At 37.3% G+C, this 72,089-nt stretch overlaps 4 protein-coding genes across 6 annotated transcripts; 2 read left to right on the top strand and 2 right to left on the bottom strand.

Annotated features, from left to right (window-relative positions):
* The first annotated feature begins 22,834 nt into the window (after positions 1–22,834).
* LOC127086101 (endoglucanase 9) lies at positions 22,835–26,624 on the top strand. Its single transcript, XM_051026796.1, has 6 exons — positions 22,835–23,152; positions 24,501–25,004; positions 25,386–25,535; positions 25,629–25,740; positions 25,826–25,989; positions 26,079–26,624. The coding sequence occupies exons 1-6, from the start codon at positions 22,949–22,951 to the stop codon at positions 26,403–26,405; spliced, it is 1,461 nt and encodes a 486-aa protein (XP_050882753.1). The 5' UTR covers positions 22,835–22,948; the 3' UTR covers positions 26,406–26,624.
* Positions 26,625–26,731: 107 nt separating this feature from the next.
* On the bottom strand, positions 26,732–30,051 carry LOC127086103 (uncharacterized). The gene is made up of 6 exons (XM_051026800.1): positions 29,417–30,051; positions 29,157–29,241; positions 29,066–29,087; positions 28,862–28,967; positions 27,128–27,235; positions 26,732–27,027 (listed from the first exon to the last, which is right to left on the bottom strand). The coding sequence occupies exons 2-6, from the start codon at positions 29,215–29,217 to the stop codon at positions 26,926–26,928; spliced, it is 399 nt and encodes a 132-aa protein (XP_050882757.1). The 5' UTR covers positions 29,218–29,241; positions 29,417–30,051; the 3' UTR covers positions 26,732–26,925.
* Positions 28,987–31,306, top strand: LOC127086102 (uncharacterized). 3 transcript variants are annotated; one of them, XM_051026799.1, is made up of 2 exons: positions 28,987–29,522; positions 30,099–31,306. In XM_051026799.1, the coding sequence occupies exon 2, from the start codon at positions 30,100–30,102 to the stop codon at positions 31,117–31,119; it is 1,020 nt and encodes a 339-aa protein (XP_050882756.1). In that variant the 5' UTR covers positions 28,987–29,522; position 30,099; the 3' UTR covers positions 31,120–31,306. The 3 variants fall into 3 exon arrangements, with proteins under 3 accessions (XP_050882756.1, XP_050882755.1, XP_050882754.1); XM_051026798.1 differs by having other exon boundaries at positions 29,017–29,522; positions 30,072–31,306; XM_051026797.1 differs by having other exon boundaries at positions 29,106–29,522; positions 30,068–31,306.
* A 7,529-nt stretch (positions 31,307–38,835) lies between these two features.
* LOC127081832 (prohibitin-2, mitochondrial) lies at positions 38,836–41,242 on the bottom strand. The gene is made up of 7 exons (XM_051022061.1): positions 41,234–41,242; positions 41,116–41,151; positions 40,581–40,751; positions 40,213–40,425; positions 39,507–39,929; positions 39,299–39,369; positions 38,836–39,199 (listed from the first exon to the last, which is right to left on the bottom strand). The coding sequence occupies exons 1-5, from the start codon at positions 41,240–41,242 to the stop codon at positions 39,738–39,740; spliced, it is 621 nt and encodes a 206-aa protein (XP_050878018.1). The 3' UTR covers positions 38,836–39,199; positions 39,299–39,369; positions 39,507–39,737.
* Between the last annotated feature and the right edge of the window lie 30,847 nt (positions 41,243–72,089).

The following is a 72,089-nucleotide window of genomic DNA, read 5'->3' as shown; positions in this document are numbered from 1 at the left end:
CCAATTGATATGGGGACATACCAATTGGTGTTTTAAAAGCAGTACGATATGCCCAAAGCGCATCATCAAGCTTACTCGCCCAATCCTTGCGAGAAGCATTAACTGTCTTCTCTAGGATTTGTTTCAGCTGCCTATTTGACACTTCAACTTGACCACTGGTTTGCTGGTGGTTTAGAGTGGCTATCCGATGTTTCACATTGTATTTCAAGAGTAGCTTCTCCATTAGGTGATTTAAGAAGTGAGTTCCTTCATCACTAATAAGAGCTCTTGGCACTCCAAACCTAACAAATATGTTTTCCTTCAAAAATTTGACCACCACTTTTGCATCATTTGTTGATAGAGCGACTGCTTTTACCCACTTGGATACATAATCCACTGCCACCAAGATGTAATTCTTTCCAAATTACGGTGGAAAATGCCTCATAAAGTCAATACCTCACACATCAAAGAGTCCAACTTCTAGCATGGGACTTTCCGGCATCTGATTTCTTTTCGAAATATTTCCCATCCTTTGGCATTTATCGCACTCTTTGATCATTTGCTGAGCATCTTTGAATAGTGTCGGCCAGTATAAGCCTGATTGGATGACTTTGGCAGCGGTTCTATCACCAGTAAAATGTCCACCATAGTCCGAATCGTGACAAGCTTTCAGCACATCCCTCTGTTCTTCTTCTGGAACATATCTTCTGACCAACCCGTCTACTCCCTTCTTGTACAAGAAAGGGTCGTCCCACAAATAGAACCTGCAATCATGAACAAACTTTTTCTTACGGTTAGAGTTAAATTCACTCGGGATCACCCCGCCTACCAGATAGTTCACATAGTCTGTAAATCAAGGCATTCCAATAACAGCAAGGATGTGTTCATCAACAAACTCATCCTTTATTGGGCGCTTTTCCTCATTCTCTTCTATTGGGGACATCCGGGAGAGGTGATCTGCCACAGTATTTTTGCACCCTCTTTTGTCCCGGATTTCCATGTCAAACTCTTGGAGGAGCAGGATCCATCACAACAGTCTTGGCTTCGAGTCCAGCTTAGCAAACAAATACTTCAAAGCAGCATGGTCAGTATAAACAATGACTCTAGAACCCAACAAATATTGCCTGAATTTATCAAAGTCATAGACCACAGCTAGCAACTCCTTTTCAGTAGTCGCATAATTCATCTGTGCAAGGTTCAACACATGACTGTCATAATATATAACATGCAGAAGCTTATCTCTCCGTTGCCCAAGAACTACTCCCACTGCGATGTCACTCGCATCACACGTGATCTCAAATGGTAGAGACCAATCAGGAGCAATGACAATAGGTGTCGTCACCAATTTATTTTTTATCGTTTCAAAAGCAACGACACACTCTTTATAAAAAATGAAAGCCTTGTCCTTAACCAACAGGGTAGTTAAGGGTTTAGCTATCTTGGAAAAGTCTCTTATGAACCTGCGGTAGAAACCCGCATGTCCTAAGAAGCTTCTTATACCTTTTTCGTTCATAGGAGGTGGTAGCTTTTCTATTACCTCAATCTTGGCTTGGTCCACTTCTATTCCTTTGTGAGAGATTTTGTGACCCAAGACTATTCCTTCTCGAACCATGAAGTGACATTTCTCCCAATTGAGAATCAGATTTGTCTGTTGGCATCTTTCTAACACAAGGGAAAGGTTAGTTAAACAATTATCAAAAGAAAAACCAAATACCGAAAATTCATCCATGAAGACCTCCATATGCTTTTCGAGCATGTCCGCAAAAATGGAGGTGATGCATCTTTGTAATGTGGCTGGAGCATTACATAACCCGAATGGCATTCTTCTGTAGGCGAAGATACCATAGGGACATGTAAAAGTTGTCTTCTCTTGATCTTCCGGTGCAACAACTATCTGGTTGTATCCAGAGTATCCATCAAGTAAACAATAGTACTCATGACCTGCCAACCTTTCCAGCATCTGATCAATGAATGGTAGTGGAAAATGGTCCTTTCTGGTTTCCAAATTTAACCTCCTGTAGTCGATGCACACACGCCAACCCGTGACCGTCCTAGTAGGGAGTAACTCATTTTTCTCATTCCTTATAACTGTAGTTCCTCCTTTCTTCGGGACCACATGAACCGGACTCACCCAAGAGCTATCGGATATGTGATAAATTAACCCGGCATCTAACAGTTTAACAACCTCTTTCCTAACCACTTCCTTCATCACGGGGTTTAATCTTCTTTGGGGTTGTACCACTGGTTTGTGACCATCCTCCATGAGAATTTTATGCATACACACCATAGGGCTAATTCCCCTCAAGTCTTCTATTGCCCATCCCATGGCACTTTTGTGTTTCTTCAAAACCTTAACAAGCTTGTTTTCTTGAGAAACCTCTAGATGAGAGCTTATAATAGTCGGGCATTTCCTTTCGGGGTCTAGAAAAACATACTTGAGATTGTCAGGTAACTGTTTCAGCTCAGCCACTTTCTTGGTCTCATCTTTCTTTTCTTCAACTTGAGGTTCCCTTAAGTTTTCTTATCTGAGTGATCGTGATCCCTTAAAGGGCTGCTGTGTTGCCATCATAGTTAACACTTCCATCTCCTTGTCATCAACTTCTCGAGTGTCTTCAAAGATTGAGAGACTTAGAAATCTCTCCAAGGGTAATTTTTGTTCACCTAGGGGATTTTCTTTCAGAACCATTTGATCAATAACCTCTATGTGTTGACTGGTGGCCACATCATCTTTGTATTTCATGGTGTTGCGCACATCAATCTTTAACTCTTCATCATAAACTTTTAGAGTCATGGTGCCTTCTTCTATATCTATCAAACACCTCCCGGTCTTCAAAAATGGTCTACCAAGAATGAGTGGTATCTCTTCATCTTCCAGCATTTCTAAGATCACAAAGTCAACCGAAAACACAAACTTATCAATCTTCACAAGAACATCTTCCACCACTCCATAAGGTCTCTTCACAGAGTGGTCAGCAAATTGAAGTGTCATTCGAGTATCCTGCACTTTTCCAATCCCCAACCGCTTGTAGATGGATAAAGGCATGAGGCTCACACTTGCCCCCAAGTCTATAAGGGCCTTCTTGAAAGATCTATCCCTGATAGTGCAAGGGATAGTTACCGAGCCTCAATCTTTTTTCTTTACCGGAAGCTTCATACCCTGCAAAATAGCACTGCAAGTTTCGGTTAGTACAATAGAGTCAGTGTCAGTGCTCCTCCTTCTTGAAATAATGTCTTTCATGAATTTAGCATAAGAGGGCATTTGCTCAAGTGCCTCCAAGGACGGAATGTTGATTTCAAGCTTTTTGAACATCTCCAAGAATTTATCGAAGTTCTTCTCATGTTTCTCTTTCTTCTTATTTCTTGTTGGGAAAGGGAGTTTGACAACCGACTTTGATTCACTAACTTTTTCTTTAACCACATGTTTAGGTACCGTCACCTCTTCACTAACAACCTCATTTTCTTTTATCTCCAAATCAACTTCAAGCAATTGGTCTTCTTGTTCATCATCTTTTTCAGGGACTTCTTTTGCCTTACCACTCCTTGTGGTTACCGCACTCACATTATTATGCTCTCTTGGATTTGTAACTGTAGCACTCGGTAATGCACTTGGTGTTTGCGAACCTACAAGTTGTTGAGCAATCTGACTCATTTGCACTTCCAGATTTTTTATTGAAGCACCAGTGTTTCTCAGATTACTTCTAGTCTCCTCTTGAAATTATGAACTTTGAGCTGCCATTTTTTCAATGGAAATTTCCCAATCTGCTTTTCTTGGAACCTGTTGTTCAAATTGTTGCTAGGATGGTTGAAACTGCTGCTGCTGGTAAGGTTGTTGTTGTTGTGGACGATACTGTTGTTGTGGTTGACTTTGATACTGGGTGCGCGCGTGCTTCTGAGCATTTCCTTGCTGGTCCTTCCAGGAAAAATTTGGATGATTTTTCCATCCAGGATTATATGTATTGGAGTAAGGATTGTTCTGCTTCAGAAAATTAATCTCTTCTACCTATTGAGCAGTTGCCACACAATGCATGGCGAAGTGAGGACCTCCACAAATTTCACAACTAACAGCTTGAATAGGTTGGACCGATTGCACTTGTGCCACCGTTTGAGTGTCAAGAGTCATTTTCTTGAGTCTTCTCTCTACTTCAGCTGATATTTGATCTTCCATCTTCACAACTTAATTTTCTAGTTTGAGATCAATGATACCTTCAGGTTGACTTACACTGCGGTCATAGAGTTCCAGATGCTCATTTGCTGCAATGGCTTCAATGATTTTCTTTATTCCAGTGGCTGTTGTAAAGTTTTTTGAGCCACCGACAGCTGTGTCTATGAGTTGCTTAGTCTTCATTCTAAGTCCATTCACAAAATTTTGCATCTGTTCAGTTGCATCCATGTTATGAGTAGGACATGCAACCAACAATCGCTTGAACCTCTTGTAAGCGTCTCCGAGTGTCTCTCCTTCCTTCTGTTTAAAATTAACAATATCATATCTCTTACGAATATACACAGAAGCAGGGAAGTACTCATTCAGAAATGTTGTCTCCATTTGTTGCCAAGCTGTTATGCTTCCCATGGGTAAAGAGTAAAACCACTCTTCGGCATCTTCCGACAGTGTAAACGGGAACATCACCAACTTTTTAGCTTCCTATGAGTGTCCCTCAATTCAACGATGTCGTCATGGTCAGAAATCTTTGTAAATGCTTGTTGGCATCTTCATTGATTTTTCCGGAGAACGGTCTCCTCTCGAGTTGACGAATCATTGAAGGGTGCAGCTGAAAGTGATCAACATTTACCAGTTGGTTCACAATTGTTAACCTTCCAGTAGGAGCATTTGCACCCCCATAATCACCCAAAATTCTTTCTGCAGAAGGTAGTGGGGCTTCACCCTGTGGTTCAGCCATTGGTTCAGAAACAGCTTTGGAGTCTTTCGAATGAGCTGAAACAACTTCTTCTTTTTCAGACTCGGAAACAATAGGGGCTGATTCGGAAAGTTCCAGCCTAGCTTTTCGTCGTCTTGCACACAATAATCTTTCAGGTTCTGCGTCAAAAAGAAATTCAGCCGATGCCTTACCTAGCATACACAGATTAGACAATTATTAGAATAAACAATTATACAAAAAAAATTTAGCTGCAGAGCAACAAAATTTCAATTGAATTATTTTTCAACTTATACTTTTGGCAGTCCCCGGCAACGGCGCCAAAAACTTGATCGGTAAAATAGCAAGTGTACTATTTGCACCAATATAGTAATAAAAAGGGAGTTATCCCGAGTATCGATCTCGAGGACTGCGTAGCAAGTATCAATTTTGATAATAATTCGATTGAACAAAAGTTAATATGGGGTTTGATGATTGTTTTCACAAATGATAAGAAATAAAAATATAAAGTGTATAAAAACAGTTTAACCGATATGAGAAAAAATGCTAGGGCCAGATGTATGAATTGCTTTGTATTCCACTTTTTCCATATCATATAACATCTATGTTATTATAATTCAAAATCGTTTCTCAAGAGTAGTTTTCTCTAATTCCTTAGCCAAAAACCATTAACAGGAAATTTCAATCATAATTCCTTAGTTATTCAAATTGTTGTTATGAAATACTTAGTTTATCAAGAATTAACAGTAACCACAGTTTGATCCTCATTCCTAAGTGATTAAACGCGGGTTTTATTATACAACAAGTGATAAGGCGGTTTGTCCGACCTAAACCTTAACCAGAGATCAAAATTTCATTTGTCCGATAAAATTAAGCATTAAGTGCGTTGTATAATAATTTGAGTTAAGAAAACATCAATGATTATAAGAACATGGATAAAATATTCATACAGTAGCAATTCAGGGACACCCCCTAGCATTGGGGGGGGGGGGGGTTTAGCCTCTCATAATATTCAAAGACAGAAGATTATAAATTAAAGACATTACAAGTTGTTGTTGATGAAAGTTGATCTTCAATTTCTTCTGATCTTGAAGATCTCTTCTCTTCTCCACACATTGCAAGGTCGCTTCTTCTTTTTGTCTCCTTTCTTTCACGATCAAAAAGTCCCTTTTCTCAGTGCCCAAATTCAAACTAAATAGCTTCCAAACAACTAAAAACATTGCAAAATGCCCAAAATGCCCTCCGGACGTCTAAAGGGGTTAAAATAAAGAAAAATCAACAATTGGGGCGAAATGGCCAACACGGGCCGTGTCAGCTGACACTGCTGGCCGTGTTGGCTCCACTGTAAGTCCAATCATGCAATCCATGCTGACACGACCCGTGTCAGCTGACACGGGCACCCGTGTCAGCCCACTGTTTACTGGGTTTTGGATGGCTGGCTCTGCACATGCTGACACGGGCACCCGTGTCAGCCCCCTGTTTTGTCTATTTTTCGCTTTTCATTAAGTCTCTGACCTCCATTCTCCCGGTACGCAACTTTCGGACTTGTTATCTGACCTGGAAACCAAACAGTCTACACAGAAACGCATAAAATGCGACAAAAGGCGAAAAACTACTAATGCAACATAAAACAAACAGAAATTCATAAAATGTAATAAACTAAAGAAATCACTAAAATAAAAAGCAAAATGTTACCGATTCATGAAGATTCAATGCTGGATAGATGATGAAAACTGAGTGTAAATGGTGACCGATCAACCGTCATGATCATGTCTTACGTGACGTTGTGATGTCAACCCTATCTAGACCAACTAATACTTATATGGCTTGGTACAAATCGATTGCAACTGGGTTTGTCTCTGAAGATAGGTATCTATGCGACTCACGAAAAACTACTTACATATAAGAAGCTTCAACATCTAACCCCCCACAAAATTACCAGACATGTTACTCCCAACCCCTACCCAACAAAATTACTGACCCACAAACACACAAACTCACAATCAAAACATATGTCAGACATCCAACCACAATACCAATAACGTCCCTCAATACCATTGTCAATAAAATAACTACTATCAAGACACCTAAAATGCATATTCCCCAAACACATCATCCTACCATAGCCAAAACACCCAAGAAACATATAACACTAACTTTTCCTCATACCACAACCAAAACGCACAAACATCACACCATAGCCAAAACACCCAAGAAACATATAACACTAACCTTTCCTCATACCACAGCCAAATCGCACAAACATCACACCTAGCCAAAACACTCAAACATCACAACAACCATATGGTTATCAAACACCACAACAATCATTTCAACATTTCTCCAACGAATCATTCACACTAATGTCCCTCTTCAATCGTCCAGGTCGCACACCCATAATCCCATCAACACACCACAACTACTCTGGCATAGATCGCGAACTCAGTTACGGCAGCGTGTCGCTCCATACACCGGACTTCTTAGAAATGCAAGAACTTCTTAGAGATTCTAAAGATGTTCCTGAGACCTAAAATCCTCAAACACCGGGAGTGCATCAACAACGAGTGAAACGAGTTAGGGTAGCCAGGGGTAGGAACCGATGGCCAGTATGACCAACTCGATCGTCATTTTAGTGTCTGTAAAAGTATTTTAAACTATATATTAATGTTTACTATTTATATCCAAAAAATTCACAACAAACACTAATGTCAAGTCAATTGACGTCTCCTTTGCCATTTTGTACACTGACGTCAATTAATTGGGTTGACAACACCATATACAGTCGCCAATCCAATTGGCGTCTCCATTAGATAATTAAGTATTGTCACCAATTGGTATGACAACACTACTTCGTTCAAAAATTTTTTAAGCGGGGTACTTTGAGATTATTTTTGAAATCAAAATTATTTTGAAAATAAATTTTAAAAAATGAATTATTTGAATAAAAAATTCACAAATTCTAAAGATATAAAATAAATTCAACATATAATTAATTTTAATAAAATATTAAAATTTAATTTATAACTCTATTACATTCTATCTTTAAATAAAAATAAGATTTTTTTTAAAGGGGGTTTAATATGACATAAATGATAGAGTCCCACAACTTATATGATTTTTCTAATTAAAATAATTTGCTGAGGAAGAACTAACTTTAACAGAAAATATAAGATTCCATCAATGTTACGAACTAATATTTAAATTCTAAGGTAACATTAAAATTGAACAACAAGTTATAATGCTAAAGATCAACAAAGAGAAGATTACACTTAACGTAGAACACCAAAGAAAGCAATCCAGAAAGCCTTTCTTTATGCTTCTTTTGTTCATAACCTTTTTACCTAGATGCAAGATTCATGATTCTTGACTATAGATAAGATAAGATTTTGCATATATTCAACTCTAGATTTTTGTTAGTTCCAAAGGCATCATTAATTCTCTTCATTATTCATGCATGCATCCACATTCCACACAAGCAACCATATGTATTTGGCAAGCAACAAGTTACTACACATTATAGCCTTGTCAAATAAGAAATAAATAAAATTTTAGATAAGTAAAATATTAAAGAGAAAAATAATACTAGATAATCTCCATGAAATTGTTAAACAATAAAAAAAAAGAATTAATTACAATAATAAAAGAGTTTAATTGTTATGTATTATATATATATAATATATATATATATATATATATATATATATATATATATATATATTTGCAATATAGGCGAGTTTTACTTTACTTTTATAATTTTTTTTTAATTTTTGTCTATAATATTTTTTTTATGTTTTCTCATTTAAGTGTACAATTTAAAATCTGAATCTGAAATAAATAAATAAAAATATTACAGGAATAACTTTTAAGCATGGAGACAAAAGACATGGAAAATTTATTTAATCTATCAATAAATTTAAATTTAATTGTATGTTATTCATCGTTATTTAACTGGCCAACACGTTCATGGTTATTAAAGTTTGCTCTATTTTTAAATAACTTTAGATTTTACTTTATTTAAGAGTGTTGAAAATTTATTTACTGATAAATAATAGATAAATATTAATGTGATTGAAAAATATTTTGTTTAATTTACCTTTTGCTCGAATTCTCTTTGTAAAATGAGAAGCAATCAAGTTTTAAAAAATACTTAAAATTTATAGTCTTGATGAACTTAAATAATAATTAAAAAAATACTCTTAACTACTCTTAGCGACTAGTAACTGTCTGCTTTTCGAAGTTAGTTGTTGATAATGCTAAGTCCCTCCAGTATTTGGTTTCCTCAATTTTCTAAGTCTTTGGAGCTTGTCGAAAATTCTCCTACGACATGGTGTCGAATGATTACTCAGATATGTTCCTGGGACTCCTACAAACCATATCTCAAGATCTGCTCTCGAGATTCTTTCAAACCACTTCCCAAGATGCCAATATGAACGCTCTCATCGACGTACCCTTGATGTCGACTCCTATGCCAATCAATACTAACACTTATCATTTTCCCTATGCAACCTTTAATTGACTTTTCTACTGAGTGAAAATTCCAGGCTAACAGATGGAAGAAAGGTGACGTTTTTGTAACCCTTCGACACTGTTTGCCCAGTCTGCACACGTCAGTTCAACGAAACATCTTAGTATTTAATTATTATTCTTTGGTCATTATGACCACTTTACACCAAAACGTCACGTCACAGACGTGTGTGCAATCAATCATGATCACTCCATATTTCCTAGGAGCTTTAATTAAAAATGAAATCAAGGAAAACTCTTTTAATTCCATTTTCATCTTTCCCAATGACCTTTCAACGCCATCTATCAACTTGAGTGAGCCACGTGGCCAAGATCATTTAAAGGGAAAAACTTAACTATTTCTCTCTTTTGGGTATTTAACACGTTACCCCTCAATGTCCTCTTCTCTCTCACATTTCCATCTTTCTAAAACACGAAAGTGAAACCTTAAGAGTTTTTCCTACCGTTCTTTGTTCTTCTCCATTAAGCTACCTTTCAAGAAACCTTCAGAATCAACAATAATGCCCAAAGTTCAGTCTCATCCTCGTTTCACTGATGTCATTGATGCACCACTCTACTTAAATGACCGTAGTTATATTCCTGAACCTCCCATGGAGGATGGAAGAAGAAACCTCTGGTATTGTGCTTCTTTAATCCCCTACTCCATTGTTGGTATTGTTCATTCATTTATGGATTCTCTTCCCAAGAATACCAAGAAACCCCAAATGTTGAAGACTTTCTTTCATACTTTCCCTAGTTACGCACCTTTGGTGTTTGTGAATGCCCCATTTAATTTCAACTTATTTAAAAATAGGGTGTTCTATTCCTCTCCTTCGAAAGAGGACATTGATTACATTAAATGTTTTGATAAATCCCAATAAAAGAAGAAGAACTTTTTGAGGGATTTGGGCATTTTTGACCTAATCCAACTGTCACGAGTTGGTCCCACATGCAACGCTGATATATTGACTGCAACCATGGGATTATGGGATACTTCAACCAACATGTTTCACTTGCCTTGTGGGATGATAACTCATGCACTCTTCAAAATTGCTGCTATAGTTGGTCTTCGACCAACTGGAGAGGCCTTTGAGCCTTCAAGCAAAACAAAAACAAAACCTGGTTTTACCTTCGTTAGAACTTCTTACAGCTCTTTCATAGAGGATCACCAGGGTTTGACATATCGATTAGATGATCATGAGCATATTGCTTTCCTGACTTATTGGCTTTCCAGGTACGTCTTCTGCACTCTATCTTTTGAGGTGGCAAATGAATATGTCCCTTTAGCCACCGAACTTCATGAAGGGAGAAAAATGTGCCTAGTAGGTTAATTCATTTTAGCCTATGTGAATTTTTAGGGTTGACTTGCGAAGACTTCAAGAACATGGAAAATCCCGATAGCCTTAAAATAGGTGGCCCTATCTGGCTTCTACTATTGTAGCTTAATGCCACATTCGAGCCTTCCCTCATGACCAGAGTTCCTCCTAGCCCAAAGGTGGGAGTTGAAGGTCTTAGGCTTGCAAAATTTACTCCTGACAATGGGAAAGTTGTGTCTTTTGAGGTCTTTGATAGTTACTTCCAAGTGTTTAGGTGCAAGACTTTCACTTCAATTATGTCACATTTTCCGGTCGAGAGTGTGGTCCTGGATGGTTCAAGAAACCATTTCACAATAATTCTCAATAAGAAAATAAGGATATATGTGTTACTCTACACACATGCTTCAATCCCAGAACTATGTGCTCAAGCCTTACCTCTTCTAAGACACGGCTAAAGGTTGCTTCTTACCAGCCAAACTTGGCAGCTAGGTAGTTTGGTTTGAGCCAAATGCTCCATAAGAGTTTTATTCATGAAAGGAATGCTTTCTTCTTTTCTACCAATAACGCCACCGAGAAATATATTAAAAGCTGCCACTTATTTTGCAAAAGGAAAGAGGTTTTCCTCGACTCCTTCGATTATTCTCTATCTTATCACTGTACTCAAGATTTTGAGGAGTGGTGAGCGCTACATTACGCCAATGTGTAAGACCATACACTCATGGCGCATCATTTGGTTAACGTTTTCTCCTTCCCAAGGGACCAAGGTAATCTTCGTCGACTAGCTCTTAAGTGATACTTGCCTTCTTTTTATAGGGGTTCCCACCAATCCAAGGGTGTCGATTGTTGGTTCTCAAGGCACCATCACTTATAGAACTTTAAAGGTAAAAAGATAACCATTTTTTCTTTAGTCTTTTCTCGTCAACACTTTAATCCATTATCCCTTAAGGTTCAAAAGATATCAAAGGCCTCTACTACTGCAGGGCTATCAAGGACAAAAAACATGGATGATGATGTCGACGATTCTTCTGACGAGTAAATTTTGGTTTATACCTTTTACTCTACCTTTATTTCCTTTAAATTTTTAACCTCTTTGATATCACTGAACCATGCTAGTCTCTACAGAAAGAGAGTAAGTTCGACAGGAGTGATGATAGTCCATAATATCCTCTTCCCATCCCTCCAAAACACCAAACAAACACATGCATCCATATTGCTGAGGTCGGTGATGTGCACCAATGGGAAAATAAAGCCAACACTGAAGCTTCTAGTCTTGGAAAGAACAAGAGGGTCAAGTGTGAGACTATCACGACCTTTGAGGATGAGGGGGATGATGAGAGTGAAGTGCCACCTTTGAACAAGAGGAAAAAAGAGTGGTACAACTTCCCAACAACCCACTCAGAGTGTTGAGAATGGGCCTTCAAGCCCTCTTCCAACCGCTGACAAGGTAACTTATTTCTTTTGTATTTTTCATTTTTTAATTATGCATTAATTCAAAATTCTTCATCTAGGCAGTCTGTCGATGCCAACCCTGAAGGACCTCAACCATAACCAAATGCATTGTGTCATCATGCAAAATACTCAAGCATTAAGTACACAACACTTTCGACGACCACTTCACCATCTGATAACTTACATAGTGATGCTGAAAATGGTGGAGTCATCGATCAATCAATATAAATTCATGGTGGGACTATGTAGTCAATTCTAGAGACTGTTGAAAGTCTAGCTAATGAGTTTCCCAATAAAGTACAAGGTCGACGTGCAACTGAAACCACTCATTAGGGGCTGACAGGGTCGAAGCTATAATGCCAAAGGCTCTCATGGGAATTGCTCCTACAAAAGAAACAGTTGAGGATATCATGTTGTGAGGACTCCAAATGTTGGTATGCCCACCCATGTCCAACACCAAGCATGGTCTCCTGGTCATGATGGCCTTCAGGAGCATACTCATTCTTCTCCTACTCCAGGATCATTGTCCCTATCTCAAGAGAGCTTCGATGATGTCTCTAGTTCAACTTTGCATCCTTCAGAGGCGGGAGGCAATCAAGAGAATCCAGTCGAGGCTTTCAAAACACTCGTAGATAGCCATAAGGGTTTATCCGACTTATCTCCCACTTTGCTTGGTGGTTAGAGCGACAACTTTGATGAGTTATTCCAACAATTAAAGTCCAAGTTTGTCACACTGGACCTTTTTCATACAACCAGAAATGACCTTATTTCCTTATTTGAGATCCAAGAATTATTTATGAAATTGAGAAAATAAGAAGTTCCAAGTCCCATTGCTTATTTTGTTCTAGACTTTAAGCCTCTTCTCGAGCAGGTCGTTCAAGTTGTTACAAAAAAGCATGAGTCTTTTGGTCGATTTGAGAGGAGGGATGGAATTCTGCGTGAATACCAAAACTTAGTTTCTGAGTATCAACTTCAAGTTACTAAAATAGAAGCAAAGGCAAAGGCCAAAATCAAGTTGGCAACTTTGGAAGCTGATATCTTATCATGGACTCAGCAAATAAATTAGTTGCAAATGAATATTGAGGCGATATAGAAAAAGAAAGCGAAGTTAGATGCTTCTGAGTTAGCTTATGTCGACGATAAGCTAGTCGAAGGGGCCAATATTGATTTGGAGCGTGCAAGAACTGATCACCTACTAGAAGCAACAGTGGACAAATTGAAGGTCGATGAACTCTTGGTCCATAGGAAACTTGAGCGCTCAAGTTTACACTTCAAGGAGTTGAGGAGTAAACTGAAGTCTTATGATTGATGTTGTTTGTTTGTTTTCGTATATTTTTTATGTACTTCCAATATTATAAGGACTGTCATTTTTGGCACAATTAATATACTAGTTTGGCAACCAGTTTGGCAACCCCTTTTGTACATTATGTTGATATTTTTACTTCCTACAATATAGGCTTATACTTTTTTAAGTATTTGCCCTTTACTTGTATTATTCAACTGTCATAACTTAACTCCTCAATTTCATTAGCGTTACTTGAAAACACTTGGTTATTTTAAATGGTCCTTCCCAATTTGAAGACCATTTCCCTAAGGCTTTATCTCTTCAATCCATAGGTAATATTACCTTCACTACTACGAAAAACCCCTTTCACCACGGTTGAAAAATGGTTACATCACACCTGACCAACCATGGTGAATTAGGGTTTAGTTGTAAGTTTGTTGTTTTCAACCACGGGCGTGCGACCATTATGATAAACTATGTTAAATAAATAAATTATGTGTTGGTACTGAGATTCAAATTCATGAAAGGTTAATTATATCACCACGGTTGGTCTCACTAACCATGGTAATATGTTAATAGTTTTTAATTAAAAAATAAAAGAAAATTTTGGCGCTTGAGTTTAGAGATGTCAAATGGTACTTTAAAGGATCGTGGTAAAATGGATGTTGTTGTATATACTTTTTTTAGTAGTGTTTCCACACGTAATCTCCGGCCGAAAAAACTTTAGACTTGAATTTCTTATAATATGCTTTGGGTACTCGCTCACTTTGTCTAATATGAATGTCTAAAGCGGTTAATCTTTCTTCATCTAAGTTTATTAACTCATCCATCATTATGCTCTAATAGTGGTTGACAGGAATTTCTCCTTGCCTTTGAATTCTTACTGATTGCAAGTGTATTTCTGCAGGCAACACTACACCATGCTCAAAAAGGCGTAAAGTTAATTTCCTCTTTAGGGGACGTTAGACGGACCCAAAGTGCTTGGTCCAACATCTTATGCCAATTCTTTGGCTTTTGGCCAACATATTTTTTGATCATGCTAATTATGACCTTGTTTGCAGCCTCGACTTGACCATTTGCTTGAACATAGTAAGGGGTAGAGGTCAACAATTTTATTCCTAATTTTGAGGAAAACTCAACCAACTTTCGACCAGTTAAAACCGATATTTGATATGTGGTTATGGTATAAGGAATCCTGAATCTAAAGATGACGTGATTTTGTATAAAATTAATCACATCATATTGGTCGACGTTCACCCAAAGGCAGTGCTTCGACCCATTTGGTAATGTAGTCAATGCCTACTAATATGTACTTGTGACTTTTGGATGATGTCAACCTAATTTAACCTATCAATTCTAAAGCCCAGTCTCTAAAAGGCCAAGGTTTTAATATTGCATGAAGCTCACTGGTTGGGACATGCTGGATCCCTGTGGGATTTGACATTCCCGGCACCCTTCGCAAATTATATGCATTCTTTCAACATTGTGGGTCAATCCCCTCGTTGAAACAACAACAACTTTATTTTGTGGCCCGCTTGATGGGCGCCACATGATTCATTGTGAGCATTGAATATTGCCAGATAAGCTTTACTTTCGCTAAGACATTTAAGTAAAACATCTTCATAAGTATTTTTAAACAACTCGTTTCCAATGATAACTTAATTTAACACCCTATATCTGGTCTTTTGGTATGTTGTTCCCGTCGGATTCTTCAGGAACTCTATGATTGGTCTTCTCCAATCATCATTTGACAAATTGTCAATGGCAAAAGTTTTGAAGAAAAAAATTATGATGCAAATACCTAGGGAATCTGTCCTTACATCTAGGTGGATCTTACCTAACGGGAAATACAACGAGTACTCCGGAAGCACACACAAAATTAAATGCGTGTTATGACTTCGAGGAGCGATTAAAAAACATTGATCTTTGAAGTTCTTGAAGCTATCAACAAAAACTTCAAACCTTTCTTTGTTTGACAAAACAAGACCGGGTCTTACCTGCGCTCCACCTTGGCAAAAGTGCATTGCACATTGAATAAATGGAAGAAAAACTTCAGAGTCGGGATGCCACCCATGTCCTTACACCAGTGTGGAAATACTTTAGCATAAGCCCAACTCACTAGAGATATCTAAAAAGGAGAGATCTTGAGATGATTGAAAACCATCGCTTCAAAGTAGTTGAAGAGAAGTTTGAATCCCATCTTGGAGAACAAGAAGTCGTGAAGAGGCATCAAACATACATCAAAGGAATAATATCCTCTTATTAGTGTCTATGTGAGAGACTGACTCGTCAAATGAAGGCCCCACATCCAAGTAAGCATTTTCAAACCTACTTTCCTCGCTAAAAATGAAGGTCGTACTCAATACCCCTCTTTAAGCCTAGTGATATCGATCAACATCAGTGGGAAGTTTGAGATTTTTACGCCCCTCCGTACCATTTCCTATTCAGTTTCAATAAATAAAAACTCATGACCATGATGCTAGAGTGTGGATGGGATTCAAGATATCTCATTATCTTGTCATCTTTAGGTTCTCGATCGTTTATAGCCCTAAAAGTCTTAATATAAATATGAACCCTATAGTTACCCTAGTAATCCTCAACTTTTTTGGAGTTCAACACATGTACTTTAGAGGAAATGAAACCACAACCAGCCTCCCTAATGTCAAGCTTAAATGGGTTAGCCTCATATCCTCCTCCACGAGATCCTCTACACCCTTGTGATCCTGAGGACCCCTAAATTCATTATCACTATCATCAGAACTCCTCCTAGAGTAAGAATTATCACTAAACTGTATAGCATTTCCAAGGGGGTATAACCGCTAGAGGAACCACATCCATCACCTTCTGGTTAATCATTCCAGTGCGCGAGGAAACATCGCTTATTTCATCCTTCCTTAACAAGTCCATAAAATTCATGTTTGGGTTTTTTAGTTTGGTCATAGCCAAAGAAAGAATAAGAAAAACAATAATGGGATAAAAAGATGGAGAAATATTACCTTAGACAATTGCAAAGTTGGAAGCATATAAAACGATGAGCAAACCACTTAACAACTTAGAACGGCGAAAGAATGCTAGATCGAGGAAGAACACATGCACAAACAAATCAATCAGTATCGCTTGAATCCAAGAAAGAACGAATGGAAACTTGTGAGAAGTAAAATGTTTGAGCACGAAGATGAAAGAATCGTTTGTAACGAGGGACCAACCTTATATAAGAAGACGAATGGGACATATCTATAACCCATAATGAAGTACGACTTAGAAGATGAAACAAACGGTGGAAAATCAATCTTGAGATCACAATGGCACTCGAATGCACATAACACTCTAAATAACAATGCCACTCAATACTGTAGGGACCTGGAGCCACGTGTAGAAATAACGCAAAAAAGTATTTTAGTGACGAGACTGACATTTAATGCATATGTTCTCAAGGGTACCCATTCCTAATCAACAAGCTTATCCACTTCCACCCCTGCCAAGCAAGGGATCTCCCAAGGAGCACAATACGACAATAGAGGGCAACCTGACAACCTCAATCCTTGCCTTATCAAGTAACAACAAAGACTTTGGAGTAACTGTTTCGGGTCGACCAAAGGCCCATAGCGGCATGACCAATTATGAAGACCTCATCCAAAACTTCACAAAGTAGAACAAATGGACACGTGGAGCTTCCTCGAGACACATGATACTTGATCCCAACTCCCCAAACATTTCATGTCGTTAGATACGATCAAACGACTTCATGCCTCATACACCGAAATAGATGAAAGTGGTTTCAAACAAATGTCGTATATAAACCTCATCACGCACCGATTACAATTATTATCTCTTTCTCACTCTTAAACTATATTTCTAAAACTTCACTTCTTGAACATTATAATATATATTCTGTAGGTCCTCCCGCTCTTCCATACCTAAATCTCTCTCCGCCGTATAGGAAGAATTCATTCCTTCATCCCACGTATTTCTCGTACCATCCCGAAACATGTTACTTATTCATATTTATTAAAAACATCGGAATTCACCTAAATAAATTAACTTTAAAAAAATGAAACTAGATAATGGCGCGAAAGAGGGAGTTTCAAAGTGTTACTTCTACAAATGATAGAAAAAAGAATATAGAATTTGGGATACACAAAGAAAAAGTCACAACATTTGAAAGCAAAACGTGATTATGCTAATTACAACATAACTTCCTTTTATCTTTCACGTACATTAATCGGCGCCGTTAGCTTAGCGTAATTCGAGGCCCACATTTTAAGGATAATAGCCCTCCAAATGGCGCCATTTACGCCTCTTCTTTTCATGCTAATGTTGACACAAAAAATGATTAAAAAACAATTAGGAATAATACTTGTATCTTAGGGGATTGTGTTAAATGTCTCCCCAAACAGGTTTTAGGGGTTTACATTTTGGAGCATAAAGTAAATCACATGAAAAACATAATGAGAGGATTAAGTCATGTGTGTTTTGAAACTTTGATGTTATATGGTCCCATTTTCATGTACTTTCATCATTTTAAACATGTCATGTCATCATAGGATTGTTTATTAAATATTTATAATTGGTTTGTGGTACAAATACTATAATATCAATAAAACCTTTTTTTTAATGCTTTTGCTCTTATTATCTAAGATGATGAAAATAATATAGAAAAAGGAAATAGTATAAATTTAAAATACAAGTGTTCAATTCTCAAGGTTTGGTCATGATAACTATAACTGTTTACCAAACTACAATAAACCAAGAACAAAATTGGTGACAATAAGATTTATTGGAAGACGGTTTCAAACTTTCTTTGATTTGTAGCAAATGTCTTGATAAGATTCACAATTTACTTGCCATTTTAAAATCCCCATGCAACGACATTACTTTAATATCTTAGAAAATGTCATATTGAATTGTTAATTAATATCTTAGAAAATGTCATATTGAATTGTTAATTAGGGTAGAAGAGACTTAGACTAAAACAGATACTAGTACTCAAGTAATCCCATGTCTTATAATTATAATAATATTTTTACTTTTTTTTTCTTGTTCCGTAATAATTTGACTACTTTAGAAAAATAATTAGCATATAATATTTTTTTTTATAAAAGTATATTTATTTAAAGATGTCAATAAAATCGGCTCTTAGACCAATTTTATAGACATGAATTTCGATTAGTTTAAGTACTCTAATCAGTTAACACAATATGTAATCCGTTACAGTAAGAGTATTTTTACTTATGGACGGAAGAATAAGGCAAAATTTCGAGGATGTAATCAGTTAGCATATGAGGTTAATCGATTATTACTAAAGGCGTTTTATTTTTAGTGTCAGCCGTAATCGGTTAACGATTTTGTGTAACCGGTTATAGGTCAGAGGTTTTGCATTTTTCAGTTATGTACTTATATTTTAGGTTCCAATTATTTTGTAAGACTTGTATAAATATTTTGGAGACATTCTCATCTCAATCTAATGTGAATATAATTTCTCACCCTTAATTATCTTTTTATCTCGATTTTCCTCTTTCACTCTCCACATTCCAATTTTCACCACCATTGTTCATCAATCTTATGGTTCAGAGTTCCAAGATTTAACATCAAGAGTCTGGTTCTAATTCACAAACACCTAGTCTGCAACATAAATTCTGTCTCCAATTAAAAAAATCCTTGCAAACCTACCTATCCTTGATGCGAAGATGCAACGACTGCACAACAAGCAACACATAAGGAAAAGAATAAGAAAGATTTCAAGGCGTTGTTTTTTATCCATCATTGTGTTGATGGTGACAACTTTGAGAAAGTTGGTGATTGCAAATCGTCAAAGCAAGCATGAGAAATCTTAGAGAAGGCATATGCAGGGACTGATAAGGCGAAGGTGGTGAAGTTACAACTTACAAGCGTCAACTTGAATTGATTCAAATGAAAGAAAAGGAGACAATCAACGATTTCACAACGAGAATCACTCAGTTGGTGAATCAAGTGAAGACATATGGAGAAACAGTCACATAGCAGTATGTTGTCGCGAAAATCTTGCGTTCTTTAAAATCAAGATTTGACAATATGGTTGTAGCAATTAAGGAATCGAAGGCAAATCCCAAGGGTGAGATAATAAAGCATAAGAATTTATTTATGCTATGAAGGAGGATCTGGAATCAATTGAGAAGAACAATACTTGAGAGTTAGTTGATTTATCGAATGGAAAAAAGTCAATTGGTGTGAAATGGATATTTGAAGTGAAGGCAAATCCCAAGGGCGAGATAATCAAGCATAAGGCTCGATTAGTTGCAAATGCATTCTTGCAAAGAGAAGGCATAGACTTTGAAGAGGTATTTGCACCAGTTTCTAGGATTGAAACCATTAGGCTAGTTATTGGTATTACAAATAACAACAGTTGGTCCATCTACCAAATGGACGTCAAATATGCATATTTGAACAGACCGCTTGAAAAGGAGGTGTATGTAGAATGATCCCCTTGTTTTGTTGTGAGAAACCAAGAGATAAAGTTCCACAAGTTGAAGAAAGTGTTATATGGTTTGAAGCAATCTCTAAGAGCTTGGAACAAAATAATAGATGGTTTCCTAAATGAGGTTGACTTCAAGAAATGTGTATCCGAGCATGGCTTGTTTGTGATGACAGATACAAGTGAATGAGTGATTATCCTTTGTATATATGTAGACGACTTGTTGATAATGGGTAGCAACAGAAAGTGTATTTCTAAGGTCAAGGGTGAACTTATGACAAAATTTAAGATGACTGACCTTGTCCTCATGACATACTTCTTTAGCATTGAGTTCCACAAGTCCAAAAGGGGATTACTCATGCACCAAAGAAGATATGTGCTTGAGATATTGAAGAAGTTTGAAATGGAGCATTGTAATGCTGCCATTATCCCAGCTGAACCGAGACTACAGTTTTTGAAGAATGAGAATGAGAAAGATGTTGATCCAACTCAGTATAGGAGGTTGATTGAATCCTTATGTTATTTGTTCAATAAGCGGCCAACCTTGGCGTTTAGTGTCAGTATTGTGAGTAGATTCATGGGGAGACCGAAGGTATCTCACTTGGCAGCAGTCAAGAGGATCCTAAGATATGTCAAAGGTCTTGTTGGTTGTAGAATTCTCTTTCCCACAACGGATACGGGCAAAAAATGCAATTTTCTCGATTTTACCTATTCCAATTAGTGCGAAGATAAAGATTATCGAAAGTCTACAACTTGATACATCTTTATGTTTGGTGGAGCACCAATCTCATGGTGTTCGAAGAAGAAACCAGTAGTTGCACTCTCGTCTTGTGAGGCAGAGTACATTGTTATTTCGTTATATGCATACCAAGTTGTATGACTTATAAATCTATTAGAGAAGCTAGGTTACAATAAAGGTGAGGCTGTTACACTCCTGGTTGATAATGTTTTCGCGATTAATCTTACTAAGAACCCAATTGTATATGGGAGGAACAAGAATATTGAGAAGATGTTTCAGTACTTGAGGAAGCTTGTTAGTGAATCAACGTTAAGATTGGAATATTGCAGAAGTGAAGACCAAGTGGCTGATTTGTTGACTAAGGGAGTCACAAATGATGTGCTCAAGAGGTTGAAGATGAACACGAGCATGTAAGACTTGGAACACTTGAATTAAGATGGTGTGTTAAAAGCATTTTGAGTATTTCAAGTGTTGTAACTAGTTAACACGGGGGGTATAACCGGTTATAACAAAAGTATTTTCACTTCTAGATTGAAGAACAAGGAAAATCTTCGAGGGTGTAATTGGTTAACATCTGAGATTAACCGGTTACCACTGAAGGTGTTTTATTTTTAGTGTCAGCTGTAACCGATTAACGTTTTGGTATAATCGGTTACAAACCTGTGTTTTTGCATTTTTCAGTCATGTACTTTTATGTTTTAGGTCCCAATCATTTTGTAAAACTTATATAATTGCCTTTGAGGCATTCTCATATCAATGTAACGTGGATATCACTTCTCACCTTCAATTATCTCTTTATCTCTCAATTTTCTTCTTTCACTTTTCACATTTTAATTTTCTCAACCATTATTCACTAATCTTTTAGTTCAAAGTTCCAACAAATCTGATTATCAAATTTACTAAGATACAAATCAAATAAGATTGAGACAATATACATATAAAATGTCGAGTTAGTCTCAAAATAAGTCACTAATACAAAATATTTATTTCAAAAAAAGAATAAATTTAATAAATTTTTTAGTCATAAAACATAAGTTATAGAATTTAGAAATCAAATACATCTTATAAAGAAAATAGTCACATTTAAATGTCTACACGTGATTATAAAGAAAAATATTTGCATCTTATATTAATAGAAATAATATTAAAGAAAAATATTTAGGGCGAGACATGTACTTCAATAATTAACAAGATTGTTGAATTTGTCTTAGAATGGATTATAATATCATGTCGTTTATCACCTCTATTGATAAATTTAGAAACAAATATGTAAAAGTAACAAAAGTTTTGAACAAATTTACAATGCATATGTTTAAACAATTCTTGGATCCTCATTCATTGTCCATATTTATTTCCAACGTGAAAATTGTGAAATAACAATTAATAGCATCATCCTAAACACACGTTTGTAGCAACAAATACTCGTGTTACAACTACTTTTCTTAATATTTCTAAATTATATTAGAGTATTACACTAAAGTTATATATAAAGTAATAATTATCTAAAAATAGTCTCACTTGTAATATAATTTATTTATTTTTTCAAAAAAAATTGTACCTGAATTTCACATTTTAAAAATAAATATATGAGATGTCACGAGTTCGAACCAATGTATGTTTATGTCCGGTCAACTTAAGGAGTCTTAATTATTTTTAATTATATTATTTAATTAATATTTATTTATATCAATTTTTAATTAGGACAATGCTAACTTATATCCTAAGTGCACAAAATAAGAACTAAAGAAAGTAATTTTATGTTGGAAATTGTGCATTCATTTTAATAAAGGTATAAAATTAAATTTATAATTGATTTTTTCAATACAAACTTTTTACATGTGGGTGTCTTATCTTGTGCCCCTAGGACACAAGTTAACATTACCCTTTTAATTATTATCATCATCATGAGAATATATCTTTCATTAATAAGAATAATTTAATATAATCATACGTCTTTTACTTTTATTTATCTATCATCTTTTATTTTAATTTAAAAAAATAAATTTATAAATATTAATAATATATTTACATTAATACATAAATATAAACAAATTCGATTGTCACATATTAAATTTATTTAATCCAACTAACTATTATATTTTATTAATATGCGTGGAATCATCTAAAGTTATTTTGAAATGGAACAAGTACATAAGTTTTTTATAATAAAAAAATTCTTTGAGAAACCTTGATTTACGCCAATTGATTGATATTTTTTTTTCCATTATAAAAAGGGTAGCACATAACTCATTTTGCTTCAACCAAGAAGTCATCAAAAAGCAAATTCCAAAGCAAGAAAAGCACTTTAGTGTTGATTCTGCAAAAGGGTCACACACAACACAACCATTAAACATGATGAAAACTTCACTTCTTTTCTTGTTACTTATCATCACATGTTTGTTGGTTGTTGAAAATGTTGAATGCAAACCAAATTACAGAGAAGCTTTGGCAAAATCTTTGCTGTTTTTTCAAGGTCAGAGGTCAGGAAAACTCCCTCCTGATCAACAAATCAAATGGAGATCCAATTCTGGTCTCTCTGATGGTCTTCAAGACAATGTAATGTACTTCTTTTTCCTTTTCACTCTATTAAGGTTGTTTTTCTTGTTTTTCACTCTATTAAGGTTGTTTTTCATTCTATTAAGGTTGTTTTTCGCTTTGATAATTCGAGTTCAAATTTATTGAAAATGAGAATGATATTCATTTAAATTTTTTTTAGCCATTTTGAAACGGAAGGAATATTAAGTATTGATATTATTCCATTAAGAAAAACAAGTTATTTATATTATGGCAATGTTTTAAAAATCAAATCAAATTAATCGGTTTAATAGGTTAATCGAAAAACTGAAAATTTGTCAGTTTTTTTGTTATATTTTTTCTTTTTTAATTATTTTTTAAATATTTTTTTTGTTTATGCAAAGTTTTAAAATTTGGATAGGTTGAATAATTGTGGTTCAACTTGTTTTTTTTAATATTTTAAAATTATTATTATTTATTATTATTATTTTATTTTCTTAGTTATTTATTGTTCATTTGGTATTTATCTTATCTAATACTTGCTATATTTGATTTATTATTTAAATATTGCAAAAGTATGTTTCTTTTGGAGCCAACATAATAAGTTTGAAAATTTTGAATGTTGAACCAAACATAGCATGTATGTACCTTGCTGAACCTGTTACTTTTTGTTGACTTGTAGTTTTTGTTCTCTTCTGTATATGATACTACCTAGTTTCTTGAGTCATTTTCTCTTGGTTGTTGAGATGTTTTTTAATCACTTTTTTAATGCTTTAAAATCAATTATGTTCTGAAATGATTCTGTTCTGTACATTACTGAAAGATTCCAATTTTACAGTACAGAATAAAGACAAAAGTCAAATAATAAAGTTGGATTCAGTCTTTTTCTTTTGTCAATATTTAAAAAATTAGAAAATTCATATTAGTTTGTGTTTGGCTGTGACAAAAATTGATTTAAGTAAATTGATTATGGAGAATAGTTTCTGATTAGAAAGTGAGTTGAAAATAAAATTACTTATTTTGGATACATTTAAGAAAAAGTGAGTTGAAAATTAAATTTCAATATAAAAATTACGTTTAAACTCAAAAATTATAAATTGTAATTTAAAATATAATTAGTTATGAAGATATAATCAATTCTACTTTAAAAAGTGAATATATCAAAATCAATTCTACTTCTCTCAGAAGCTTCCAATCCTTGAAAAAAAACAAACTTTTCGTAGTTGTTTATAAGTTGTTTCCACAAGTTTGTCAAAAGTACTTACAGAAATAAGCTGAAAGAAGATTATAGACATAACTAAGTTATTTTTATAAGTAGATAAGTTCAAATAAGTCTTTCTAATTTTTGACTTATATTAAAGTGCTAAGACATTGTTTTTGTTTGGCACAGGTGGATTTAAGTGGAGGCTACTATGATGCAGGAGACAATGTGAAATTCAATTTTCCAATGGCATTCACAACAACAATGCTATCATGGAGCACAATTGAATATGGTAAAAGAATGGGACCTCAAATGAAAGAAGCACGAGCCGCGATTCGCTACGCCGCCGATTATTTCCTCAAGTGCGCAACATCAACACCCGGAAGACTTTATGTCGGTGTCGGAGATCCAAACGTCGATCACAAATGCTGGGAAAGACCGGAAGATATGGATACTGTTAGAACTGTTTATTATGTATCTTCGAAGAATCCCGGTTCTGATGTTGCTGCTGAAACTGCTGCAGCACTTGCTGCAGCTTCTATTGTTTTCAGAAAAGTTGATCCATCTTATTCTAAGCTTTTGTTGAGAACTTCACAGAAGGTTTATCAGTTTGCTTTGCAGTATCAAGGTTCATATAGTAATTCACTCGGTTCCGCTGCTTGTCCGTTTTATTGCTCATATTCCGGATTCAAGGTAAACTTATTTTCAAGTTAGTCTCAACTTTCGAAAGCTAAGTTCTTATGCCATATCAATGTTGTTAAATAGTCGCTATAACGGCGCTATACCATTATAGCATAGTGGAATTTCGACAAACCGTTATTGTTCCGCAAAACACTATTTAGTAATCGCGCTATAGCACTATCGCATAGCAGAACTTTAACTATCTGCAATTGACAACATTGCATGCAGCTCATAATATCGGTCGTTGACTTGAGACTGAACGTCTCAAATCACACATTCATAAAATCAATTTTAAATAATCTCAGCCATTGATTTCGATCGGTTAGTCGAAACCAATAACTGCGTGACCTGATTAGTGAATGTGTTATTCTAATAAGGTTTATTTATTTTCAGGATGAACTATTGTGGGGAGCTGCATGGCTTTTTAGAGCAACAAATGCAGTTTACTATTACAAATTGGTGAAATCTTTGGGAGCTGATGATCAACCTGATATCTTCAGTTGGGACAACAAATATGCTGGTGCACATGTTCTTCTTTCAAAGGTAAGTTTCTCATTGTAAAAAAAAAACAATTTGTTAGTCGAAACTTCGTCTAACTCACTAGGTTTCTACGATTCTTGTTAATCGTTACTGCAGAGAGCATTGTTGAATGGCGATAAGAACTTTGACCAATATAGACAAGAAGCCGATAACTTTATGTGCAAGATCTTGCCTAACTCACCCTCTTCAACTACACAATATACACAAGGTTCAAACAATCGTTCTTCTGAATCACGACTTGATATCGATTTTGATAACAACCGTCATGATTACTAATATTCATGAATGTGCAGGAGGACTCATGTTCAAGTTACCTGAGAGCAATCTCCAATATGTGACAGCTATAACATTCTTGCTTACAACCTATTCAAAGTATATGTCAGCAACAAAACACACATTTAACTGCGGCAGCGTCTTCGTCACTCCGAATACCTTAAGATCCATAGCGAAAAGACAAGTAAATCTTATTCATTCGATCATATACTGACTTCAATATTCTCTTCTCCATTTTGTTGATAAATTTTGTTGTGAATTTTGAAATTTCAGGTAGACTACATATTAGGTGAAAATCCTCTAAGAATGTCTTATATGGTAGGTTATGGTCCATACTTCCCTAAGAGGATTCACCATAGAGGTTCTTCTTTGCCTTCACTATCGGTTCATCCACAAACCATAGGCTGTGATGGCGGTTTCAATCCGTTTTTCCATTCAATGAGCCCGAACCCTAACATATTGGTTGGAGCCATAGTTGGAGGTCCGAACCAGAACGACGGATTTCCGGATGATCGCGGTGATTACAGTCATTCCGAACCGGCCACTTACATCAATGGTGCTATTGTTGGACCTTTAGCATACTTTTCCGGAAACAAGTAATGTTAGATTTGACTTCGATAGCAAGGTTAAAACGAAACCTTGCTATCGAAGTATAGATATTGTCACTCGTCTATACCCAACTAAGGGATGTCCAGCAACTCAAAAATCAGATGGTGGACTATGAAGTGATCACTGATCAGTGTTAATTTTCAGTCTTCGATACAAAAAATATAACTTCTAGTAATCTTAAGTTTCATCCAACATGTTTACAATGTTTTACATTACATGGTTTTTTATGCACACAAAAAAAGACGGTATCCATGCTTGCAAATTTTCCTCTACATGTATAAGCATAACAACAAATCATGGACTAACGAGAAGTCATTATACTAATTTCCACTTCAATAATTAACAAGAAAAGTCAATCTAATTAATAGCTTTTGCGCTTCTGCTATTCATTTTCAAGAGCCACTCTAATCGCACTTTTTTTACCAGTAATGAAGTGTTCTTTGTCTAATCTAGTTTCCACAAAGCAATGTATTTGTTTTCTTAACAAGAAATAAAAATAAAAATGTGAGGACTATATTTTGGAAAGCAACAAAGCTAGCTCTTCATCAGATACCTTAACTTCGACGTACGATCCCAATGACTCAGCAAGTCTCGCAGCTAACTGATGTTTACACTGAAAAACGCAGACACACACAACACAGTGCAATGATAAGAATGTTTACAGTGAGGTTTTGAATATGAAGAAATAAAAGACAAGAAAGTATAAGGCTTACACAAAGTTGTTCCCCTCTGTTGACAACATCATAGAAGAAAGAATAACATGCACAAAAGTTTTCGGCAAAACACAGATACTCGTCTTTTTTCCGTGATTCGCCTGTAACCTAAATTTATGAAGAACGAGAGTATATTAATTTAAATCAAAAGCATCAATGACTCCTTACATTGCTATGAAAACTTGTGTAGCGACAACATTAAAAAAACAACAGATTTTAAAAACCAGAAACATAGTAATCAAGGTAGTCAAACTCGAGATCCTATGCAAGATCGGGTTAGGGTAATTAGATCGTGAATCGGGGTGAATCGGGGGATCGTAACACGGATAGTAAGATCCAACCAAATTTAAAAATTCACATATATTTTGAATATAGATTAATAATATGCATATGACACTACATAATATAAAAATAAAATTCAAATAACACTAAAATTACTTTTAAAAACTGAAATTTCATAGGATAATATTCATTAAAACTAATTCAAGACAATTCCAAAACACCACAACATTCAAAACAGTATCAAATAATAATTGAAAACTTATAAGAAAATGGGAGAAAGGTTCCAACAGCAGGGGGAGCAGTGAAAGCACCAACAACTAAAGTTCCAACAGCAGAACTTGAATCCATGAGAGAAAGGTTGAAATTTTTTTTAATAGAGATTGAAAGGTTATTTTTATCGTGAAAGAGAAGATAGAGAATGAAATATTGAGTGAGACAACGACTTTATTTAACGGGAGAGAGAGGAGAAATAGTTTAACTGAATAAATTGGAATGAATAAATATATTTTGGGAAGTTACCCTAATCATAATATATTTTGGTATATTTTGGGAAGTTGAATAAATTCATAATTATTTGGTGACTGAGTATTAATTACTCTTAATTATTATCATTTATCCTACTTATTAGGCTGAAAAGAATGGCGATTTTGGCCGTGCCTACCAAAAAAACGATTCTGATCATCCTCTGGCACGGTGGATAGTTGCAAGATCGTAAAATCGTACGATCCTACGAGTAGGATCGCGATTTTGACTACCATGATAGTAATATAGTCATATCTCTTAGCCAACAATTAGGCACAATTAAAGAAGTACCGGCGACACTGACATGTAGACACTTATAAATTGATTTTGACATGTTTCGATGTTTTCGAGTAGAATTTCATTTTCCTTTTAGAAATGATTCTAACTTAAAGTTGCTATTTGGAGCTTTTGTCTCTATATTTGATTTGTAGCCTCAAATTTATGGTTCAACTCACTTTTACTATATATACATTATTAGCTCCAAACATAAATCAATTCACATTCAACTCACTTTTATTATAATCAATTTTGCACAATCATTTCATTCAAAATCAATTGTTGTTGTCGCAAAATCAAACTCACAAAAAATTCAACCATATGTCAATGTTCGACCCAATCATACGTCAGACATGATCGAACATGGTACTAACAGGAAGACACCGATAAAGTTTATTCTAGAGATGTAAAATTGATTTTGACATATTTTGATGTTCTCGAGTAGAATTTGATTTTCCCTTCAGAAATAATTCTAACTCAGAAGTTTCTATCAGGAACTTTTGCCTCTAGAGTTTCCATGATTCCATCCAAATATAAATCAATTTACATCAACTCATTTTAATCAAAATCAACAATTGAAATGAATCCAAAATATGTTGAGTGAAAAAGACAATAAACAGAACATAACAAAGCAAGATAGGTTCAGAGTGAAACCTGAAAGATAAACCTTCCACTTGGTTCACCAGAAATTCTCTTAACACCTCTTTGATCCACTATTCTACTAGCTCCCTCAAAGTTCTTACCAAACAAAAAATGTAAACTGGATTTTTTACGAAAACATACAAATTTCAAACTCAATAACAATAACAATCTATGCTAAAAACTGATAAATTAGTAAAATGGAAGCATTATACTTACATATAAAGTTGATCATCATTCACTGTGACATGAAAACGAAATTAGGGTTCGAAATTTTGGATTGAAAAATGAATACACATTAATGTTATACCTGTATGTGTAGATTCAATTTCCTTCCACACTTTTTCTGCTACTAAATTACTTGCACTCATTCTCGATTTTCCAGTGACTACCCCCTTCAACAAAATAAAACTAATCGCAATAAATTGAAACGGTCCATTTTCTAGAAAACCAGACCGGGTTCATGTATGATTTATAAACCGGTCCGGGTTTTGAAAACCGGGTTATAAATCATAACAACAAGTAAGAACCCTAACCCTGTATCCCCAAATCAAATAGTGCAATTTTCACCTGTGATTCTTCTTTCTCGTGGAAAATTAGGAACTCCAAATCGCTTCTGCTTATCCTCAAATCGTGATTCTCGCTTCAATTTTCACCTGTTCTTATCATTGTTGAGGTAAAAAGTTGTTTAAGTTTTGATGTTGCTACGTTGTTGATAATTGATTGTTTTCATTGATATTGCTTTTGAAATTGTTCATAATTTTCAACCATATGTTTAGGATTACTTGCTTGAATTTTGAATATAATGGAAATTACTAGGTTTTTTTTTGGTTAAATATAGTACATTGAAGTGTTTCTACTGTATTATTCAGTGGCTAATTCGTTATGGAATAAATTATAATGAGAAATCTGAGTAAATAATTGATTTTAGAATTAAGTTTCATGTCATACATCTGCAGTTATTGAACCAATTTCGAGCAACTTTTCTACTTTTGATTTCATCGAAACTTTGACGTTGGTACTTTGAGCTAATGATTGACTACATTTCAATAATTAATGACTAATCATTGTATCAATGGTTACATTTCATTGCAATTTTGAAATTGTTTATTGTTTGATATGTCTTTGTCTAGTTGAATACTATGATATATTGATTGCAAATAATCGATTATATTTCAACCCTTAATCACTAATCTTATACCAATGGCTATTGCATACCAGACAGTTTGTTCAACTAGGTTTGGTTTAACAGAATGCAGAATATGAAAGAGGAAGAGGTTAACCGTTGTCAGATTCAGGAATGGTACCCGATTTTCAAATCTGTGTCCATCAAGACCTTAATTCATCAACTTCCTGAAGCTTTCGTTCAATACCTTCTTGACGACTCTGGACCCTTCCTATTGCCTGCTTCTGTCTTGAATGAAGATGCACTGCCGAATAGAATTCATAATCCTATTGATGAAGAAGATTTTCAGGTGTCTGAGGGGTCTGATGATGAATCGGAAGAATCTTCTCCACCACCTTCTTTTCCAGAACTCGAGTTGAAAGTTAAGGAATCCATCGAGTCTCTCGGGGGTGCGGTTTTTCCCAAGTTGAATTGGAGTGCTCCGAAAGATTCGGCTTGGATAAGTACTTCTGGCACTCTTCGCTGTACCACTTTCAGTGAGATTGCACTTCTGTTTCGAGCATCCGACTCATTAGTCCATGATTTGTGCCATGCTTATGATTCTTGCTCCGATAAACTTTCGTCAAGACCACATAATTTCTTCCTTGCTCTACGTAAATGGTATCCGTCCCTTAAGCCAGACATGGAATTTCGATGTTTTGTCCGGAATCAGAAATTAGTCGGAATTTCTCAGCGAGAGGTTACTACTTTTTATCCGGTTCTTCTCGAAACGAAGAATGATCTCTTATTACAGATTCAAGGATTTTTCAACAATTACGTGAGAACTAAATTTGAGTCGGAAAACTACACATTTGATGTTTACGTTACAAACGATGAGAGAGTAAAGATTGTGGATTTCAACACTTGGGGTGGATTTACATTGTCATTGTTGTTTACATGGGATGAATTAGAGCATATTCATAGTGAAGAAGGAAATGATGTGGAGTTTAGGATTGTCGAAGATCGCTGCGGTGTTAGGCCTGGCCTTAAAACAGCAGTTCCATATGATTACTTGGATACAAGTTCAGGAAGTGGTTGGGATCAATTTCTAAGAAATGCTGATGAAGAGTTAAAACAACAATTTAGGTTTACTGAAGCTGGTGCGTGATCATAAATTCTTGTTCACAATTATCAACTTTGACATAAATTCTTGTTCGCAATTATCAACTTTGACATAGAAATATAATAGTAGTATGTTATGCAACACTGGCCTTTTGGATTGAAGGCTTGTCTGACACTTGACACTGACCGACACCAACGCATGTTACACTTAATCACTTTCATTTTTTAAACTATCACCAGGAGTATCAATTTTATGTTTGATGTTCATGTTTTTGTCGGTCTTCATAGATAGTATGTTTTCTATTGAAATAATTCTTAGTTTGAGTTTTTTAACTAAGAAGGGGAGAGTAAGACCTATGTTTGAAAGAACTCTAACCCTATTACGGATGTTTCTGTCCTTTCACCTAAACCACTACACACCAGAGTCTAAAATTTGACATTTGCTTTTTCATGTTCTTTCTTTCTTATGTTTTAATAAAAGTGTTCTTTTTTAATATTTAATTAATTGTATAATAATTGATTTATTTAAACTTATTTCCGAGATGATTTAAGTAGTTTGTGTAGTTTATAAAGCTTTTAATTTCATTTTAGCATCATCACATAGTGGTAGCTTGTAAATATCTTTTCATACGTGTGATATTTATCTTTTTCAATACACTTTTAATTCTTTTACCGACCACTATTGATTACTGATTGTATTTATCTTTTTCAATACACTTTTAATTCTTTTACCGACTCATTATTCAATGTTTCCAATGATAAATTACCAAATTAGTAGGAACTTTATTAATTTTTATATTCAAAGAGAGTGAACAGTGTTATCTCAGAAACTAATTTCAAGTATATATATATATATATATATATATATATATATATATATATATATATATATATATATATATATATATATATATATATATATATATAAACCGTAAGTGTTTCAATTGAATTGCAAATGCATCAGAATGATCACTTTATTCGTAGGTTCCAATGCCTTTTTATAAGGAATACATAAAAAACTGTAAACAACTGCAAATCCTAAAATAAAACAGAAATTGACCTGCTCTAGCCTAAAGAATAGGTCTTTATTGGACAAACTAAAAAACTTACACAACAATCCCTCCCTTGAACTGAACTCGATCAAGAGTTTCAGTTCACAACTCTCATCCCAAAAGCTTCTCTGATTCTTTGAAATGATGTCATCTTCAAAGGCTTTGTCATTATGTCGGCCAGCTGCTCCTCGGTGCTGCAATAGACCAATTTAACGACACCTTCCTTTGTCAAATCTTTGAGAAAATGGTATCGGACTCTTATGTGCTTTGACTTCCTATGCATGACTGCATTATTTGACAACTTGATAGTGGACGTGTTATCGCAGAACAGAACCATCTCTTCATCTTGTTCATGCCCGATTTCTTTCAATATCCTCCTCATCCAAATGGCTTGACAAGCACATGTAGCTGCTGCTACATACTCTGCTTCAGTAGTTGACAGAGTTACGATTGGTTGCTTCCTTGAGGACCATGCCACAACTCCTCCACTCATCAAGAAAACATAGCCTGAGGTGCTCTTACTGTCATCCACATCTCCCGCATAGTTACTGTCGGTGTAGCCTAAGAGTTCACTCTTTCCTTCACGTTGATACCATATCCCAAATTCTAGAGTTCCCTTCAAGTACCTCATGATTCTTTTTGCAGTAGCAAAGTGCAACTCAGTGGGATTTGCCATAAAACGACTAATAAGACTTACCACAAACATCAGGTCAGGTCGGGTGGCTGTGAGATACATTAGGCTGCCCACCATTTGCTTATATAGCGTTGAGTCGACCTTCACACCAGCTTCATCTCGGCCAACCTTCTGTCCAGGAACTATCGGATTACAAACGGAGTTGTAATTTTGCATCCCAAACCTCTCGATCAACTCAGCAGCATATTTTCTTTGACATATAAAGATGCCATCAGCCTTCTGCATCATTTCAATGCCAAGAAAATATCTCATCTTCCCCAAATCAGTCATGTCGAATTCATTCTTCATGGAGCGTTTGAACTCATTCAGCAACTCCTCATCATTACTAGTGAACAATAGATCATCAACATAAATGCTCACAATTAAGATTTTACCTCCCTTTTGTTTGATGAATAATGTTTGTTCACTAGAGCTGCTTACAAACCCTTCCTTGACGAAATAAGCCTCAATGCGACTGAACCAAGCTCTAGGTGCTTGTTTTAGTCCATAAAGAGCCTTATGTAACTTATAAACCATGTCCTTCTTCCCTGCTATTTCATAGCCTTGTGGTTGCTCTACAAATACATCTTCCTTTAACTCACCATGTAGAAAAACAGATTTGACATCGAGCTGATAGATTCCCTATCCTCTTTGTGCTGCTACAACAACGATCATCCTTATTGTGTCCATTCGAGCCACCGGTGCGAATACCTCTGTGTAATCTACTCCATACTCTTGAGCATACCCTTTTACAACCAGCCTAGCTTTGAACTTATCTACCTCTCCCAGTTCATTTAATTTGGTCTTGTAAATCCACTTAACCCCAATAGCCTTGGCTCCAATGGGAAGTGTAGTCAGCGACCACGTGTGGTTCCGTTCGATGGATTGTATCTCAGCATCCATCGCTTGTTTCCATTTCTGATGTCCTGATGCTTCTTGAAAACTGGTCGGATCTGATATGACCATGAAAGCTAGGTTTTCAGTCTCGACTCTAGCCATGTTTGCTTCTTCCTCTATATCTGATATCCCTTCTTCTGTGACATAACCTGCAGACCAGATTGGTGGTTTTCTCACCCTGCCCGTCGTTGCTATCGTTTCTACAGTTGGTGAATCGTTTGGTGAAGGAACGACATCAATGTCTTCTTCTGCTTCTTCCGCCTCCTTTGCATTCTCAACATCTTCATAATCATTCTCCCACTCAAGTTTAATACTTTCTTCACCAGAATAACCAACATCTTCCCAATTCCACTTCTTATCTTCCTCAAATATCACATCTCGGCTGATGTGAACCTTTTTCTCCACTGGATCAAACATCTTAAAGGCCTTGGATTTGCTGCTGAAACCTAATAGGACACACTTTACGCTTTTGTCATCGAGCTTGCTTCTTTTAACATCAGGGATATGAACATATCCGATACATCCAAAAACCCTAAAGTGTTCGACTGATGGCTTTCTTCCACTCCATGCCTCTTCCGGAGTCATATCTTTTACAATGAGTGTAGGCGATCTGTTAAGAACGTGATTCACCCATTGTACAACATCTGGCCAAAAAGATTTTGGTACCTCTTTCTCTAATAACGTTGCTCTTACCATGTTCATGATTGTGCGGTTTTTGCGTTCAGCAACGCCATTTTGTTGCAGCGTGAAGGCGGTGGTCAGCTGTCTTTTGATTCCATGCTCTCTACAGAATTCCTTGAACTCATTTGAGTTGTATTCTCCTCCTCTATCCGTTCTTAGACATTTGATGAACAATCCAGTTTGCTTCTCCACAAACGCTTTGAATGTCTTGAACTGATGAAATGCTTCTGATTTTTCTAGCACAAAATATATCCATGTCTTTCTCGACAAATCGTCAATAAAGCTTATCAAGTACCTTATTTGACTGTTTGATGGTGGATTGATCGGGCCACAGAGATCAGAGTGGATAGGCTGCAATCTTTCAGTGGCTCTCCACTTGCTCTGTTTTGGAAATGGAACACGGTGGTGTTTCCCTTTGACACACGCCTCACAGGTGGTTTTCATATCTCCAATTTTAGGTAAACCCACAACCATCTCTTTACTGCATAATGTGTGAAGTCCCTTGCAGCTGAGATGCCCATATCGATGATGCCACAACTCTGTCTTGTCTGAGATATCAACCTACAGACATCTCTCCTTCTCTGTTTTGTCATTTGATTCACCCAGTAGGATAAACATCCTATTAGCACTCATAACAGATTCTGCAATTTTTCCTCTCGAGGGATGAAAGATACTGCATGTTTTTCGATCTCCTCCTTTGAATAACACGTCTAAACCCTTTTCTTGAAGTTACCCAACACTCAGCAGGTTTTTCTTCAATTCCGGAATATAATACACATCGTTGACCACATAACTTATTCCCTTAAGCATTATCTTCACCACTCCTTTCCCACCAACCATCAGTTTGTGATTGTTCCCATGCTTGACATTATGTGTGAAGCTAGTATCCAAGCTTGAGAGCATGTCTCTTTCTCCACACATATGGTTTGAACATCCAGAGTCCACGAACCACACATCTCCTCTTCTAGTACCTTGAAGTTCCACATATGCCATGAGAAGAACTTCATCCTTTTCTTCGATCTCTGCAAAATATGCTCCATTGTTCCCATTTGGACATTCATATTGGAAATGTCCAAGTTTGTGGCAGTTGTAACACTCGATTGTTGCTTTGTTGAATGAGCGTCCTCTGCCCCTGCCTCGACCTCTGTATGATCCCCTGCCTCTGCCTCTGACATTGAGAGCTTGATCATCTTCTTCATGACTGATCTTCTTAAATTTCTTTTCATGTACGGACAGAGAGCTCTGAAGTTCGTCAATCGTCATCTTTTCTATGTCTTTTGACTCCTCAATGGACACCACCACATATGTGAACTTGTTAGTCAAAGTCCGAAGTATTTTCTCAACAATCTTCGAATCTGACATGTCTTCTCCGTTGCTTCTCATCTTGTTGGAGACAGACATTACTCTTCCAAAGTAATCATCGATGCTCTCTTCATTCTTCCTTGCAAGAAGCTCAAAATCTCTTCTTAGGGTTTGAAGAAGGGACCGCTTCACCCTTTCGTTGCCTCCAAACTTTCTCTTCATCGAATCCCAAATGATCTTGGATGTTTTGCGATCCAAGATCTGTTCAAACACAACCCGGTCAATTGCCTGGAATAGGTAGTGCTTCACTTGACAGTCCTTCATCTTGAGATCCTCTAGAGTCTTCTTCTGCGCTGCAGTCGATTCAGTTCCCTCCGCCGGTTCGGTGTAACCCTCTTGTACTAGACTCCACACACCCTTGGCACGCAAGAGGTTTTCCATCAGTTCACTCCAATGATCATAGTGACCATCAAACTGTGGAATCTTGGTGACTGTTTTGTCGTCGCTCATCTTCTCTCTCTTGGATCACTTTGCTTTGCTTTGGCTCTGATACCAATTGTAAACTGTAAGTGTTTCAATTGAATTGCAAATGCACCAGAATGATCACTTTATTCATAGGTTCCAATGCCTTTTTATAAGGAATACATAAAAAACGGTAAACAACTGCAAATCCTAAAATAAAGGACATGACTCAACTAGCTCCACTAACTCCACTAATAGCAAGAAAATAGCAAAACAGAAATTGACCTGCTCTAGCCTAAAGAATAGGTCTTTATTGAACAAACTAAAAAACTTACACAACAAAAAAAATAAAAAAAATAGAAAAAAAAAATTAACACAACTAATTTATGATCTTCTCCCTTTTAAATAAAAGCTTCTCCCTTTTAAATAAAAGCGATCTTCTGCCTTCTAAATAAAAACAAGACAACTAACTTATGATCTTCTCCCTTTTAAATAAAAGGGATCTTCTCTCTTCTAAATAAAAGCAAATAAACATATTCTTAAACTAATTCGACCATATTTTATAAGTGTTTAAGTGTTTGTTTATATAATTAACCATTTTTTTTTGGAAAAAATAAATCTTAAACTATCCACACAATTACTAACATGAGGATTTAATTAGATGATTATTTTTCAACTTATCTAATAAGAGAAACAAAATTAGTATAATGTCACCAAATGTAATGGAAACAATCAGGCTGTTTTTCTTATTATTTTACTTTCTTTTTTTATATATTGTAATTATTAAATATTTATTTAATTAAATAATAATTAAATTTTAAAAATTGAAAAATAAGAATTATTTGAAATAATTTAATTAAATACATTAATTTAGCAATGATTTTTATTTTAATATAAAACTAAATTGATAAAATATTAAATATAAAATGAAAAATCTTACAAAATAATTTTTTAATATATGAATAAAGTGACAATAATATAAATACTTTACTATAAAATTAAATTGATAAAATATTAAATAAAAATAAAAAATATTATAAAATAGTTCTTTTAAGGTTTAAATATGTTTGCGGTTCTCTTAAATATCTCATTTTTCATTTTTAATCCTCAAATTTCTTATAAAAAACGGCCCCTAAAATCTTTTATCCACACTTTTAGTCCCTCTTGCAACTTAGCGATATTCTTTATAACTTAGCGGCAAAATTAGCAATGGTTTAAGTAACAATTTATTATTTGACTGAATTAACGATAGTTTTAGCACGAGGAACCAAAAGTATGGATGAAATTTTTTAAGATGACCATTTAAAAAAATTATTGAGAGATTAAAAGTGAAATATAAGATATTTATGAGAATCACAAACACATTCAATATATAAATAAATTGACAATAATATAAATAAATAAAAAAATAAAAATGACAATACTATAAATAAATATATACACAATATAAATAAATATGTAAATAAAAATAAAGTATTGAAAATGATAGTATTATAAATGTATACATGATTATTAAAATTTATAAATTATTCTATATGATCTCTCATCCATAATAAAAGACGTAACAAAGTAAAAATAAGAAGATGACCGAAGAATATGAAAAATATGACTAAGAAGAATGAGAGATAAATGTAGTGTGCAAAAATAAAAATGGATGATGGTATTTATAGGGTTGTAAGAAGACATGATAATAGTAGTGAGGTAGTTGAATGATGAAGATGTGGTAATAATGAGATGGTTGAGTGAAGAAAATATGACAACAATATAATATAGTGGTTGAATGAATATTTGATATTAATGAGGTGGTTGAATGAAGATGATGTGATAACAATATATTAAGAGAATGCATAATATGAAGGAGGAAGAGGTTAATCATTGCAAGATTCAGGAATGGGACCCGATTTTCAATTTTGTATCCATTAAGACCATAATTTATCCACTTTTTGAATCTTTCATTCAATACCTTCTTGACGACTCAGAACCTTTCCCATTGTCTGCTTCTATCTTAAACAAAGATGCATTGGTGAATAGGATTCATAATCCTATTGATGAAGAAGATTTTCAGGATTCAGAGGGATTCCATGATGAATTAGAAGAATCTTCTCCACCCCCTTCTTTTCCAGAACTTGAGTTGAAAGTTAAGGAATCCATCGAGTCTCTCGGGGTGCGGTTTTTCCCAAGTTGAATTGGAGTGCACCAAAAGATTTGATTTGGATAAGTACTTTTGACACTCTTCGTTCTACCACTTTAAGCATTAGTCCATGATTTATGCCATGCTTATGATTCTTGCCTCGATAAACTTTCGTCAAGACCACACAATGTCTTCCTTGCTCTACGTAATTGGTACCCTTCATGTACATCCCGAGATTTTTATGAGGTCGGGCAACGAGTTTTGTGCACATGTCAGACTCTAGGGGTGGACATCGGTTGGGTTGGATCGGTTTTCGGGCCCAAATTCCCAATCCGACCTAACCATCGGTTGGAAAAAACATAACCAAAACCGACCGGTTTGCAATTCGGTTATTTTCGGTTTCAGTTTTGTTCGGTTCGGTTTCATAATGCGGTTTATTCGGTTTTAAAAATAATTGAGCTCATTCCAAAATAATCCCAACACAAGTGGATTTTATCTAGGATTTAAATAGCACAATTTTATATTATCAGCAGATTTCTGTGTAATTAGATAGAACTTCAGCATTTGTAAATATAAGGAAAGTATACGCCCAATTTTTTTTATAAGAAAAGTTTACACCATAAAACATAGAAAGTAAATCTTTAATCTTGAAAGACTTTTAATAAGTAACCACCACAAGTAATCCTCACTGCACAACTGGAAGTAGCAAAGCACAACTGTTATTTCAGCGCAAGTGATAACAAGGATGACGAAGACCAAAAAGAGGAAGCCGAAGATATAGTAAAACTGATTCAACCAGATTGATGTGAGGATGAAGCATACCCCACTATATTGCCCTTTGAGTCCAACATGGAAACCAAGCTGATAAACAGTAGAGTCCTGATCCACACGTTTTATGGGAACAACCAGAGGAAGGTTATCTAGAATCCTGCATGTAAAGGTAGAGCCACTGTAAGATACCCTATATTGATATTGTAGCAAAAAACAGGCACAAAAATATAAGACAATACTGGCATGTCATACTAACCTGCATACATGGCCAACACCTTCAACATGTACGGTAAAATCTGCAATGAACTGCAAGATATCATCAACACGCTGCAAAATGAAAAGAAACATAATAAAGTTTGAAAGTAAAGCTCGTAGAAGCTAGTTTTTCTTTATTTCCAATTGAATTCTAGAAACAGCCAAACACACGCTAAGTACAACTTCATAGATGTCGGGACATGACATACCCTTTGCAGTTTGCTTGCACATTATAATCATGCTATTTCAAACTCATAGGGTAAGAGCCCAACCAAGAATAGGCCACATAATGCAGACTATACATGTCCTAATGAAAGATGTAACGATGATACAGATAAGCTACACACTCTTGGTAGTTGAATTAACTTTGCAAAATATAAAATTCAACAATCTAGATTATTTCACGAAGCAATATTAAATCAGAATGCCAATTAACCAGCTCAGTTTGTGCCAGGCTCCAAATTCATCTCCTGAAGATTCAGCAAAAGATCATCTGAATTCAGGTAAACCTTGTTTGCTGCATTTGCTATGATGTGTCCAATCTCTCTTGCAGCTTCAATCTTCCTCAGTGCGATGAAAGCTGGATTGTTGGCAATGGCTTGTCCGATCAGTTCGGCACTTTTAGCCTCACCCTGTTGTCAGAGGCAACTAATATTTAGGAAACAAAATAGGTCTCACATGCAATGAAGATCAATAATGGTCTGAAAGATTTTTATGAACAAAGACACTTGTTAGTCATTACCAAAGTCGAATCCAATATCATGCTCAAGAGAACAAATAAGACAGTATGAACTTTGGGGCTAGATAGAATAATAAGCAACACATTCTAATTGTAATATGCATTGAAAATGCAAAATAGCAAAAACTTCACGCATCACAGCAGCAACTGTATATGTATTAATAGTTTCTTCTTACCTGTGCTCTGATGATAGCACTTCTCTTGTCTTGCTCAGCTTTTTCCACAACAAATTTGGCCCTCTCAGCTTCTTGTGCAGCCACCTGCTTGGCTTCAATTGCAGCAGTAAACTCCTTGCCAAAGGTCAGACTGGTAATTGACACATCATCAAGAGCAATATTAAAGTTGGCTGCCCTGTCAGTCAGGATCTTTCGGATTTCACGACTAACAGCCTACAAAGAATAGGTCAGTTAAAAGTAAAACAGATACTTCTTTTTTGACAATTGAAATTTACGGAGATGTAAATAACACAAACGAAATAATAGTACTTCCCCACTTCACATGAGATTTGATTTTAATTTTATAAAACTAACTGCATTATCCTTACCTCTCGTTGGGTAATAAGCTGGCTGGCATTGTATTGGGCAACCACAGCTTTCAAACTTTCATGTATGATTGAAGGTAAAACCCTTTCATTATAATTCTCGCCAAGGGTTCGATAAACTGTAGGTAACTGGTTTGGCAAAGGACGGGTAAGAACTCGAAGCCCAATTTTCACCTGTAAAGTGAATATGAAATTTAAAGTAAATATCAATATTTCACATGTTTAAATTTACAAAACATCTACAGTGTACTAGTCTATAAACATGAAGTCCTGGGAATTGGTTTCCTGAAACCAAACATCTTTTCAATCTATAAAGTACTATTAATTAAAACTTCTAACATTGTCATCCAAATAAATTATAAGAGATATAAATAAGGCATCAAACAACCCTGGGAAAGTGGGAGAAAGTACAGTTAGCAGTTAGCAGATATTACACTAGATAGCAGCATGCATAGACAAATGGAACAATTAGCACAGGGATAAATATATAAAGTTTGAAGCCTTGGTTAGTGGTATTACACAGGCAAGAGAACATTACACAGGCCATCTCCTCAAGTAACATCATCCCAGTATACTGCACCACCAAAAACAGATTAGCATAACATGCAGTATTCAAACTCAGTTTGTAAGCTTGAGCACAAATGCAAAAGAAATACAAGTGACATTATGTTTGTGTACTTCGGTAAGAACAATTGCATAAGCCCAAGACAACGTGCCTGATGACCAGCAAACGCAGTAGCTACTGAAACGGTTCCATCCTTAGTTTCAAAAAATGACTCCAAAAAAGAAAGGCTTGTCTTATTGAATCACAAAGTGACTCCAAAATATTCAAAAATTCACAGCTGCAAATCAAATCAAATCAGTATAGTTAAACCAATGTAAGACATAAAACAAAACTATATTTTTCATACCTAGGCGAGAATTAAACAGGCCCAGCCTGTGTAGGAGCAGCTGCTCCACCAGTAGCTACTTGAAACTCTACAAGTTGTTTAAACATACGTTAAACATATAGCAAGAGGCTTAATTTTAACAAATATTTAAAATAATGTTAAAAGAGACAAAGTTTTCATTAATAACGTACCTGAAACAATTGATTCACTAATCTCATATTCTTCAGTCATATTAAGGACATTTAGATCATTGTCAGAAGGCTTCAACCAGTTTTGAGTACATATAAGCGCTTCGACCATATCTGGACTCAAAGAGCTCCTATAGATATCTAAAATCCTCCCCCCCGTGCTAAAAGCACTTTCTGAGGCTACACTAGAAACAGGTGTTGCCAACACATCCCGAACCAAGGTTGCTAATATAGGATAACGGGTGCAATTTTCCTTCCACCAATTAAGAATACTAAAATTTTCCCCCTCCCCGCAACAAGGGTCACCTAAGTACTTCTCTAGTTCATTTTCATTTTCAATTGTGTCTTTTTCCTTCAGATGTTTCTTAAAAGCATTAGCCCTTGTAAAAGGTGATGGTTCTTTTGGTTGGGAAGATGCTTCTCCAAGGGAAGTGCTCCCTAGTGCACTTAAAGGACTAGCCCCAACATTCTTATCATGATCAGATTTATGCCAATTATATAGTTTAAACAAACTAGTTTTGACACATTCAATATTTTTCTTGGCAAGGTCACTAGAATGCCCATACATATCATTAAAAGACCACTCAATATAGTTAAACTTAAACCTAGGATCAAAGATCACTCCATAGTAAAGAAAATGATCCACTTTTCCCACATCCCCCCAATACTTATCATATTTAACCTTCATATGTGAAATCATTGGAGCCACATAAGAATTCAAGTTAAATGAAGCTTCTTGAAGCTCACACAAAATTGAAGACAAGTTATGAAAAGCTAAATGCAAGGACACTTCTTGCGAAGTTGAAAACACTTTGGTTGCCTCATAGAAGGTTTGTAAGAAAACCACAAAAGCCCTAACTTTTTTCCAATCCTGAGAACCGGGTGGACCGGTAAGGAGGTCAAAATATTCGATGTATCCAGGATCCTCATCAATCATATTGTCAAATGCAGCTTCAAACTTTTCAGCAGCATCCAACATTAGGTAAGTGGAATTCCACCTTGTAGAAACATCAAGACAAAGTTTTTTTTTACAAGTTATGCCCGCAAGTTCAACACACTCCTTAAACTTCATAGCTCTTTGTGGAGAAGACCTTACAAACCTAACAGCAGTGCAAACTGATTCAATAGACCCTTCATGTTCTTTTTCACCATCTCTCACTACCAAGTTCAAGACATGGGCAGCACACCTCATATGCAAATAATCACCTACACCCAGTAAAGCATTCTTGCTCTTAAGTCTTCTATCCAAATAACTCACAGCCACATCATTTGCTGTTGCGTTATCCAGGGTAATTGTAGACACTTTCCTAAGCCCCCATTCCCTCAAAACGTCCTCGACTTTCATGCCAATGGTATCACCTTTGTGATTTGGAACTAAAGAGAAACTAATAATTTTTTTTTGGTACTTCCAAGCAGTGTCAATGAAGTGTGCAGTGGTGGCCATATAACTAAGGTTTTGTATCGAAGTCCAACAGTATGTGGTTAGTGCAACCCTAGTACAATCAGATTTAAAAAAGGCTTTAAGACGTGACTTTTCAGCTAGGTAAAGCTGAAAACAATCCCTAGCAACGGTCCTCCTAGTAGGGATAGCCATTTGGGGTTGCAATTGTTTACACATTTGCTTAAAACCAACACCCTCAACCACTCTAAAGGAATGTTCATCAAGGATAACAAAGGTATTAATGGCCTTCCTACAGGCTGCAGCATTAAACCTTTGACTAGTTGGAACTAAAAACCCACCCTCGCCGCTTACAAGGTTTGTCTGATTGGGGTCTTTCAACAAAAGGGTAGGGTTTTTGTAACACACTTTCGAGTGAGCTAGCATGTTAGAAGTACCATGTGTTTTAGGGTCACATCGGTACCTTTTATGACAGTGTTTACACGCGGCTATAGGTTCAGGCTCATCCGGTAAAATGTTAAACTCTTCCCAAACCGTAGAAGTTTTTCTACTACCACTAGCATTAAGTTTCCTTTTTCGAAGTGGAGGGAGTGCAGTACCAGCAGCTGCTCCTATAATTCATACATTTAAAAATGACAGCATAACATGTATCACTTATTAAACAAACACTCAGTATAAAAATGACAGGTGATGGCATTACCTTGACTCACTCCTTGATCTACAACTCCGCTAGGAACTCCAACTCCTTGCAAGCTAGGAACTCCAACTCCTTGCAAGCTACTTTTGCCGCGCTCCATCTTCCAGTACCAAAACACAACCAACAAAACAAGAATTGTCAATTAGAAACATAAAACAGAAGGAAAAAGATGAGATGAGAAATACACATGGAATATTTAACCAACAAGCTTTCTCAGTAAATGAAATTCATTTATAGGCATAAATATCAAAACTCAGTTAGAAACCAACCTGAAGCTGTTACTCCGAAAGAGAATGATTCAACTTCCACCTCAAGGTTACTGTCTCAAAGATCAACCGAAAAATTGGAAGGTAGAAAGAGTTAGTTCTTAAACGATGAAACCACGAACTGGAAATTGAAAGGATGAACCATAGAATCAACCGATTACCTGAGAGAATGATGAACCCTAGCGGAGTAACGTTGCTGTTTGTGCGTATGAATCTCACGAAGAAGTGGAACTAATGAATTGAGATTTGAGACTGAGAGAGAGTCTTGGTTTTGGTTGGGCCGGCCGGTTGATTTAGGAATTTATCAGACGAGCATTATCGTGCCATAATTTGTTTCGCCTACCAACCTGTGCTCTACATGTTTGTGAAAATTCCCCTGTTAAACTTTGCATAAAGATACCCTTAGATTCGGAGGAGAAGCGGAGGAGGAGGAGAGTTGTCAGAGAGAAGGAAGATGAAGATGAGAAAGAGAAGAATGAAATTGAAACGGAGGGAGAGAGGGCCCCACACGTTGAATGTAATCAAAATCAGAGTTCGGTCGGATTCGGTTTCCGACGGGCCCAAAACCAATCTCCGAATCCGACCGCACAAACCCGTATACACCTCTTGCTACTTTCCGACCTAACCCACCAACCGACTAAACCCGAATGGTGTCTCAAATTTTGGATCAGAACGGTCGGATACCGTCGGGTGGTTGCATTATGTCCACCCCTATCAGACTCAATTCATCGAGCTCTAAAAAGATCATCCAAGTCGGAGCCGTTATGATGTTCGTGGAACAATCAATGATCGAAACCGTTACCGAAGGGTTAAGGGTTGAAGCGATTACGAATGGTTAATGGTTACTAAAACCTATTAAATCACAACTCTTCAGTATCCAGGAGAAGGGCAAGACTTATCATATGAAAAACACCCTTGATACCAAAGGGGGTATCTGCCCGATGAATAACACAAAAAGGAAAAAACACGTGAAAAATCTTGGATCACCAACAATGGTGGGCATTCACCCCTTCCTAACATACCCATACAGACAGGACGACTGTGATCCCATCTGACCAGCTTCAAGGGGATTAATCAAATGATGTTTTTAGCAATAACATTTGGTGTCCACTGTGGGGCCCGGTAAAACTAACCCATACCTCAAGCTCAATCATCTCTTCCACCAATCGGTGGCTATTGGTGGCAGGAAGGAAGAAGGTGAGCAAGGAGGACCACGTGATAAGTTAGGTATTTCTGAGTTTTTCCATAAAGGAGATGACTCTTTGGTTTCCATCATTGGGCGTGTTACCCAGTACTACTTGGTCGCCTTTCACCTTAGGACTCTCCAATTTCTTATACCTTAAACCTTAACTACGGAGTCATGATATTTATCCAGCCTTCGAAGTCTTTTAGGCTTTGGTGTCATTGGAGTAAACTCAGAAAATTCCATCGCTCGGATGGCAAAGAGTTTGGGGTCGAATCAATCAGTTTTCTCTTGGAAATAATCGAGGAAATCATTCTTGTTACGTTTGGAGGTTTAGACGTCTACAAATGATGTGACACTAGAGGGACCGCATAAAGATCGTTCTCCATCTTTGACGATGATGAAAACAAAAAATTTAAGATCCTGTGGCGGCTTTTCGAGGCGTCTCAAGATCACCGATGAAGCTATGATCTCAAGGTCGCCATAGAAGCAGAGTGAAACGCACAAAATGTTTCTCAGAGGTACTTCAATCCTGCTTCCTTATTTTATTTGCTATTTGAAGGGCCAATTAAGATTCTGCATTAGGTACTTATTATGTTACTCTATTCTCGAATAAATTATGCTTACTGACAATGCTAAAATGGAATCCCTATATCTCAATTTATGGTCCATCATGAACGAGAGTGCACTAAGAGTACTATTTTGAATACTTTGGATTCTCCATTTTCCAAGAAATTATTGTGATCTTGTCCATTGAAGGTCTTTGTGTTACTTGATGTGTATTGGCATGCTCACATTTTAGTACCAAATGAGATAAGACGTGACTAAGTGTTCATGGCATTCTGAGAGGAAAGAAAGGTGCATGTGTTCCATATAGAGACAACAAGCTTTCAAAGTGTTTACAGGTTTGGTATCTCTATTTGGCACAATTTATGTGTGTAGTAATCTCTATCTGACAATACTGTAAATATAGCATCAACCCATGGATAACACATATTTTATGCATGCATATATGTTGTTCATTTGTTTTACATTATGACATGTTTTTCAATAGTTAAACCTATCCACCAAGAGGGGTTAAAATGCATGATTGGATATTGTTCTCTATTATCAGCTATGTGCTATGTTATTGATCTAAATGAATGCTGACTGTTGGTACTGTTGTTGGGTTTGTGCATTCAAATACGGTTTACTTCTTAAAAGATTACTTCTTCAATCTTATGATTTTATGACATAATTATTCATAGTAACATGCATAGGTAAAGTTGATTTCTCGTTGCCTTGTGAGCTCCTCTGCTTTGTAATAGTGCTAAAAGAATTTAAGACCGAAAACACAAATAATTTTTCGGCAAAAACAAAGAAATAATCCTGACTCAACAAGCCGAATCCTAACATTAGCTTTCTGAGATCACCGTTAAAATCAGACAGTCGATCACATATAAATTTATGTTTTAATTTACTGTTGGAAAATGCGAGTCAATGTCTCTGCCTTTTGTAATTAAGAACCAATTTAAAATTTACTTTAGGCCGTTGGTGTCATTCATTTCTCTTGTGAGGGTACGAGACGCCTCCTATTTTCTAATTTTAAAATTATACTGGGTGATTGTCGGCAGATACTATATCCTATCGAAGAACTCAAATTTTCAATAAGAGGACATCATATACTATGATCAAAAACCAATATGTCACACGAATTAAACAAATCGGAAGTTGGAGAAGAAAAGTCGGTCGATCTCGTCGGGACAATGATTGAATGCAAAATTCTATATCACCCTCTGAGTATTATGAATTGTTTGTGCTTTTAATAATTTTTATGCAATTCAGCAGATACAAAATCTGGACAGAGAGTTACTCTCCAACAAAAGTAGGGTTTGAGAACAACGAAGACCTCCACAGGGGGAAAATCGGTCAAGTAAATAGAAACTTTTGACCGGGCTTTGTTAATTGAAACCTATGACCGAATCAAAAGTCCAAGTAAATAAGAACCTCTAGAAAATAGCTCAAGTAAATATAAATCTCTGACCAGGTTATGTTAATTGAAACCTCTGACCTTAACTAAAGTCCAAGTAAATAAGATCCTTTTCCAAATTGGTCAAGTAAATTTAAACCTATGGCCGGGTTATGTTAATTGAAACCTCTGACCATAACTAAAGACCAAGTATAAATATACCTCTGACTCGGTCAAGTTAACATACCTCTAACCTTAAATAAAAGCCTAAGTTAATATACATCTGGCATCCTGGATAAATTGACGCACCTCTGACCTTAAACGATTTGGTTAACTTATCCCTGGTCAAGCACCGACATGATCCACCAGAGGAATTAGTCGATATGTGTTTAAATAAGACGAGACACATCAATCAATAAGGCCCGACTCACTAGGGCCTTGAACCTACACGGTACAAACCTCAGTTAAAGAAAAGTTAAGGTCCGCTTGGGGCCAACCATTCTATTTGATTTCCATTCGAACAAATATATTGTTATTAAAGAAATAAAGCGCATTAGGGTTATGTAACAAATCTAAGAGGGCTAAAATGGTCAAAAACTAAAACAATATCACGAGGGCTCAAATATTATTGTCAAAGGATCAGTAAAATTTCCAAAACATTGCAAAGTTCATCCGAAAGGATGACTAAACGATAAAATGATTGTGAATAAATGCTCCGATGAGAATGATCTTTGATTTTAATCACACTAAAGAATCTTGGGCATTGGACCCCAACTCACCTGGGTCATGTAAAGAATGAAGTAAGAAATACTCAGAATTTGCCAACCTATGAACGTTTGAATATTTCAGGATTTGGTTACTACTAATGTTTGAAAACCCACATGGGTTATCATGATTCTAAATAAACAAGGCCAGACATTAGCGTAGTTAAAACTACAACAGGTCGAGGTCTCACTAGGGTTGTCCGACTTCTCTATATCTAGAACCTACCGAGTTCTACGATGCCAATAGGTCAAGATACCACTGGGGTTCTTCGACTTTTCTATGTCTAGAGCCTATCGAATTCTATGATGCCAATAGGTCGAGATCCAATTGGGGTTCTTCGACTTCTCTATGTCTAGAACATACAGAGTTTTACAAAGCTAATAGGTCGAGATCCCATTAGGGCTCTCCGACTTCTCTATGTCTTGAACCTACCGAATTCTACGACGCCAATAGGTCGAGATCCCACTGGGGCTCTTCGACCTCTCTATGTCTAGAACATACTGAGTTCTACGAAGCAAATAGGTCGAGATCCCACTAGGGCTCTCTGACTTCTCTATGTCTAGAACATATCGAGTTCTATGATGCCAATAGGTCGAGATCCCACTAGGGCTCTCCGACTTCTATATGTCTAGAACATAATAGGTCGAGATCCCACTAGGGCTCTCCGACTTCCTTATGTCAACCTACCGAGTTCTACGACACCAATAGGTCGAGATACCACTAGGGCTCTATTGCTTCTCTATGTCTAGAATATACCGAGTTCTACCACACCAATAGGTCGAGATACCACTAGGGCTCTCCGGCTTCTCTATGTTTATAACATATCGAGTTTTACAACGTTGATTGATCGAGATCCCACTGGGGCTCTATGACTTCCCTATGTAGAACCTACTGAGTTCTACGAATCCAACTTGTCGAGATCCTACTGGGGTCTCCGACTTATATATGTCTAAAATACATTGGGTGCTATGACTTCAAACAGGTCGAGATCCCACTTGGGTTCTCTGATGGTTCTACAACGTGAATCAGCCAGGGTTCTTCAGCTCATTCATCAAAATTGTAAAATACTCTCAACATAAGATATCAATTAATCCATCCTCAATGCCATAGACTTAAAAACGAGTTTACTATATTAAAATATGATTATGACAAGTTTGCGTGATCCGAGATAAACTCAAAACACTCCACCCATACAGGCCTCATGCTTTTGGGGCATATGCACATACCGTGATTTTTATGAGGTTGGGCAACGAGTTTTGTGCACATCTTAGACTCAATTCATCAGACTCTGAAATAAACGTCCAAGTCAGAGCCGCTATGATGTCCCTGGAACAATCAATGGCTGAAATTGTTACAAAAGGGTTAAGGGTTGTAGCAATTACGAATGTTTAATGGTTACTAAAACCTATTAAACCACACCTCCTCAATATCCAGGAGGAGGGCAAAGCTTGTCATATAAAAAATATCCTTGATACCAAATAGAAGGGGGCATCTGACTGATGAATAATACAAAAAGGAGGAAACACGTGAAAAGCCTTGGATCACCAACAATGGTGGGCATTCATCGCTTCCTAACATACCCTTACATACAAGACGATTGCGATCCCACCTGACCGACTTCAGGGGGATTAACAAAATGATGTTTTTAGAAAGAGCATTTCCCTTAAGCCAGAGATGGAATTTCGATGTTTTCTGCGAAATTAGAAATTAGTTGAAATATCTCAGTGAGAGGTGACTACTTTTTATCTGCTTCTAGTTGAAACCAAGAATGATCTCTTATTACATATTCAAGGATTCTTTAAGAATTACGTGAGAACTAAATTTGAGTCAGAAAACTACACATTTGATGTTTACGTTACAATTGATGAGAGAGTTAAGATCATGGACTGCAACACTTGGGATGGATTTACATTGCCATTGTTGTTTACATGAGATGAATTAGAACATATTCATAGTGAAAAAGGAGATGATGTAGAGTTTAGAATTGTCGAAGACCGTTGCGGTGTTAGGCCAAGTCTTAAGACAACAGTTCCATATGATTACCTAGATACAAGTTCAGGAAGTGGTTGGGATCAATTTCTAAGAAATGCAGATGAATTGTTATAACAACAATCTAGGTCTATTGAAGTAGTTGGTGCGTGATCATAAATTCTTGTTCTTAATTATCAACTTTGACATTCAAATAAAATAGTATGCTATGTAACACCGTTATCTTGAATTGAAGGTGTGTCTGACACTGACCGACACTAACACATGTTACACTTAATCACTTTCATTTTTTAAACTATTACCATGAGTATCAATGTCATGTTTGACGTTAATTTTGGTGTCAGTCTTCATAGATAGTATGTTTTCTATTGAAAGAATTGCTTGTTTGAGTTTTTTTAACAAAGAAGGGGGAATAAGCCTTATGTTTGAAAGAGATCTACCCTATTTAGGATGTTTTTGTCTTTTCACCTAAACCACTACTCAGATTCTAAAATTTGACATCATTCCCTCGTTGAAGAACAAGGTAAAATTTGCAAACGACAATACCTTATTTGCGGAAGGTAATCAAGAAGAGAAGTGATGTGATCGATGTTTTCACCAAGTTCAAAGAAATGGTGGAAAGACATAATGGTCACAAGATTAAGATTTTGAGGACATATGAAGGTGGAGAGTATGTGTCAAAAGATTTTGACACGATATGTACAAAAGAAGGAATTATGCATGATGTGTAACCACCGTACACTCCTAAACAAAATAGTACTTGTAAGACCCCAATTTTGGGCCCTAAGATCCCTCATGGCCCATATCATATCGTACCATGGCCTCAAGGATCATTGCATGCCCTGGTCTCCCTCCTAGTGGGTAGGTTGCCTTGTGAGTTGGTTTTTGATCACCAAGCATGCTTTGCATTTGTATATCTTTGCTTTTCATATGTTTACTAAACAAAAGTACAAAAATATTGTCATCTAACCATGTTACTTGCAGCTGAAGCAAGCTAGGTCAAGCCAGTCAACTGCAAAGTCAATTGTGGATTTGGAGGTGGGAAGTGATTAGGAATACTCCATTCATGTTCAAACAAGTCTCATTTGACATTTCAAATACTCACATTGAAGGATTTGAGATCATACCAAAAGTTTCCAAAAGGAAAAATGACCTATGGTTTCAAGTTTCCAAAAAAATGGCAAGTTTTTGGAACAACTTCAACTCAATCTTACGTCATCAAAAAATCTTCAAATGGAATTTTGTTGAACATGAAAGTTGTATATCTTTCTCTCCCATTTCCAAAAAGTCCAAGATCGTGAGAATCGGATGAACGGTTGAGGAGATATGATCAAATTACCACCGAGCGTGCATGGCAAAATTTTCCATGTATCGATACATACGAATTTCGCATCGATGCATGCAAGGCAAAAAGTTCTATGTATCGATGCATACGAGTTATGTGTCGATGCATACTGTTAAAAAACACTATGTATTGATACAAACAAGTTATGTATCGATGCATACTGTTAAAAAACGTTATGTATTGATACAAACAAGTTATGTGTCGATGCATACTGTTAAAAAATGCTATGTATCGATGCATACGAGTTATGTGTCGATCCATACTGTTAAAAATGTGCTAGGCATCGATGCAGGAGCTTTTGTATCAATACATAACTCTGTTTTGAGCTCTCATACAGCACGGTTCATGTCCATATCACTTCACGCACCATTTTCATGCACAAGGGTGAAAATCCCAATTGACCAAAACACCTTCATTTAAGTTAATTTCATTTACCACTTCATTAACCAAGCTTAGGCATTGTTAATCAGAGTATATATATCACTTTTTCTTCTGAAAAACCCTAGCCACTTTCACTGAAACAGATCAAAAAATCTCATATCCTCTAAAACCCTCATTTTGCATTTTTGAACTTTTCTTGGTAAAACCTCAAAGAACTCGTGCATTGCTTGTTGGTGCCATCACATACAAACTATTTGGCAGCCTTTGCAAGTGGTTTTTCTCTACTGTAAAGCCTTACCATGCTGCTGCTACATGAAGCTCCATTAATGGCAGATCGGGTTTGAAGACATTCCAAGGGTTGTTGAGCTACAAGCCACTCTCCATTCATCATTTCAAACCACAAGCTTCATCTGTTTCGAGTTTACCACACCAAACAACAGCTATTTCATAAATTTCTTCAAGAACAAGTAAATTTTCGAATCTCATATTTCATTAAATTATACCATGCCTCTTGTAGATCTTTGTTTGCTGGTTGCATTAAGCTTAGAATCGTGCATTTTGGTTGCTTGTGTTAAGAGAAATCTGGATTTTAAACTTCATGACCAAACTTGTTCTTGCTTCTTTCTCTTTTGTGAGCTCGAATTAATGATAATGGATGCTGGATATATGATGCATGTTGCTTGCTGTTTCGATTGCCATGCTTAATTGCTATTTCTGGGCATGTTGTTTTTTTCGATTGAATGAAAGTGATGAAGCTTCACTGTTGCTGTTACAAACCCTAATTTATTTCCAGAAATTTGATTTTCACGTGGTATGCATGTGTCCACTGTTCCATTAAGCCATCAACCAATCACAATATTTCATTTCTGTATGCTAAACGATGCGTTTTGGTTAGTTGGAGTAAGATTTACAAGTTTGCCACCGGTCAACACTTTGACTCATTAAATCATGTTTGTTTTTGATGTTTATCCCAAATTGATGCATCATTTTGTAAAAATCATAACATCTTCATTTCAATTCCAAAATTCATGAAAATTTTTGCATCATGTTCTGTTGGATCTCTACTTTTTTATCATGACTTTTGCTGATTTTTTGGATGGTTGAATTTTTAATGGCATTAGGGTTTTGCTCATGTATCAATATTTTGTACCTTTTGCCAATTCAATTGTGAAATGATGATGATATATCCAATGACCCTGAATTTTTTTTTGTGCTTAATCTAGACTCATCCATGGTTATTTTGATGTAGAGTTCATGATTTTATCTTATCTGGTTGTTAGGTTATGAATTTTTGAAGTAGGGTGTGACAATGTGTGTCACACCATTGATATGCAACTTCATGATTTTTGATGCCATGCTGCCTGACCTCCAATTGATGTGAAATTTTGCATGAACCTACTCTTGTATGTCTAGTTCACCTGTGATTTTTCTTGGAATTATTTGTGCCATTTTCCAATTGTTTGAGATTTTTCTCCCCTGTCTAGTCAAATGTTGACTTTGTGTGACACATCTTGCCATTCCATTTGTGAAATTCTCATACTTTCTTGGATGATCATGAAATTTTACATGTGCATACTAGACATCTTAAGCTTTGCCATGGTGTTGATCCCATTCATTTCTCATATGTTATCATTGAGTTGTGATTTTTTGAAGTTGATACATGTTTGGTTGACTTCTTTGAGCATGCTTGAAATGGTTTTGACTTTCTGATTTTCATTGACTATCTTCCCATGATCCAATTAAGCTGAAATTTTATATGCATGTCATGTTATGGATTGTGATTGACCATGAATTATTTGATGATTTTTGAAATTGATTATATTTGGTTTAGAGCTAAGTCTTGCTGTTGACTTCTATGAGCTCTCATTTGCCCTGCTTTGACTTCTTTTGCTTATGAAATGATGATGATGCATGATATGAACTTGAGACCAATTGGGTTTGCTTCTTAAATGTTTGAATTTGGTTTTTGATTGGATATTGCTTGCTGTCTTGGCTTTCTCATTCATTTTTGACCCTAGGCTAGTCCTAGTGGTCCTATGGCTTATGTTTAAGTTCATGTTTTCAGGTTGAGAAGCAATTGCCTCAAAGAGACTTTTACAATTTGATTGAGTTTATTTGTTTATCATGAGCTAACCTCTTGGTTTTGTAGGTGGCTTGACTCATATGATTTGAGTCTTGTGCTTTGCACATTTGTCTGTCTGTTTTGACTATTGATTCCCACTTTCTGTTGCTTTAACTTTTGAATGGTGTACTGATCTGTTTGACTATTTCAGGTACCATTAGTTGCTTAGTTCTTTGAACTTGCTTTGCTTTGCTTTAATAGCAATTTGTTTTGAGGTATAATTCCTTTTTCTTCATGTAGTCTGGAAGACCTGGCCTGTTACTTGGCCAGGCAACTGTCTGAAGTCCTCCTTAAGAGGCAATGCTTGTGTGTGTTTACTTTTGTCCCAAGCAGGAAAAGTCCTTCAAATAAGGCAATTGGTGGATATAAGAGATAAGTAGTCTATCTTCCACTATTCTGTGAGTCTTCTCATTGCTCCCATTACATGGTTGTAGCATTGAGATCCCAGCCCAAGATCTATTGAGTCAATAATGTGGAGAGAGTTCCTACTTTCTGAACTCCCACACCTTCTAATATTCAGATGCTCTCCCTGACCAGGGATAAGAGCAATGAGGCACACCCCTCATCTCCTTTCATCTGCTTCCCTGTGATCATATTTTGGTTTATTTGATTGTATGTGAGGATGCAGTTATAAGTCCCTGTAAGTTGGCATCTGCTTTCCTGTGATCATAATTTGTTTTGTCTGTTTGTATGTGAGGTTGCAATTATAAGTCCCTGTAAGTTGGCATTTGCTACCCTATGATCATATTGTTGCTTTTGTTCTTGTATGTGAGGATCCATTGTAAGTCCCTGTAATGTGGCATTGGTATTCCTATGATCATATGTGTGGAGTTAACCTAAGTCCAGATAAATTGGCAGTTGACTTCCATATTTCATCTTTGTTTTCTTCTGAGGAGATTAGTGTAAGTCCATTGAGTGGCATCTGATATCCCATTTCTATTTTGGGAGATTGGTATAAGCCCAGTGATTGGCATCCGATATCCGCTTTTTGGATTTCATCCTTGTTTGTTTGTTATTATCCATTGCTCATTCCAAAGGACACACTTGAATCATCTTCTATATGATCTCAAGAAGTGAGCCTTCTAAGAAGTTTTACAATCCACCTTCATCCATTCATCCCCATTACGTCTTAGAACCTTTTCACACTTTTGCTTTTCAATTTGAGATAAGTGTTGTGCAAACATCTTCATGTTTTTTCTAACTAAAAACCTGGACCCCAAGTCCTTGACCTTTTTCAAACTCCATTTCATAATACTTCTTTGAATTAACTTTAATCATACTTTGACTTCTATTTTCATAATCACAATCAATTAACTTCACCCATTCACTTGTTTTGGCTTTGTCCATTGTTAATCTTTTCATACATGAGCTATAGGTTTGATTTATCTTAGTGGTTGATGTTAATCTCACCTTCTGTCCTTAGTTGATTGAATTGTAAGTCTTCCTTGCCTATTATAGGGTTAACCCCTCCCTGGCAAGTTGAAGCTGTTCTCACATGGTGGACTTTGTTGTTTGTATAAGGTTGAGTTTTCTCCCGTGGATAACGTAAGACCTTAGGGTTTGTGTTTAAAATTGAACCCAACTAACTTTTGGAAATTTTTAGCCGAACTACGGCGTTTTGATCCTTACCTTTGATGGAAGGTACGTAGGCAACGGGTTCATCCGTTCGAACACAAAAATAATAAAATTGTATATTCTTTTCTCACCATCCCAATCATGTTTGCACAATATGTATGTCATAACAAATAACAATCTATTACAACAAGTGTGAAAAGGGCTCCCTAGGAGTACCTAGGACGTAGTGGGTGCCTAACACCTTCCCATTGCGTAATTTACCCCTTACCCAGACTCTCTGATCTTTTTATTAGTTTTCTACGCGTAAAACTTCTTAGGCTTTTGTTCGCTTTTTAGCCAGTCCTTTGGATAAATAAAAGTGCGGTGGCGACTATAATTCCTTGTATGCTTTGCTTATGATTTAATCAATAGATCATATAGCGACGAATACACCGCTACAGAAAAGTGGCGACTCTGCTGGGGATAAATTCCTTGGTGGTATTGCCTACTTTTCACCCTTTGTTGTGTGATATTGTTATCTGTTATATGACATATTTTTGTACAATTTGGGATAACTGTATTGATTGTAATGTGTGAATTGCTTGATATACAATGCTGTTTGCTTTGGTGATCTGTGAGATGAGTTATATACCCGAACTCGAGTGCACTCTAGGATAGGAGAATGGCATAGTCTTGTTGACTGGTGTGGAGTATTCCTTAGCCAGTTGACTTGCGAGTCCATTCACTTGGTGGAGGTCATGTTGGATTAATAATGTCACACAAGTTATTTGTGGTTAGGCATTATTCTTTCAATCATGTGCCGCAGAAGCCAAGGACCTTAGTTTACCAAGCCCATCTTGGCCTATTTTTAGGACCGTAGTGCGGAGGTCGTTCAGATGTCAGTTCTGATACGATTGTTACGCGATACTACACTCATAAGAGTTTCTCTTGAGAATATTCTTGGAATACGAGTATTCGTTCCTCCGATAATATTCGAAAGATGGAACGATGATTATGGGAACCTCTGATAGAACATGTCTGGCAGGTTTAAACCCTAGTACACTCCCTTTGGGTGGTTCTTAACCGAAACCCCATGCTCGTGACTCTCAACAAACCCGTGATTCGTGGTTGAGTCGTTCAGGCAACCTTAATATCAATGGAACCCGGATCAGGTGTAAAACCTAAATCCACCAAAGCGGCTGGTTGATATTAAGGAGGTTTGAGCCGGTTCATGTACCGTTAATATCAATGGAACTTGGGTGTCGATAAGGTGAAAACCTAAATCCACCAAAATGGATGATTGATATTAGGGATACATAGAGCTTTCCCACGACCTTTGTTTGGTGTGCTTTGCTTGATCCTTGAGTGTGTTTGTTGCATTCATGCATTCACGCATTCATCCGCATCCATATCATCAGATAATAAGAAAATTTTCAAGGAACCCAAAGGAGTTTATTTGCAAAAAATTTCAAACATGAAAAAATCGGGAAAAAATTTTCACCTGATGTATCTGATGAGATATTCTCACATACGATCAAAATGCTTAAATATTTCAAAATATTGCAAATAAAACCCTCGAGTTCCTTTGAAATAAAAACAAAGCATATGCACAAACACTTCATGCATCAATTGCATAAGCAGGTGTTTTGTTCTGGTCTCCCGTCCTGTGGTCTGACCCTGCGGTCTTCATTTATTTTGAAGACGCACCTCGCCGGTATTATACCAGAGCCGATTCTTCGAGATTGATGGATCATCTTGAACAAGAGAATTGTGAACTTAAGGAGGAATTTTCCGGACAGAGTGCTTTTGATGGATAAATCCCGGGCTGGCATTGGCTACTGTTCTGGGGCATTCAATGAGCAAGGTTTGTTCACGAGTGTAGGATTCATCCATGATGATCAACATGAAGAGGAAGCTGCTGCTATCTTGGAAGAAGATGCAGGGAACGTGAACAACTTCGTTATTCCTGGTGGTGTCTGCCACAATTGGGTCGCTGTAGATGTTCCTACAGTCATCCATAGATCAGAGTAATTGTTCACTTTGTTTAAAACCCTTCTCCCATGCCAAAAGGAGAAGTGATGACATTGTTGGCAAAACATATATACAATGATGTTTTCATTCAATTTTTGCATCGTTAAACATTTGTTTTTCCATTTGTTTTCACTTTTTGCTTTTTGCATGAAATCAGTGATCACAAAAAACCTGAAAAAACGAGAAAACAACTTTTTCATCTGCATAAATGATTTGCTTGTTTAAATACAAAAGCTTTTCGTTATCCAGAATCATTATGCATGGATTTCTAAACCCATTGAACATAATGATCCAACGCCATCTCCCAAATTTGAATTCCTTGTATTTGAGGCAGAGGAAGATGATGTTGAAGGGATTCCTGATGAGATTTCCCGAGCACTTGAGCAATGACAAGCAGATCATTCAACTGCGTCTCAAGAACCCAGCAACAGTCAAACTGGGGCATTGCAAATGTAATGTAAAAAAAAAAAAAAAGAGAAGAGGGTGAAAAAAATAAAAAAAATGAAAAATCAGGAAAAAAAATTTCAAATAGAAAAAAAAAAGGAAAAAAGAAGCCTGATACCCTCAAAGTCCCTAGTTGACTGATGCTGAATGGATTCAAGAGTCGTTATGACCAGCTGAATTTGATCGAAGAGAAGCGATTAACTGCCATGTGTCATGGTCAGTTGTATCAGCAGAGAATGAAGAAGGCATTCGATAAGAAGGTCAAGCCTCGCGTGTTTCGAGAAGGTGACCTCGTGCTCAAGAAAGTCTTGTCTTTCGCGCCCGATTCCAGGGGCAAGTGGACTCCAAACTACGAGGGTCCATATGTTGTTAAGAGAGCCTTTTCAGGCGGAGCTTTGATGCTTACAACAATGGATGGGGAGGATTTCACTCGTCCTGTGAACTCAGATGCAGTTAAGAGATACTTCGTCTAGAAAAAAAAGTATATGCAAATGAAAAACAGAATAGCTCGCTAAGTTGAAAACCCGAAAGGGAGGCTTAGGCAAAAATGAGCGTCTCGGTGGAGAACCCGCAAGGGTAATCCAGGCAAAATTAGAGACTAAAAAAAAAGATATATTTGCATCCCGCTAGATTGAGTACCTCACCCTGGGGCAATCTAGGCAAAAATTAGGGATTTGGCAAGTAACTGCATCCTGACAAGACTTTCTGTTCACCAGTCGTCATTTCGTCAGAGGATTCTCGATTCGTCGTCAACTGAAGCTTCGGATACATCGAGATTCAAATTGGTAGAGAAAGGATCATTATGTTCAATGTAGCCCTCTTCCAATATATATCACTGATTTCAAATTTGTACAGATCTATGAAGTCTTGCCATTTGCAGACTACCATTCCATCAAATCAATTTGAGCTTTTTATCCAATTATTTGCACTCTTATTTGTTTTCAATTCAACAAATGTTTTGCATGTTTTAAATTGATAAAATATCATTGTTTTAAACAAATAAATTTTTCAGAATTGTTGTTTTAAGCAAAGGGAACATTCACAATGTGAAAGATACTCAAGAATATCTTAGTGCTTTCCCAAGGGTGGCATGTTTTCCAACAGGTAAGACATTTGTTCATATTCCTGGTTTGGTTGTACCTTCTTTCTTCAGATCTTTGTTGGGGTTGTTCCTCAAGCAGAGGTGTTGGTGGGGTTGTTCCCCAGTATAGTCGCAAGCCGAGTGTTGTTGAAGACTTCGTTTTCTCCAACAGCAGCTTTCCCCCCAGCATGAGTGCTTTTCTTGTAGAAGTTTCGGTGGTTGATGGTTTGTCATCTTGGTGCCCCGTCACTTTCTCCAATGGGTTGACATCCCCAGACTTTATTTGTCCCCTCAGCACAGTCATGAATAGAACTGTTGTTGATATCCCCATCGGAGTCGCGTGCAGAGTTGTCACTCTTCCTAGTGCAGTTGCCAGCGGATTTGTCTGTTTCCTCAGCACGGTTGCTTTCCTTTTGAAGACTCGGTAAGTCAGTGGTTTGGTACCCGGTACTTTACCTTTCCCCGGCGAGTTGTCCGTGGATTTGTTGCTATCTCTCTATCAGAGTACTTATTTCTCCTCAGCAGAATAGGATTTATTTTCCTATTCAGTGGTTGATTGGGTTGACATCCCAGTTTTTCAACCATCTTTTCCTCAGCATAGTCTGCAGAGTGTTTGTTGTGGCAGTTTCGCCTGTTGAATATTCCCTCAATCCCCTATATGGTCAGATGATGGCTCTATCATCCAGAGAACGGATTGATTTCCTGACTGTTGTGATCCCCAGTAGAGTGGCTTATATTGCAGAATCTACTTGTTGTGATCAATTTGCTTTGTGTATTCTCCCCAAGTAGAGTGATTCGTTGCAGAATCTACTTGTTTGATCTATCCTCCCTCAGTGGTTTGTTCCCCAAGAGAGTAGTCGACAGCTCTTCCCCAGTAGAGTTGCTTATGCAGTTAGATTCTATTTGGATGATATCATTCTCCCTCAGTGGGTTGTTCCCCAGCGGAGTTGTTTGGATTTGCTTCTACAGCAGTTCGTGTTCGCTTATGCACTTTTTGTTTGTCAGTTGACACTGGGATCCCCTGCAGATACTTTGGGACTTCTCTTGTTCCCCTACAGATTCGTCTTGGTGGCTGTTTTGCCCGTTGTGACTTTCTGTACCCTGATTGGGTTGTTTCCTGATATCTCTGATTCTCTGCTTCTTCAGCAGTACTCGCAGATCTTTGCTTCTCAGCATGTAGATCTCCGCAGATTGGCTCTCCAGTTGGTTTTCCCCTGGAAGTATAATACTGGGCGTTTGACTCCTGAACCTGTTCGTGTTAGAATTGTCTGTTTTGTCAGCATTCATCAAACACAACTCACGCATATTCATGCATATTCATAAACATTCAGATAGTCATGTTGCATTTCTTGCCATGTATCCTTTGTTTGTTGTTCCCTGCTTTTGGATGATATAGATCTCTTTATAGATCTCCCCAAGCAGATGTCGGGTGTGTAAAATCTCTCCATATAGAGTGTTAGATGCCCAAAAGTGCTTATTTGAGCTATCATATGTGGGCATCTTTCACTCTTTTTCCTTGCTAAATTGTTAAAATCGCATTTGTTTTACATGGAATGCGTTACATTGATAAACAAGCTTGGTGCCTTTGATGTGTGTGTTATTGTGCAGGAAAGGCATGAATTAATTGATAATAAAGACACAAGAGAATTGGCAAAGGAACCAAAGTATAGAAGCATTTCATCTGCCTGCTCGCTAGGCGAGGCTGTGGCGAGGCTTTTGGTTCGCTAGGCGAGCTCCTGGCGAAAGGCTCCAGTAAATTAACAAATTAATTCGCTAGGCGAGCTCAAGGCGAAGTCTGCAGCGAATTCATTCTGTTTTGGTGAAAAGTGCAGCCAACACTCACTCGCTAGGCGAGGCTCTAGCGAGTCCCCAGCGAGCATTCCAGTAGCAAAACCTCTCAACCTCGCTGGGGCGAGGCTGAAGCGTGTCCTTCGCTAGGCGAAGGTATGTTCGCTAGGCGAACATGACAGTTCAGCATGCCCTGTTTGCTCTGGGCGCAGGGGCTTTTTGTGCTCATATTTGACCTTCGCTAGGCGAGCCATTCTGCTCGCCTAGCGAACATGACAGTTCTGCACTTGTCTATAAGTAGCAGGTGCCACTTTTGGGCACCATACCTCATTTTTACCACTTTTTCCATTTTTTGTACTTTCTCCTAGATATTTTACAGCATTGTTTTGTGGGAGCTTTTGTGCCCTAATTTCATTTCTCTTCATCTAGCAACCATCTTCCACAAAAAGAAGGTGGATTCCCATCCAAACTCGATTATCCGACTTGGATGTTGATCAACCTTCTTTTCTTACTTGCCGGCCAAGCTACCATGAAAATGAGTAGCTAAGTCTTCCATTTGTCAAGGTTAGATGTAGGTGATTGCTAGCTTTGTGTGTAAATGTAAGGATCCTCATATGTAAACTCTTTAACGGTAAATATATGATGAAAACTTTGTTTCTATTTAAAACTCTTTGTGTTGGTATTTGATCGAGAGATGTTTACCGATTCTTGACCTAGGTTTTCATCCAAACTTGTTTGTTAGCTAGAGATAGTAACGAATGATTTTGTTCACCATAAGGTTGAACCAAAAAGTTGTCATTTTGATAGATTGTGTTCGAGAGAAACAATGGATCAAAATGGCAAAACTCACAATGGGTGTTCGAGAGAAACGCATTGAGAGGACCTTGTGAAATAATTTATCATCTAAAGGAGTTTATAAGATTGTTGACCGAGCAAAAACATGCAAAGCAAATGTAATCATTGAAACCTAACTTTGACAATATTTCTCATATTAATCAAAACATAACTTTTTACCGCAATTAATTACTTTGTATGCAAGATAACTTGATTAAAACCAAAACCCTAGTGTTACATTAAGTTAAGATTAATTCAACCATTGAACGGCAGTGATATCTTACAATCTCTGTGGATACGATAACAAAAACCCGACACGAAATATACTTTCAACAAAATGGCGCCGTTGCCGGGGATTGTAAATTGATATTGCGAGCATCGCAATGGTTGTTTAAGTTTTAGCTTGTGAATTTTTGACTTGTGCTTGTAATTTGTTTGGTTTAGTGTGCAGCTTACGTTTTATGCGAGGGCAAATCCCTGTGGACGAACTTCTTTTTGATCCTGAGATCGAGAGAACCGCAAGGAGGCTCAATAGCAAAACGAGACGTAGGAGGCAACAGGCTAGACAACGCCAAGAGCAAGGAGAAAGTTCTTCAACCACAAATCCACACCCATTCATACCAAACATGGAGCCACAACCACCACCACCTATTTCTACTCCATGTATCAATAGTCCAAGGAACACCGCTCAGTTTGCCAACCACACAGGAAGGCAAGCTGAGATGAAGACGGGAACTCTGAATTTATTATATGGGAGTCCATTCACCGGAATGGACCATGAAGACCCATTTGCTTTTCTCACAAAATTTTATGAGATAGCATTGGCTGCCGGAGTGGATCAGGCTCAGGAGCTTCCGTTGTTCAGACGATTGTTTCCCCACGCTTTGCTCGGTAAAGCAAAGGATTGGTATCTCGATCAAACACCAGCTGTAATGACAGATTGGAATGTGTTAGAAGAGAAATTCATCGAAAGATTTTTCTCTCATAACCGATTCATGGAATCAAAGACGGCCATCTCGGTGTTTTCTCAAGGAACCAGTGAATCTTTGAATGAAGCGTGGGAGAGATTCAAGTCCATGCTTAGGAAATGTAAAGGGCATGGATTTGATGAATTAACTCAAATCCATATCTTCAGAAATGGACTTCAACCAAACTGTAAGACGTTGTTGGATGCCACCTCGGGTGGCTCGTTGATGTCAAAAAGTGCCGAAGAAGCCACAAACATTATCAACCGTATGGCTTTGAATGATCTTCAAAGTCAAAGTCGTGGAAATTCTTTGAAGAAGGCGGGAGTGCTTGAGTTAGGGACGAATGATGCCATACTTGCCCAAAACAAGCCTATCTCACAACAAGTGGAACTTTTAACGCAACAAATCAAAGAGTTAAGAGAACCGTCAAAAGCTAAACAAATAGCTTGTTGTGAACTTTGTAAAGGTGAACATGACACCGGATTTTGTCCACCTCCCGGTTTTGACGAAGTAAATTACATGGCCAATCAACGGGACTATCAACCAAGACAACAACAACCTTATCAACCGCACCAACAACAACAACAACAACAACAATTCCAAGGGAACCAAGGGTTCCAACCTAGAAGCAACTATTATCATAACCAAGGTTATGGAGGTGGTTCTTCTAGCCGTCAAAACCCTCCCCAAAATCCGTATCAATCTCAACCACCGCCGGTAGTCAATTCTAAATTGGAAGAGACATTGACGCAATTCATGCAAATGTCAATGGCCAATCAAAAGAGTAATGACGCGGCCATAAAGAATCTTGAAACTCAAGTTGGGCAACTTGCCAAGCAACTCGCTGAACAACAAACCGGTCCTTCTTTTTCAGCTAATACGCAAACAAATCCTAAGGAGCATTGTAAGGCGATTATGACGAGAAGTGGGAGGGAGTTGGGTAGTGAAAATGAAAAAAGAGTTGAGAGTGAACAAAGAGAGAAAGAGAAGGAGATTGAGGAGGAAATAGTGGAAGAAAATGTTGATGGTGAAGTAGGAGTGTGGAGTGATGAGGAAGTAGTGGAAAAGAATAAAAATAATGGTGAAGTTGAAAAAGAAAAAGGTGTGGAGATTGAGGAAAATAAAAATGATGAGGTAATAAGGGAGGTAGTGAAGAAGCCTAGATGGAAAAGTGCTAGAGTTGCAAAGGGAAAGGAGGTAGTGAGCGCTACTCCGGTCCAAAATATTCCTTACCCTCATGCTCCCTCCAAAAGGGAAAATGAACGGCATTACGCCCGGTTCATGGGTATCTTTAAACAATTGCAAATCAACATCCCATTTGCCGAAGCCTTGGAACAAATGCCAAAGTATGCCAAATTCATGAAGGACATACTAACAAAAAAACGGAGGCACACGGAACCTGAGACAATCTTGCTTGATGCACGATGTAGTGCCATCATTCAAAAAACCCTCCCAAGGAAGGAATCCGATCCGGGACGAGTTGTTTTACCAATAACCATCGGAGACACCTACATGGGTAATGGCTTGATTGACTTGGGATCAAGCATCAATTTAATTCCCCTGTCCATTATCAAAAGATTGGGAAATGTTTATATCAAACCTGCGAAGATGACTTTGCAACTCGCTGATAAATCTACCACTGCACCATATGGAGTGGCTCAAGACATGTTAGTCAAAGTTGATAAATTCTTCTTCCCGGTTGATTTTATTATTATTGATATGGAAGAGGATGATGATGCTCCACTCATCTTGGGCCGACCATTCATGAAGACCGCGAGAATGATGATAGATGTCGACAACGGTTTGATGAAGGTAAGGGTCCAAAATGAAGAGGTAGCCTTCCATCTGTTTGAAGCCAAAAAGCATCTCAATGATAAACATGATTCTTTCCGAATTGATGCCACTGACGAGAAACTTTTGGAAGTCGCAAACCAGGTTCATGTTTCGAATCCTTCCGAAAGATTTCTTATCGGAGTATACAAAGGTTCAACCAAAAATAAAGGAAAAGACATGGAAGCATTGTTGCATGAATTAGAAGCTTGTGGAGAACTTGTCTATCATAAAGAGACAAGGGAAGGCGGGGATATGACTAGTATAGTGGAGGAGCCAAAACTAGAACCACATTTGAAATATGTGTACCTTGATGATAACTGTGCTAAACCCGTGATCATTAGCAACAATTTGTCCACAAACGAAGAGAATCAATTGATGCGGGTGCTAAAAAAGAAGGAGGTTGTCAAAATAGTGGAGGCCGGGATGAATTGTTCTATAGCCGACGGTGAATGGGTGAGTGTTGTGCAAATTGTTCCTAAAAAGGGTGGTATTAGATTTTATCAAAGGTTCATCAAGAACCTCTTGAAAACGACAAGGCCCTTGAGGAGGTTGCTCAACAAAAGGGATCCCGGTAGCTCAAACAACAAAGTGGATCGCGGAAGCTGTGCAATTCCGCTCGATGCTCCTCTGTGAGCATCGCACCGTCGAGCTTAGCCGACGTTAAACAAGCGCTAGTTGGGAGGCACCCCAACATTGTAAGTATTTCCTGTTTTATGTTTTCTGTTGTATTCTGTTACAGTGTGCTAAATCAAGCTGGATGACTTGCAAGTGCTGCATTTGCAAATGCACTTGCTGTCATGCTCGCTTGCAGCTCGCTAGGCGAGGCTGCAGCGAGCGCGCTCGCTGGCTTCTCGCTAGGCGAGGCAGTAGCGAGCGCACCAGTACTGTTTTCTTTAAATACCTCAGCAGGGCCATTTTGCCCCAAACCCTCAAAAACATTTCTGAACGGCTCTGCTGAGAATTTTCGTGAAGCTTCTCAAACTCTCTCTTTTGCATCACTATCACCAACCCTCGCTCCTTCCTATCGATTGCAAACTCTCTTCATTTTACATTTCCGAATCTGTGCAATTAAGGTTTGCCCTACTTCATTTTCTTTTTGTATACTCTTAAATTCCAAATATGAATTGCAAATAGGATAAGTGTAGTATGGGAAACATTGAGGTTGCATGTGATATTGTGGAGTTTGCAATGTTAGGAGATTTAGGTTTTCAAATTGGGGATTTAGGATTACTTTAGGTTTTGCATGCAATTAGCCAATCCCCAATAGCATAGAACGATTCATTGTGATTAGAAATCCTTAGGTTCTGTGTGGGAACCATTACAGTACGGGTATTGGGGGGAACATCTTTGAAAATGCAGGAAATCCCAAAACCCGTAAGGTTCGCTAGCCCTCGCTAGGCGAACCTGGGGCGAGCGTTCGCTGCGACTTCGCTAGGCGAAGCAGCAGCGAACAGGACAGTATTTTGATTTTGGTTTTAATGACTAACCTGTTGTTTGGTGTGTGTTGTTTCTTTGTATCTTTTGCAGATGGAGTCTAGATCTGGAGCTGGTAAGAAAAGAAAGGGAGCTGCAACTACTTCCAGGACCGTGCCGATTTAATTCGACCAAGACAAGTTTGTAGGCCCGAAACAAGCGGCACGGTACATAGCTTTGGAGAAGCGCAAAATACTTCCTGAAAAGCGTTTTCTGATCAACCCGCAGGGCACTTACAGAACTTTCGCCGGGTTGATAGACGCCAAGAAGTGGGATAGGTTGATAAGTCCCTTGGAGCATTACGACATTGCTACAGTGCGGGAGTTTTATGCTAACGCACTGCCCGACGACGACGAGCCCTTCACTTGGGTTTCTAGAGTTGCCGGGCGTACAATTCCTTTTGACCGGGATGCGATCAACTGAATCCTAGGGGAACCGCTCCAGCTGGGAGCTGATCAGAGAGACCAGTATCACACCGACCTGAGACTTAACAAAGATGTCCCTGCCATTACCGCTGCCCTGCTTTTACCTGGGAAATCAGTTGAGCCGAACCCATCTGGGGTTCCTGTGAGATATCATCGGGAGGACATGACTCCCATGGCTCAGCTGATCCTACTGTTGGTTTTGACCAACATCCAACCCAAATCACACACCTCTACTGTGCCGATCCCAGTGGCACATTTAGTCCATTCCATCCTCACAAATGTCGAGATAGATGTCGCGAGGATAATCGCCAATGAGCTGAAGACCGTCGTCGAGAGCGGGCTTAAGTCAGGGGCTCGGGTTAATTGTCCCCTGGCCTTCCCATGTTTGATTATGAGCTTATGTGTTCAGGCTAGGGTGAGACTTCCGTCTCGTGGGCAGGTTCGAATCCCGGCACCTATAGATGATAGGTATGTGGCTAAGTATTGTAGAGCTAAGACTTCCGGTGGCAGTGCTGCCTCAGGAAGTACTCGGGCTGCTGATGGTCCTAGTGCTTCTTCTCCCGGAGTTGATCCATACCTGCGGGCTGTTTGTGACTTTAGTTTTGAGTGGATGGCAGCATCCCAACGAGCTATGATTGACATGCATAACAGTATGCAGAGGTTGGAGCTGCAAGATAATGACCCCTCCGGTGCTCGAGCATTGTTAGCGCGTGAGCAATTTATGCTTAACGCTAATTGGCCTGTGGACAGGCCAGTCTATGGTGAGGGGGTGAACGCTGACGCTGATGCTGATGCTGATGATGATGATGTTGATGATGAGGCTACCGGTTCTGAAGCCGGTAGTGAGGAGGAGTCCTGAGCCCTTTGTGGGTTAAGTTTTTGTATTTGTATTTCAGTTTTTATTATGTCATTTCTAGTTGTATTTTCGAATTTTGTATTTTGACCTTCTGTGTACTATTGGGGTGTTTTGTCCCCCACGAACAAAATTTTATTTTTCAGTTAATGTTATTTAAATTATGTTTTTAATTTTGTGTGTTTAATAAATTTTTGGTTGAATGAGTGGCAAACCCTTCTAGATTGGTTGCTCCTCAAGAAGTACCCAATGAAGGTGCATCCGAGCTTGGATGGCAATGATAAGAATAACAAGTGAATGAAGCTAAGGTACATGGTTACCGTCGGCTAGAATTTTAGAATGCATTAGGAACTTTACTCTTTTTGGTAAATTGAATATTGTCTTTGTGCAACATAATTGAATGAATGTTTCATCTAGAACTTAAAACCACAAATTGTGAGGAAACCTCCATTGTTCACTTAAATGCTGGATTCTAATAAGTTTTGTTGATTCATGTGATTCATGCTTTGTCTTTTATTATTGTGAAATTGTGGAAGCAATTAGAAATGATCAAGGCACTTGTTTTCTTTCGAGCACAACTACATCCAAAAACAACTTACCCGTGAGCAGAGAGAGTATTTGTTAACCCCTTTGAGCCTAAACAGTTGAATCTCGGCTTGAAATAAAGCGAGATCTCAAAAATCTTTTTTTACAACCCGGAAAATCTTGATTATTGTTCTTTTGCCGTAAAAAGTTAAGAGCATTCACTTAGGGTGTGGAAGAAATAAGTTGGGGAGAACGAAAAAGAATTGGTAAGTACCACAACTCTTGAAAAAGAAAAGAAAAACCGAGCAAGCATAGAAAAATGTATGTATAGAAAATATAGAAAAGAAACATCTGTTTTGTACATTTGATGTGAAAGAAAAGAACAAAAATAGAAAAAAAATGAAAAAATTGCTTGCTCGGAAGAAAAATAGTGAAAAATAAAAGTTGAGTTGTGGAATATGTGTTGTGAAGGTTACAAATAAGAAACAAATGAAACAAAGTCGAGTAGTGTGAATATTATTGTGAATCTCTCTTTTGCATCGGCACCTTTGTTTCAATGGCCTTAGAAATGACCCTTGTTTGTTAACCTAACCAAGCTTCAACCGAAAAGCCCTTAGTGATCTTTATGCTTCCACAGTACCATTTTTAATTGATTAGACATTGTATGAATCTGTTTGATTTCTTCATTATTTGTTAGAGAGTGAGATTAGTCCCGCGGTTGCAAACGCGCAAAATCTTCATTCCTTATTCGAAGAGGAGAGATAGGATGATTCATTCAGAATAGTATTGTTGTAGATAGATAAATATTTTGTATTGCTATTTAAGTTTTAGTTCCTAGGTATTATTTTATTCGAACCGTTGGGAACTTGTATTTGCTGATTTCGCTTGTGTTTGAGCCGTTTATCCAACTTCGGAGAAACCGTTTCTTAAAGCAAATCCTCTTGTCCTTCAAGAGGCATACTTTGCTTGAGGACAAGCAAGAATCTAGTTGGGGAGAGTTGTTAGATGCCCAAAAGTGCTTATTTGAGCTATCATATGTGGGCATCTTTCACTCTTTTTCCTTGCTAAATTGTCAAAATCGCATTTGTTTTACATGGAATGCGTTACATTGATAAACAAGCTTGGTGCCTTTGATGTGTGTGTTATTGTGCAGGAAAGGCATGAATTAATTGATAATAAAGACACAAGAGAATTGGCAAAGGAACCAAAGTATAGAAGCATTTCATCTGCCTGCTCGCTAGGCGAGGCTGTGGCGAGGCTTTTGGTTCGCTAGGCGAGCTCCTGGCGAAAGGCTCCAGTAAATTAACAAATTAATTCGCTAGGCGAGCTCAAGGCGAAGTCTGCAGCGAATTCATTCTGTTTTGGTGAAAAGTGCAGCCAACACTCACTCGCTAGGCGAGGCTCTAGCGAGTCCCCAGCGAGCATTCTAGTAGCAAAACCTCTCAACCTCGCTGGGGCGAGGCTGAAGCGTGTCCTTCGCTAGGCGAAGGTATGTTCGCTAGGCGAACATGACAGTTCAGCATGCCCTGTTTGCTCTGGGCGCAGGGGCTTTTTGTGCTCATATTTGACCTTCGCTAGGCGAGCCATTCTGCTCGCCTAGCGAACATGACAGTTCTGCACTTGTCTATAAGTAGCAGGTGCCACTTTTGGGCACCATACCTCATTTTTATCACTTTTTCCATTTTTTGTACTTTCTCCTAGATATTTTACAGCATTGTTTTGTGGGAGCTTTTGTGCCCTAATTTCATTTCTCTTCATCTAGCAACCATCTTCCACAAAAAGAAGGTGGATTCCCATCCAAACTCGATTATCCGACTTGGATGTTGATCAACCTTCTTTTCTTACTTGCCGACCAAGCTACCATGAAAATGAGTAGCTAAGTCTTCCATTTGTCAAGGTTAGATGTAGGTGATTGCTAGCTTTGTGTGTAAATGTAAGGATCCTCATATGTAAACTCTTTAACGGTAAATATATGATGAAAACTTTGTTTCTATTTAAAACTCTTTGTGTTGGTATTTGATCGAGAGATGTTTACCGATTCTTGACCTAGGTTTTCATCCAAACTTGTTTGTTAGCTAGAGATAGTAACGAATGATTTTGTTCACCATAAGGTTGAACCAAAAAGTTGTCATTTTGATAGATTGTGTTCGAGAGAAACAATGGATCAAAATGGCAAAACTCACAATGGGTGTTCGAGAGAAACGCATTGAGAGGACCTTGTGAAATAATTTATCATCTAAAGGAGTTTATAAGATTGTTGACCGAGCAAAAACATGCAAAGCAAATGTAATCATTGAAACCTAACTTTGACAATATTTCTCATATTAATCAAAACATAACTTTTTACCGCAATTAATTACTTTGTATGCAAGATAACTTGATTAAAACCAAAACCCTAGTGTTACATTAAGTTAAGATTAATTCAACCATTGAACGGCAGTGATATCTTACAATCTCTGTGGATACGATAACAAAAACCCGACACGAAATATACTTTCAACATAGAGTCAGCCCCATAAGCAGAAAATTTTGTCTTTCCTTCTGCAGTTCCCCACTGAGATATATCCTCGTGGATGACGGTTTCTTCCGTTTCCTCCCAACACATATATTGGGATGGGTGTTCCTATTTGAGTTATATCCTCATTAGGACGTGTCTTGATTCAGTCTGTCTTTTCGGATTATGCCCGAATTGGCTATTTGTCACAAGTCTTGTGCTTCCCAGTGGGTTGTTCCCCAGCGGAATTTTTCGGGCCTCTACCCTCATACCGGTAGTTATAAGTCCTAGTTCTCCTGGCTTTCTTGGCGGAATTTGTGGTTATACACCTTTTTTATTCCCCAGCCAGAGTTGTTGGTTTTCTACCCCTATACCGGTAGTTGTAAATCCTATTTTCCTACTCTACAGCAGTTTGTGGTTTGTTATGAACCCTATTTTGGTTTCCCGTGCGGATTGGTGATTTGTTCCATCCCCACGTGGAGTTGTTGGTCTTCTACCCCGTATTCGGTAGATGTAAACCCCAATTTTGTGGTTATCTTCATTCAATATTTGATGTTGATTTTCCTTTGCTTGGATAAGTTGCTCAGATAAGCACTTATATCCCCAGCAAATCTTTTGTGGATAATTGCCGTATGCTAGCAATTTTATCCCCAGCGGGTCCTTTCACCGTTTGCTAGTGATTTGTTCCCCGGATCATTGGTTGTTTATCAATGCATCCCCAGCTAGTCCCTGTGGATAATTGCCGGATGCTTGCAATTTATCCCCAGCGAGTCTTCTTTCATTTACCCTGTTGTTGGTAATGTCTGTTGCTCCTTTTTGATTGGTCATCTTTATATACCTAGTTTGGTATCCCGATGCCTTTCTTTTCGGTTGATTTATCCTTTATTAACCCAGTAACCGGTTGTAGGTAATCTTCCATGCGAGTATATTATTCACGGTCTGCCGGTAATGAATAATATGTCTCATGCACTCTTCAGTCGAAGCCTTTTGCGTTTCCCCAGTCGAGTAAGATTCGTTATTTCCCCTCTTTGTGGAATCGAATATTTCTTTGTTGTCGGATAATTGCCGGATGCTTGCAATTTATCCCTTTGAGTTGTCTTTCGTTTACCCGGATGCTTGGTATCGATTGTCTCTCTTTTTGGTTAGTCACCTATTATATACTTCGGTATCTCTGGTGTCTTTTCCTTTCGAGTATATTATTCACGGTCTGCCGGTAATGAATAGTATATCTCATGCGCTCTTTAGTTGGAATCCTTTGTTGATTTTCCCCAGCTGAGCAAGATTCGTATTCTTTGTAGAATCGAATATCCATCCTTTAACCAGTTTGTGTTCTGGATGATGAGTGTTTTGGCATATATACCAATTCACGTTTTCGGTAGATCACCTATTATATACCCAGTAACCGGTATCTCTGGTGTTTCTTACCATGCGAGTTTATTATCTACGTTCTGACGGTAATAGATAATATATCTCATGCGAGTATCTTATCCACGGTCTGCCGGTAATGGATATTATATCTCATGCACTCTTTGGGTTTGTGTCCCCAGTTGAGTAAGATTCGTTTTCCCGTTGTGGACTCGAATGTCCATCCTGTAAGTTGATTTGCTTTTTCAAGCCCTCCTTTCGGATGATGAGTGTCTTGGCATATATACCAATTCACGTTTCGATCGGTCACCTATTATATACTTCGGTATCCCTGGTGTTCCTTCCTTTCTGCTCCCTATTATGACCTTGGTCCCTTGTGGAGTCAGATTTTCCTGAGTTTATGTACCTTTCCAGGTCTCTCTCAGATGTTTGGTTGATTGATATCTCTCACCCGTATACCGGTCTTAGATATTCATTCTTCCTGAGTTTCTTGCCCTTATACCGGTAACATCTCATTTGTTTGGCGCTTCCTCGGTGAAGTTTTCTTTTGCTTCTCTTCAGGAGTCAGTTTGTGTCTCTCCAATGGATTTATTTTCCTTTGGAATTCTTTTTTCCCAGTGTGAGTCCTTCACTCCCAGTGAGGTCTCTATGTCTGTTTTCTGTTATCTCCT

The sequence above is a fragment of the Lathyrus oleraceus genome, chromosome 5 (genome assembly GCF_024323335.1).
Source record: "Lathyrus oleraceus cultivar Zhongwan6 chromosome 5, CAAS_Psat_ZW6_1.0, whole genome shotgun sequence".
Classification (NCBI taxonomy): Eukaryota; Viridiplantae; Streptophyta; class Magnoliopsida; order Fabales; family Fabaceae; genus Lathyrus; species Lathyrus oleraceus.
Note: the sequence above shows the minus strand (reverse complement) of the source record. Positions and strands in the feature narration are given on the sequence as shown.

What these genes read in the sequence shown, in the direction of transcription:
- LOC127086102 (XM_051026799.1), top strand. Translation starts at nt 30,100, where the DNA reads ATGCAGAATATGAAAGAGGAAGAGGTTAACCGTTGTCAGATTCAGGAA.
- LOC127086101 (XM_051026796.1), top strand. Translation starts at nt 22,949, where the DNA reads ATGATGAAAACTTCACTTCTTTTCTTGTTACTTATCATCACATGTTTG. An exon ending in GCTCATATTCCGGATTCAAG is followed by an intron (nt 25,005 to 25,385) that starts GTAAACTTATTT and finishes ATTTATTTTCAG; the next exon opens with GATGAACTATTGTGGGGAGC. An exon ending in AACTACACAATATACACAAG is followed by an intron (nt 25,741 to 25,825) that starts GTTCAAACAATC and finishes ATGAATGTGCAG; the next exon opens with GAGGACTCATGTTCAAGTTA.
- LOC127081832 (XM_051022061.1), bottom strand. An exon ending in TACTTGAGGAGATGGCCTGT is followed by an intron (nt 40,752 to 41,115) that starts GTAATGTTCTCT and finishes TTCACTTTACAG; the next exon opens with GTGAAAATTGGGCTTCGAGT. An exon ending in GTGCTATCATCAGAGCACAG is followed by an intron (nt 39,930 to 40,212) that starts GTAAGAAGAAAC and finishes CTCTGACAACAG; the next exon opens with GGTGAGGCTAAAAGTGCCGA.
- LOC127086103 (XM_051026800.1), bottom strand. Translation starts at nt 29,217, where the DNA reads ATGAGTGCAAGTAATTTAGTAGCAGAAAAAGTGTGGAAGGAAATTGAA. An exon ending in GTGGAAGGTTTATCTTTCAG is followed by an intron (nt 27,236 to 28,861) that starts GTTTCACTCTGA and finishes TCATAAATTTAG; the next exon opens with GTTACAGGCGAATCACGGAA. An exon ending in ACAGAGGGGAACAACTTTGT is followed by an intron (nt 27,028 to 27,127) that starts GTAAGCCTTATA and finishes TGCGTTTTTCAG; the next exon opens with TGTAAACATCAGTTAGCTGC.